This window comes from Salvia hispanica, chromosome 1 (assembly GCF_029641045.1).
Source record: "Salvia hispanica isolate PSC_SH4W2 chromosome 1, Shi_PSC_v1, whole genome shotgun sequence".
Classification (NCBI taxonomy): domain Eukaryota; kingdom Viridiplantae; phylum Streptophyta; class Magnoliopsida; order Lamiales; family Lamiaceae; genus Salvia; species Salvia hispanica.
Window position 1 is genome coordinate 6755384 of NC_142692.1, and position 60948 is coordinate 6816331.

At 37.9% G+C, this 60948-nt stretch overlaps 3 protein-coding genes, 2 long non-coding RNA genes and 6 pseudogenes across 8 annotated transcripts; 7 read left to right on the forward strand and 4 right to left on the reverse strand.

Moving 5' to 3' along the window:
* The window catches only part of LOC125221377 (phototropic-responsive NPH3 family protein NPY3 pseudogene), a 2914-nt pseudogene extending 51 nt beyond the window's left edge, over window positions 1-2863 (reverse strand).
* A 3242-nt stretch (window positions 2864-6105) lies between these two features.
* Window positions 6106-9889, forward strand: LOC125224302 (pyruvate decarboxylase 1-like). Its single transcript, XM_048127687.2, has 5 exons — window positions 6106-6744; window positions 6825-6988; window positions 8271-8924; window positions 9004-9121; window positions 9380-9889. Exons 1-5 carry the CDS (start codon window positions 6286-6288, stop codon window positions 9734-9736), a joined length of 1752 nt encoding a protein of 583 aa, XP_047983644.2. The 5' UTR covers window positions 6106-6285; the 3' UTR covers window positions 9737-9889.
* Window positions 9890-10779: 890 nt separating this feature from the next.
* On the forward strand, window positions 10780-11195 carry LOC125224305 (uncharacterized). The gene is made up of 2 exons (XR_007176850.2): window positions 10780-10910; window positions 10995-11195. It is a non-coding gene; the product is annotated as an uncharacterized LOC125224305 (long non-coding RNA).
* Window positions 11196-12506: 1311 nt separating this feature from the next.
* On the forward strand, window positions 12507-13650 carry LOC148933174 (peptide-N4-(N-acetyl-beta-glucosaminyl)asparagine amidase A pseudogene; annotated as a pseudogene).
* A 1472-nt stretch (window positions 13651-15122) lies between these two features.
* On the forward strand, window positions 15123-16444 carry LOC148933175 (uncharacterized). The gene is made up of 3 exons (XR_016137145.1): window positions 15123-15801; window positions 15885-15935; window positions 16014-16444. It is a non-coding gene; the product is annotated as an uncharacterized LOC148933175 (long non-coding RNA).
* Window positions 16445-17374: 930 nt separating this feature from the next.
* On the forward strand, window positions 17375-18954 carry LOC148933176 (protein NLP6-like). The gene is made up of 2 exons (XM_089068533.1): window positions 17375-18294; window positions 18380-18954. Exons 1-2 carry the CDS (start codon window positions 17931-17933, stop codon window positions 18829-18831), a joined length of 816 nt encoding a protein of 271 aa, XP_088924659.1. The 5' UTR covers window positions 17375-17930; the 3' UTR covers window positions 18832-18954.
* Window positions 18955-20465: 1511 nt separating this feature from the next.
* LOC125224298 (uncharacterized) lies at window positions 20466-24232 on the reverse strand (annotated as a pseudogene). The gene is made up of 3 exons (XR_016130349.1): window positions 21014-24232; window positions 20844-20937; window positions 20466-20768 (listed from the first exon to the last, which is right to left on the reverse strand). The product of XR_016130349.1 is annotated as an uncharacterized LOC125224298 (transcript).
* Window positions 24233-34168: 9936 nt separating this feature from the next.
* On the reverse strand, window positions 34169-35901 carry LOC148933177 (protein FAR-RED IMPAIRED RESPONSE 1-like; annotated as a pseudogene).
* Window positions 35902-38915: 3014 nt separating this feature from the next.
* LOC125220142 (uncharacterized) lies at window positions 38916-42869 on the reverse strand (annotated as a pseudogene). Its single transcript, XR_016137417.1, has 2 exons — window positions 39712-42869; window positions 38916-39586 (listed from the first exon to the last, which is right to left on the reverse strand). The product of XR_016137417.1 is annotated as an uncharacterized LOC125220142 (transcript).
* A 3485-nt stretch (window positions 42870-46354) lies between these two features.
* On the forward strand, window positions 46355-50265 carry LOC125220375 (protein NLP6-like; annotated as a pseudogene). The gene is made up of 5 exons (XR_016130454.1): window positions 46355-47044; window positions 47170-47229; window positions 47302-48489; window positions 48560-49543; window positions 49629-50265. The product of XR_016130454.1 is annotated as a protein NLP6-like (transcript).
* A 2793-nt stretch (window positions 50266-53058) lies between these two features.
* LOC148933178 (uncharacterized) lies at window positions 53059-54098 on the forward strand. The gene is made up of 2 exons (XM_089059372.1): window positions 53059-53697; window positions 53790-54098. The coding sequence occupies exons 1-2, from the start codon at window positions 53059-53061 to the stop codon at window positions 54096-54098; spliced, it is 948 nt and encodes a 315-aa protein (XP_088915498.1).
* The last annotated feature ends 6850 nt before the right edge of the window (window positions 54099-60948 follow it).

The window sequence follows — 60948 nt, forward strand, 5'->3', positions numbered from 1 at the left end:
CTCAACCAAGTCATACACTATGTCTATGTTATAAAGGGTCGTCTTACTGTTTGGCGAACGGATCAGAAATCAGCCATGGTTGCCTGCTCGAGTTGCTGTGGGATTTTCTGCATAAGCTCCCTTCTTCCCGGCTCTCCACATCCCAATACGAACGATGCTTGCAGTAATTTGAGCAGGAAACCACACGACATAGAGCTTATCTCCATTGGCAGCAACTCCGTGATAGTTTCAACCAAGTATTGGTACTTGAGTGTATCTCCACCTCGTATAGTGCCTTTGCTGAAGCCAGGGAGCCTTCTCATGATACAAGCTTGGAATGCCTCTCCGATCACATCAACAGAAACTCTCCCTTTAGCTCATATTGTTGAAATCACCTGTTTCCATAGAGCAATATGAAGCTCACAAAGCTCTCCATCCACCAGTCTTGAGGCACGGTTTGCTATTTCATCACACCGTTCCACAGAGGATTGTTCTCGGGCAGAAGCACTGGAGATTATAGGTATACGACCAATCAACTCTGGAAGGGTCGATAGAATCTTTGGAAGCGATGGAATTGAGACAGTGGCTGACGATCTTCAGCTCCTCGGACCAGGGGAGATGAGACCTTGTGGTTTGAAGAAAAATTATGGAATCTTTCCAGCTTCAGAAGATGCTGGAGCTGAGAAAGACGTCGAACTTGTATATGAGATTACCCTTCTCGACGGTCTCATACATTTCTAGATACTCTGTTGCACAACGCACTGCCACAACGTTGTAAGCGTTGAGTGTGGCAACCATGTCATAGCAGAACTTAGCACATATTTCGAGCGTAATAGGTCCTCCAGGAATGTCGTATATGCGTATCTTATCATTTCCTTCGTTTACGCTTCCAATGATCCTCTGAAGATGAGAACTCTTGGAGAGAAGAGGAAACTGCAACAAGAAGATATACTTAACCACTTTCTAAGGAATACGAACCACAATACTCAATCTGAATTCAGTCCATTCACAATTGAAAATTAAAGGAGGAGAAGCATATGAAAGAAAATATTCACTGCACTCAACAAGTCGACCACTATCCGGATTGAATCTTTCACACAAAAACCCAGCCTATACCAAAATAGCTTCAGTTTAACTGAATGACAACAGCAAGGGACGGAAATTGGAAGCACAATCTAACTTATAGCAGATGCACCCCAATCCTGCCAGACAAACTCATCTTTGATAAAGCAACAAAATTGGCACAAATCAGAAACAATTGAATTAAACAACCACACCAAATCCATCTTCAAAACATAAACCAACAGATCGAACTCAAAAAACCTCAAATGAACAAAGCAAATAAAGCTACAGATGCACAAAGCAAACCAAAATCAATTAAACAACCACACCAAATCAGTCACAGCAACAGATCGAACTGAACATATTAATCGAACATTCGAATTCAAACATACCCGAACGAAGCTAAGTCGATGGAATCTGAATTGAACTAAGGCGAGGACACAATCCGAATTGAACGAAGCTAAGCCGACGGAATCCGAATTGCAATGCGGCGAGGTCAGAATCCGATTTGAATGAAGCTAAGCCGACGAGGTCTCGAACAGCGGAAATTGAGTTCCCAACGGTAACAACAAGGATGTGGTTGACAAAATCAGAGGGCAAAATTGTACAAAGGCCCCGTTTCCAGCCGAATCGTGAAACACCCAAAAACCTTATACCACCTCACGACCTTGATACACTTGACACGGATGTGCTGATAGTTGTAGATGAGCGTTTGAAACCCGCTTCTGAATACCGGGTCGGTGGATTGATGTTGAGCCTACCAAACGAAGGAATTGGAGTGAAGGAAAGTGTGTTTCAGGGTATTTGGGGGCTACCAGACGCCCCCTTATACATATCATTTTGAAAATGCAACAATTTGAGTGAGAAATCAATATTAACATCTCAAGAACAAAATCATTAGTAACAAATCATAGCCTGGTTTAGTGGTGTACTATCCAGTATTTTGAATTCAAAATCCAATCATATAAAAAATATAAATTATTTGAGAGAAAAGCAAAAAAATGTAAAATAACGCGGAAAAAAGACTGTCCTAAAAATTGAATTTATTACGAATACATTATTTTTTTTACCTTTTAAACCACAAACAAAGATTAATATTAAGGTGAAAAATTATTAATAAGACTAATAGTAAGATAAAAAGTTATTTAAATAATTTAAGTTAATTTAAATAACTTTTCATATAGTTAGAGCATCCGCAGCAGTTGAAAACAATCCGTCCGTCCGTCGCTGGCAAGGACAAGGTTGTCCGCTGATGGGAGCTGTCCGTCTGTGCCAGCGGCACGGCGCTGCTCTTAGCTAAGAGCACGTCCGTGCTACTGAGCACTCTTAAGTGGCGCTCTCTGATTGGCCAACGGCTAAGCCGTTGGCATATTCAAATTTTTTATTTTAAAAAAATTCAAAATTAATTTTAAAAAATATTTTTAAATTAAAAAAAATATATTTTCCCACTTCCCAAAAAATTATATCCGTTTTGTACCCACTTTTAATTTATTTTTCAAATTTTTTCCCCAAAATTCACATTTTCATCTATAAATACCCTCACTTCAACATAAAAAAATTCCCATAACAATTTAATTATGAGAATTTTTAATTTTTAGGATTTTAATTATGTATTTTTTTTATTTTCTAGGATTTTAATTTTGTAATTTTAATTTTTTAATGTATTTTTTATAATGTAGAAATGTTTTTAGTAATTGAAGTATTTAAATTGAATAATAGAATGGTGGGACCCTTGAGCTTGTCCTTAACTATGAGCACGGATGTGAATGTTGTGCTCTTAGTTAAAGACAAGGAGTAAAAATGGATTTGGACCTACCTCCATGCTCTTAGCTAAGAGCATGAATGAAGATGCCCTTAGTGAGAAGCAAATTCATGAAGCCAATCTACATTAAAAAGAAAAATGCTCCATTAACAAGTCAACTATAGGTGTATAGCCTGCCATAATTAAGTTCCATGGGGAAGACGGGGCAGTGAGCCGTTGTGTCGCTAACGCTTTTAGTTTTATAAGTGTTTTAAAAACCGGATCGGACCGGACGGTCCGACCGATTCGGCCGCGAATCGGTAGTGTGTCCGGTCCTATTCATGTATATAAACTGTTGTGACGTTGGACCGTTTTGAACCGGATGAGCCGGATGGTTCAGCCGGAAACCGGTGGCCGGTTAGACCAGTTCATCGTGGGAAAAAAAAAAAAAATCTAGACTTTCTCTTTGAACTTCAGTTCCTGCAAAACTGGAGCTAGCACCTCTCGCCAATGCTTCTACGTTTCTTCAAGCTGTTGCGCTCTCTGATGATGTAATTGGTGCATATAGATTCTCCAAATGAATTTATTTGAGAATAAAGTTCTTCAATGGTTGTATTTGAAGAGTTAGTAGAGAGAGATTAAAAATTTGGAAATGGAGAAGATGATTGCAAGTGTCGTACATAAATTTGGGAATATGAAAAGTTAATTGAGAGATTTAAAACTTGGGAATGAAAGGACGCAGAAGTGCCGTGTAAATTTTGGAAATAAGAAAAGGTTTTGATATATGTGCAAACATTTAAAATAAAATTTCTTTCATATAGTACTCGTAGGTTTTCAATTGGGTTTAGCCTTAATATTTAATATTGTACTTTTACAATTATTTTGATTAAAAAAGTTATTATTATAGTACCATTTTGAGATTATCTGAAATTAATAAATATGATATAATTTTAATGTTATAACTTTAAGATTTCTAGTATTTTATTTAATTTTAATATTGTTATACTATATATTTAATTATTTCATTATTTAAACAATATTGTACAGTATTCCGGCTCGACCGCTAGTCTGACCAGTTGAACCAATTGAACCGTGAACCGATAGTTTCACCGGTTCGGTTTTTAAAACATTTACTCTATCGTCTAGTGAATATATTTTCAGAGAACTAGTGTTTCAAAAAAACATATTCTTTATCCGTCTCCTAAAAATAGACTAATTTTGAAACAACGACTCCCTCTGTCCATAAAAAATAAAACACATTTATCATTTTTGTCCATCCATAAAAAATAGAGCACAATTATTTATGGAAAATTTTTAACAAATAATAACCCTACACATCATTTCACTAATGCTACTTTTCATTTACTTTTTTTTCTTTTCTCTTACTTTTTTCACTTCTCTCTTATTTTATCAATCTATACATATATAAAAGGCGAGTTTTGGTCTTTTCTTGAAATATTTATATGTTTTGTCCTTATTCTGAAATATTTATAAGTTATGGACCAATTTGAATATTTTAAGTAACTCATGAATATTTATTTAGGTATTTTAATGAGCATTTGACTAATTCTTAAAGCACTACAATGACTCATTGGTGGTTACAAATATTTAAATAGAATAATGAGCATTTAACAAATTTTGTAACCTATATTGTCTTGATTTTAAAATTATGATGTTTTAATTCCATGATCTCTCATTTACTAATTTTGTACCTATAAAAGGCATTGAATTGTGGATGAAATACAATATACACACTAACAAAACATTCTTCATTCTCTCTCAAGCTCTCAACATTTTATTGCACATTTTAGGAACATTGTTTTGCTCGATTTTGGAGCCCCGTCAAGTTTATAGGTGCCTAGCAGGTTTGAGATGTTATATACGTTAGGATGAAGTCGTTTTCATCTCTGGGGAAAATATGTCAATCCGAGAGCACTAACCTTGATGTAATTTGTCTTGCGGAAAGATGGTTTTTCTTGACTAATTTTCATTGTAATTTCCATTTCATTTATTGTTGTTTTTTCCCTTTGATTACAAAAGTTAGAGTATCGCGTGTATATGGTTCCAGAATTTTATCCCAATATTTCTTACAGTTCTTAGAGAGAGAAGAATTGTAACATCCTTAACTCAAACATACATAGTATTTATCTTCATCTTTACACAATTTATTATTTTTAGTAGAGAAATATGAAGGATTGTTTTAAACATATTTTTCAAAAATGTCAACACTTAATGTAGTCTCTTTATCATTGTCCAAATAATTGTGTTTGTCTCAATTCAATTTTAAATATGTTTAAGTTAATGTCTTTAGGTGTAAAATGAATTGAGGAGTATATATTTATTGAATTTTTATTACATAGTAGTATATTTTTCTATTTTAAATCGTATATAATTATATTGTTTCTTATTTTAATTAATCGATTAACAATTTAAAATTGTATGACAAAAAAATATTCCGTCGTGCATCGCACGTGGGTTAAGACTAGTTCACATTAAAATCCGTGTGATACACCAATTGCTCTAATTATTGTGGACGGAGAGAATATGTTTAATAGTACTCCATCCGTCCCGCTTAAGATGACACGTTTTCCTTTTTAATTTGTCCCAACTAAGATGACACATTTCCTTTTTTGGTAACTTTCTCTCTCCAATTAATACACTCAACCACTTTTTCTCACTCCTATTAAAATATTCATCTTTCTTTATCTCTCTACTTTAATACTTACACCCACCTTCTCTCTCTCCAATTAAACACTTTAACCAATAACTCCTAAAACTCCGTGCCGGCTAAGCAATGTATCATTTTAGTCGGGACGGAAGGAGTACATAATTGGTAGTATTATAAGTACTAAGAAAAATAAAAAAAATAATTAAAATATTATAAATGGAGAATGACACACCAGTTAAAATTATACAAGTGTCTATGCTATTTCAGGGTACAGGTACTCTATTTGCCACACCTAGTGGACGTTAATAACTAGTGTCTAAAATTTTTGCTATACCTAAATCGTTTTAATTAAGTACTCCCTCCGTCCCATAAAAGTTGAGTCGTATTCCTTTTTAGTCCGTCCCAACAAAGTTGAGTCATTTTCTTTTTTAACTAAAGACAAAACATCTAATCACTCTTATTTTATTCCATAATTTACTTTACTCTCTCTTATCTTTCATACTTTTTTCATCTCTTCTATTTACTTAATATAAATTCTTAATCTCCGTGCCCAAAAGTTTTATCTCAATTTTTATGGGACGGAGGGAGTACTTTTTAGTCTTTTACAGTATATATTTTGTATCAAATCCAGAAAAGTGAAAATGTGCAGGGCAACTCCGGAAAAGTGCATTCATTTCTGGGTGGGGTTCCCAATGCTGTATCAATTCTTTCGCAGTCGGAAGAATTGATTTCTCAAAAAAACTGAAACAGTGCGGGCCTTCCATTTTACAGTAATGTATATTCTGCCAATTTTGCCTCTCAAATAAAAAATCAAGCTCAAATACCAACCAAGCATATGGAAATGGAAACAACTACGGTTCCGTCAAATTCATGCAACGGCGTCGTTCCAGCCGAGGCGACTCTCGGCCAGCACCTAGCGCGGCGGCTCGTGCAGATCGGCGTGAGCGACGTGTTTTCGGTCCCCGGCGATTACAATATGGCGCTGCTCGATTACCTCATAGCCGAGCCGGGGCTCAACTTGATCGGCTGCTGCAATGAGCTCAATGCGGGCTACGCCGCCGACGGATACGCCCGGGCCCGCGGCGTCGCTGCGTGCGCGGTCACGTTCACCGTCGGAGGGCTGAGTATCCTGAACGCGATCGCGGGCGCGTACAGCGGGAGTCTCCCGGTGATATGCATCGTGGGAGGTCCGAGCTCGAACGATTACGGATCGAACCGGATCCTGCATCACACAATCGGGTTGCCGGATTTTAGCCAGGAGCTGCGTTGCTTCCAAACAGTCACTTGCTATCAGGTACTATTGCATTGGCATGTGTATATCACTATCACGAAAGAGAGAGAAGGATTTCTACTAATTTGGTTGTGATTGAATAGGCAGTGGTGAATAATTTGGAGGATGCGCGTGAGTTGATAGACACGGCGATATGTAGAGCGTTGAAAGAGAGTAAGCCGGTGTATATTAGTGTTAGCTGCAACTTGGCCGGGATTCCACACGCATCGTTTACACCTCATCCCATTCCATATACTCTCATCCCTGTGTAAGGACTCCTCTATCCTTTTCTTTCAAACTTCATTGTTTTTCACTTTTATTTCAATTCGATGTGTGTGTTCTCTTTTGTGGTAAAGTGTGAAAGTATTTACTAGTACTTGCTCCATTTGTTCATGGATAAATATTCTTTTTTTAACTCATAAATGATTTCAAGAAAGATAAAAGTAAATGGAAAAATTCAGTATATTATGAATTCTATCTTTATTTATTTATTTACTATTTATTTATTTTATGGAGCAGTAAAATGTGATTATTATATATATCAATTCTCTTATATATAATAACCTAAGTCTTTCTTCATATATACAATTGTCTATTATAGCATATTCAATGGGAGAAGGCATATAGGAAAGGTATATTATGTATTTATCTTCTTAAAAAGTGAATTATATCCTTTTAAAAAGTAACACATTACAAAAGGAAAAGATAAATAGAAAGATAAATTATTTTTTAAAAATAAAATAATAATACAAAATGCATCAAAAAATATAAAGTGTAAAAAATAATAGTACAAACCCCTTGGAGAGGGGTTTTTCATGAAAGGAAAACAAATATGGTAGTTATAAGATTTTACCTGGGTAGGTAAGATACCTCTTCTAAATTGGAAAAGGTATAACACCTTCTCAAATATTTTAGATAATAATTTTTCATGAAAAAAAGATAAATATGATAGTTATATTAGTTTACTTCTTCATTTACATCTCTCCTTGTAGTTATTTTATTTTTAAAAAATCATTTATCTTTCTATATACCTTTCTCCTTTGAATGTGTTATTTTTGAAAGGGTATGTTTCATTTTTGAGAAGATTCATACTCTCTCCGTTCCATAAGAATATGCACTCTTTCCTTTTTGTCAATCCACAAGAATATGCATTTTTTAATTTAAAAAACTCTTTTCACTCTAATGAGGTAGAGACCCATTCTCCCCTAATAATATATTAATTATTTTTTCTTTCTACCTTTCTCTTATTTAATCAATTTTGTATTAAAACTCATGTCAAATTCATAGTGCATATTCTTTGAAGACAAAAGAGAGTAAATGATGTACCTCTTCCATTTATCTTTTCTGGTTGAAAGATGATATTTAATGAAAGTAAATCTAACAAAATGCACTTACATGTTAGCCTGCACAATGCTAAAAGGTGTAATGATTAGAGTATGCATTATATTATTATAGGTATTTTCCGTTTCATCTCTGAAGAATAGTGAAAACTATTTTCCTCATCTTTTTTCTTATCCATTGTATTGTTTGGATAAATATAAAACAAAAAGAGAGAGCAAGAAAACGAGTCTAGAAGCAGCAGTCGACGCCGCAGTGTCATTCTTGAACAATGCATCGAAACCAGTTATGGTGGGAGGTCCCAAAATGCGAGCCGCAAACGCAACCAACACCTTCCTAAAACTGGCCGACGCTTGTGGCTATCCCGTCGCCGTAATGCCGTCCGCCAAAGGCCTAATCCCCGAGCACCACCCTCATTTCATAGGCACCTACTGGGGCGCAGCGAGTACGCCGTTCTGTGCCGAGACTGTCGAATCTGCCGACGCATACCTCTTTGTCGGGCCCATCTTTGACGACACAAACACATTATCCTACTCTCTGCATCTCAAGGAGGCCAAGAAAATACTAGTTGAGCCCGATCGCGTGGTCATAGGCGATGATGGCTCGACATATGACAGTGTCCGAATGAAGGACTTCTTGTCTGCTCTTGCGGGAATGGTGAGGCGTAACGAAACTGGCTTTGAGAATCACCGTAGGATGTATGTTGGGGATGGATATCCGCGGAGAAGCAAGGAGAATGAGGCGTTGAGGGTGAATGTTCTGTTTCAGCATATTCAGAAGATGTTGTGTGGAGAGATGGTTGTGGTTGCTGAAACAGGGGATTCTTGGTTTAATTGTCAGAAATTGAAATTGCCACCTGGATGTGGGTGAGTAGGAAATGAGTTTTGGATTCAATTTGTTTTATTTCATGATGTGTGTGGTTTGAATGCAAATCTTGGTTTGAAGGTATGAGGTCCAGATGGAGTATGGGTCGATTGGTTGGTCCGTTGGTGCGACTCTAGGCTATGCTCAAGCTGCACCGGAGAAGCGTGTGGTTGCATGCATCGGCGATGGTAGTTTTCAGGTACTCAAATTCACAAAGTTTGATCAAATTTTGGCAAGTCTCATAAAGTTTGAAAACTAAATACTTAAATTACCATTTCAATTTTAACGAATTGTCTCATTTTTCTGGTGATACTTAAAATTACGTTTCAAAATTTCATTTATAAGATTTTATCGGAATTTAACCAAATTTTGTGATTTAAATAACTACTAGTGTTATCTATTAGTCTCAGTTTAATGAGATTTGAAGACGGAATAACTTGAGATGCTATATGTATAGATGACGGCGCAGGAGGTGTCAACGATGCTTGAGTGCGGGCAGAATAGCATAATTTTCTTGATAAACAATGGCGGCTACACCATCGAAGCAGTGATTCACGGTGGGCCCTATAATGTGATCAAGAATTGGAACTATACTGGTTTGGTTGATGCAATTTGCAATGGCAAAGGCAAATGCTGGACTACGAAGGTTGGATGCGAGGAAGAATTGATTGAAGCCATTGATGGTGCCATGGGAGCCAATAAAGATTGCTTGTGTGTCATTGAGGTGATGATTCACAAGGATGATACAAGCAGAGAACTTCTGCAATTGGGTACCATTTGTTCTGCAGCTAAAAGTCGCCCATCTAAACCCTGAGCTTCAATGGATTCCAAGTCCAAAATAATTACTTATAACGTATATAGTGGCATGTTAAACTATGCCACTTATGTGAGCATTATGGGTGAACATCGTGTTAACGTTATCTATCTTATTTTACATTTATTTCAATTCTGATACCTCGGTAAGTAATTATTGATGTCATTAATTATACAAATTAAATAATAATATAAACTCAGTTATTTATTTTCTCAAATTTAGATAAATGAATAAAAGAACAAACTGGATCTTGTTTTTTATTTAATTAATAAAATTAATATTGCCAATAATATTTATGTGGTGAATCAAACTAAATTTATTTAAAAAACAATAAGAATGTTCACTAATACTCACGTATTGTGTTCGTATGATAAGAGTTAACTAGGTTGCATTTTTTTAAAAACTCATCAATTGTGAGTGATGAATTTAATATAGAATTGCTATATTTATAAATTCGTGTGTAAATGGGTGAGATAAAAAAATGAAGCTTTTGTGAATTCGAATTCTTGACCATAAATTTATGCAATAAGATAATGAATCCACCGTATAAAATTAGGTGGGTTTTGGAGTTTTTTTGACATATATATTATATAATGAGTATACTGTCAGAAAAATTATAAATTTTGTTCAAAATACAGTTTGTTGCGCGATTTTGACAATAAAGATCATTAATTTTAACAAATGTGTCAAATATTCTCGCAGTCTAATTTGAGTGAATTGTATATATTGTGGGCTTGTGGCATCTTAAAAATTATACGTGACCGAGATCACCAATGAATTTTAACATTTTTAAACACAATATTATCCCAAGTCAATAACTTATCATGAATAAAAAACAAATTATTTGATCAGGAGGAAATTGAAATACTATAAAAATCATAGTAACTTTTACTGCTAATTTGAAAGTTGTGAGATACATGAAATTTGATTAAAATTAATAAAGTTTCCGGTTATTCAGCCAATTACAGTTATCAGTCTTTTGTAACTTTCATTGGACTACCATTTACAAAGCCACTCAGCCCAATAGTTTGAAGGCCCATTTAAATCCATACAAGACTACTATATATCCAAAGCAAACCCTAGGGTTTCTTCCCATTGCGATATCCAATATCCGCATTGCGTTCAAAGAGGCGATTCCTTATCTAGAGTTTCTCCTTCAACAATGAGAGCTAAGGTAAATGTTTTGCTTCCGATTGTTCATTCATTAGCAGTAATTTTTTCCAGTAGAATCGATCTCTTATTTAATTCTATTTAACAGTGGAAGAAGAAGCGTATGAGGAGGTTGAAGAGGAAGCGCCGAAAGATGAGACAGAGATCCAAGTAGAGACATCCGGCGCGCCGTCTCTAGGGTTTTATCTTCGTTTACATTATCTATTTTTCGAATTTTGTTATGTAGTGGATTATGACTCCTCTAAACTACAAGTTTTTGGATCGTTTTAAGCAATTGAGGTTTTCGTTATTTATCAGTGTTATTTTTTTATTTGGTAACCGGTTTTTCTCTTTTATTTAACCTCTAGTTCTATTTCGTTGAAAGATTTCCTAAATGAAGTGAGCTTATTACTATATGTAAAAAAATAAACAAAGATCTGAGTGAAATCATGGTCATTGTGGGCTTGGAATATATCCAACATGCCAATTTTGTTATCTTTTATCTGGCATTGAGTTATGTTTGTTGAATCTGCTTTATTTTCTGCTTAAGTAAATAGCAATGGTTGTCCTGTGTTTGTTGTACCCTCTGTAGTTGATTTCCTTTCGTTAATTTTCTCATTGTACTTGTGGAAAGGTGTGAGTAAATCAGTTAGTTCTTATATCTAATCTCACAGGGAGTTTGTTTTCTTCTTGTTCTCCTAGAGATTGAAAAGAAGTTTGTTTTGTATTATGTCTAAATTCAATACTACTCCCTCCGTCTTCAAATAGGAGTCCTCCTTTTCCATTTTTTTTACGTCCATGAATAGGAGTTCCAGTTTTTCTTACCATATTTAGAGACAATTACCGCCTTCGTTATGCATATAAATTTCAAAACTGCCATTAAAAAACCTCAAATTCACCGCCTCTATATCTTCTCTCTCTCGAACCCTAACTTTAATCACTGCTCTCCACTGCCTCTATCTGGAACCCTTGCTTAAATCATCCACTGCTTCCTCCATCTCCACCCTTCCCTCTGTCTCTGGAATAATCACTGCTACCTCCATTATCTCTATCTGAACCCTAGCTTTAAGTGTTCTCCTCATCCTTACCAAATCCTCTTTTAGATTGAGTTGAAAGCCTACCAATGTATAAAGGTTTTGATTCGAGTGAGCTCAAACGGGGGAATCAAGTAGATATTAGTCTAAAGCTCCATTGTTCTGAATTTTGCAAAAATCTGTTCTGTTCCCAGCAGATTTGCATTGCAGTGTAGTTTTTGTTCTTGGTGTTTGATTCTCCAGATTTGCATGTTCTTGGTGTTTAATTCTCCTGATCAGTATGTGTGTATAATTCTCTGCAGATTTGGTTTTGTAGTTGTTTTCGGCTTGTGTGTTTTTTTTTTTTTTTTTAATTTGGAGATTTGAATTAAAAGCAGTAATTAAAAAAGGGAGAACTAAATTCAGAGAATTGTGGCTGAACTTGTAAATCAAACAGTTTTAACTAGGTTCCAAATTCCACTATCACATTCTAATTATTTTATTATAGAATAAAGGCCAAATTAAACTCTTAATAGTTCCGTTAAAAACTAACAATCAACCCTATTTTGATCAAATTAAACTCTTAATTTTGATTTTTAATTCACATTAAACTCTTCAACCACACCTCCAGCCTCCCCCCCAACTACTCCACCCCATCAACTGCACCTGGTCAAACGCCGTCCTCCACTTCTCCGCTGCCGCCAACAGCACTCAAATCGACCGCATCTCCGCCGTCTGGCTTGTTGGCGCCGAGCTCCTCCGCACCAGCACCCCCCAATCCACCCCCAACGGCGTCTCCTGGTCCTTCACCAAGGACGTCACCCGCTTCTCCGCCCTCCTCCGCCGGCAAAGCCTCTACCTCTCCGTCATGTTAGAGAACACCGTCGATGAATTCCTCACCGGTGCATTCGACGTCAACATCACCTTCCTCTTCTACAACATCAAAAATTCCTCAGTCCACAACCGCCGCTCGCTCAATTCGAGCCCTAGAAAAATCATACGCAATCAACGCCGGCAGTCAGTCGCGATCAATGCTCCACTCGAGCTAGACCAAATCCCCGCCGATTTGATCATCCCGGTCTCCACTGCCGGGGAGGAAGGGTACTGGATCAAAATCCAGAACGGAAACGACGCCGTTTACAAGGGGATTCAAATCCCTAACAACACCTACAGAGCGGTAATCGAGGTCTTCGTCTCCGTTCACGGCGACGACGAATTCTGGTACACAAATCCACCGGATTTCTTCATCGAGAGTAACGGATTGAACATCACGCACGGCCACGGCGTCTACCGCGAAGTTCTCGTTACGCTCGACAACAATGTCGTCGGATCCGTCCTCCCCTTCCCAGTAGTCTACACCGGCGGCATAAACCCCCTGTTTTGGGATCCAATCGTCGCAACCTTCAACCTACCTTCCTACGAAATCGAGCTCACTCCGTTTCTAGGCATTCTACTCGACGACAAAAAGCACTACTTCGGATTCGGCGTCGCCGACGCCATCTCCTACTGGCTCGTCGACGCGAATCTGCACCTCTGGCACAAGGTGACGGTGAAGAAAGAGATCCAGATCTCGCTGCCGTCCTCCGGCGTGGTGGCAAGCTTCAGTGCGGAGTCAAAATAATTAGAATAATTGGGATATTAATTAGTGAAATAAAAATTAGAATTAAGAGTTTAATTTGGTCAAAATCGGATTGACCGTTAGTTTTTAACGGAACTATTGACGGAGGACCAAAATGATCAAATTTCCACATGTGCAGGACCAAAAAATTCCAAAAGATAAAGTTTAGGACCAAAAAGATAAAATGGACATATGTTCAGGACTAATTTTGGCCTTTACTCTTTATTATATTCAAACAATTTTTTAAAACCTCTAATCATTAGGAATGAGACTCCTAATTGTGGATGACAGATGGAGTATTTGATTTTATATAAGCAAAAATAGATTATTTAATTGCCTTCGTTCTCAGGGGATTCTCTGCACTACAATTTTGGTTTATAGTAGGTTTATATAAGATGATTATTTATGAAAATAAAATTTAAAGTAATATAATGACACCTACCTTTATTTCAATAAACTGAATTTCAAGGTGTATGTAACGTAATTTTTAAAAATTTCAGTTATGAGTTCTGTCTTCATTAGCTTATAATTTTTAAAAACTCCATTAGCTTATAAATTTTAAATCTGGTGATAATATACATTTGTCTGTCTTCCTCTTTAGTCTTAGATCGTTGACTATTTATGAGTTCTGTTGCGACTTTAATTGCTTCGTGATTTTGAACAATTTGTTTCTAGTTTGGGGGTGTCCCCCGGCAAGAAAGAAACTTGGATTGTATTGCAATTCAATCGGATGATGCTTACAACACTAGCTAGGAATGATAAGTCATACTACTAACAGGATATAATAAACCATACTATAATCAAAGAGAACCTTTAGCCAATCTCACACCTCTCTCACACGTTGGTTATCTCGAACTTTTTTTTTTGATCATTTAGGTGCTGACTCATGCTCGTTATTTAGTGCTGGCCTCATGCGTGCACCGTGTAGGTGCAACCTCAAATATGATAATTTAATTACATTTGTATAATCTAATCTTGATGGTTCAATTTTTGATCCAATAATTCATATTTTTAAAAGGACTAAAATATCCTCACTAGAAAAGAATAAAATGTCCAATTGTGATTGTATCCGGGTTCTATCGAAGCTAATAGCTTCCTTAGGGATTGGAAATTTGCCAACGCTATGGTTTCAATTACCTGCACCGTCAATTTTAGATTGTTAACCGGGGAATTAATCGAAAAGGGATTGCATAATGGAGACATTAAATACTACTCCAACTCCTTTGGTCCAAATTAAGGTGATACATTTTTTTAAATTTGTTCTAATTAAAATGACATATTTCTGTTTTGGATAACCTTTTTATCTGATACACTTTGCTACATTTTTCTCTCTCCTATTATATATTCAATTCTTTTTTTTTCTATTAATTTAACTTACACTCATTTTTTTTATCCAATTAACCACATTAACTAATAATTCTTAAAATTTCGACTAAAAAATTTGTCATTTGGAGGAGTAGTTACACGATTATTATATGGAATGATTGATGCAAAGTAATAATGCTGCAACTTGCATTTCCAAATGTGCCCCTAATTAATTAGTCGGCCAACTTATTTGATTTTTCGGCCCGGTCTTCTTTGATAACAAGCTTTTAAGTCTTCGTCTTCGTTGAGGCTGCAGAAATTTTTGGCTCACATTCACATTATATTTGTGTTTCGATATGCTTTGTCAATTATTCAGTGTATGATGGATGAGGGATATGAGGAACGTGTACGTGTGTGGTCAATGTTTGAGCGAATTCTTCAATAACAGATTTCAAGCAGGATCTGGATGAAGAAGCTTTGGCACATGAGGAAGTAGACCAACACAAAATCACAGCTCTGCTCAAAGACATTGTACCGCCTCTCAAATGGATGTACATCGATTATCTCATAAAATTTTGGAGAGTGGTGAAAGTGGAGGGGAGTCATCACTACCTCTCTTCCTCACACCACCCTTTTCATGATAGCAGGCTCCCCACGGGGTTACATTGGAGCATGGAGCGATGTAGTGCTCGTGAGTATGTCGTGGACATCGAGGAGGAGGAGACCGCGAGCAACTTGGAAGCGTGGGACGGGTGTACCGGAACAAGCTACCAGAATCCACACCTGATCTGAGACTATACTGTACCCATGAATTTCCGATGCGGGATGAAGCTGCTACCTGTGGTTTCAGAGCTTACATGGCACTGCCTCTATTTGATTCCCGTACCCATCAATACTACGGTGTGTTGGAGCTCTTTCAAAGCCGAATTTCTAATGATGACAGGGATCGTTTACTATCCTTGCTGGAACGAAAACTACAGGTTAATCACAAAATGAATCATGTAATATATTTGATTGAGTTAAAATTTTCTATTAATCGAACTAAAGGCTTCGATATATTTAGATTTCAGGGTTGAGGTCCAATCACAATTCCATTGCTATTAAAAAAGAAACGGTAAACATAGAGCATTCCTTTGAAATGAGGTATTTCATTTGACTGCAATTTCTTATTTCCTCTCATCAATATAAGCAGGTGCAGCAACCTGTAAGTGAAATAGCAGAGGTACTTTAATTGGCAGTGGCAACAATCCCGGGACTATATCTGGCACAGGTTTGGATCCCCTGCAACAAACATTGTGCTAACATCACCACCAACTTATACTGCATGGAGATGGTATCTTTCATAGATTCTCAAAGTAAGAAATTCAATTCGTGGTGTGATATTGGTGATGATATGCACGACTATCTACAAGCTTGTGAATTTCACAAGTTGCAAATGAATAGTCAAAATCACTATTTAAATTTACATGACCTCTCTATATATGAGAATTCATTGGCCCACTATGCCCACAGAGCTAGGATGTCCCATTACATTATAGTTGCTCATCAGAGCAACAACAACCACTTGTACTTCATTAAATTTTTTCTTCGACCAAAGTATATACAAGATGCTTATGATGACCATTCTCTACACTTGCTCATAAAGTTATTGGAGATCAATCTCAAGAGTGTAACTGTAATGTTTGTATCTTGGAAACAACTTGTAGAGAAATATCTAAAGTGTGATGCAATAGAATGCAAGTCAATTTTCAGATTGAAGAAGTCTGACAAGCAAAACTTATTGGAGTTGAACATGACAACATACTTGAAGACGGCTGACTCGTGTTGCCTAAAACCTACAGCCACCACATCCACAGGTGTGGACACGGTATGGGTTTTTAGCTTGCCAGCTAAACAAAGCGTATGTAAAAAACATATTAAAAGTAACTCATTAGTGATCAAGGAGAAGATGGAAGATTTCATGAAGAAATTAGCAGTCAAATCCTGGAAACACAATAAATGGATAGTCCAATTTTGGGCGCCAAAAAATGGGGCAGAATAGGTGCTATCTAGAAACTTTAGATCAGCCTTATGTTGTTGGTTGTCTTACAAAAGGTATAGCTTCTTTTAGGAAAAAATGTACGAAAAATTACTATTTTGTTGACGACCAAGCCAAACAAGATGAACTTGGACCCCCTGGACGTGTCTTCAGATCCAAACACCCTGAAATCAGCCCTGACCTCTACTACTACACTAGAGAAGAATTTCCAACAAGGAACTTTGCAATGTTTTGTTGCAATCGTGGATACATGGCTTTATCCGTGTGTGATGACTATGATAGGCTTGTGGGTGTGCTAGAGCTCGTAGGTTTTTATTATTTTGACCTTCAGGTCATCGAAAAACTAATGGAGGTACTATCTCTTGCTAGTTTTGACTTGTTAATATTTGAAATCGTCGTGAAAAATATGTCCACTTTCATGCAGGCAGAAAAACTGTACTCGACTCATATATACTTCCACTCAAGATTTTTAGAAGATAAACCTGTCAGTGTATGCTTTAACACAATTTAAAATTGGTAATTCTGTCACCAATTTGAATTAATTTGTGTTGTTTGAATCAGATTGTCAATTGCAGGAGTGAAGCTTTGGCAGAAATCCGAAGTCTTGGGTTTCCCTTCTCACATACATGGACCTTCCCCAACTCCATATGACAAATGTTTGGGTTTCCATTACAGAATGTGATAGTACTACCAATAGCAATATGAGCTGCATGGAGCTGGTATTATGCAGTAATGATATCCACAAATTTGTCCCTATACATTCAGTTCACTGTTTTCATGTTCAAGCCAGAAAAGGAATTGTGGGGATGGCATTGTCATCCGAAAACAAATCATGTTTTTGTCCAAATTTAAGTGAATTTAGCATAGTTGACCAGCCCCTGTCACACTATGACATGAGTGATTGTCGTGATGCTTGTTTTGCAATTTGTTTGCAAAGTTCACACACGGGTAGCGTTGTTTATGTTTTGGAGTTCTTTCTCTACCAAGGTCTTGCAACACATAAGTATGTTTGGTCCTTCTTGAGCCTTCTATTTCCAATACTAAAGTCTAGATTAATATCATTTAGGATGGATGGCATGTGGGAAGGAAATAAGAGAGGAATTAGTGGTTGAAGTTATTGAGTTTTCTGATGCAAACAAACTTGATTCCTCTGAATTAGAGTCTGCTTGTGTGTGTCCAGTCATATTTAAAAGTGTGCAGTACAATCAAAAGGTTCTTCAAGAAGAACAACAAAACGAAAACCATCACGTTGAAGAAGAACAACAAAATGAGTACCATCACACTGGAGAACAACACGCTGAAGAATACCCCGTTGATGCTTCACATCCCAATACACGAGGTGGAGGGATGGGAAAAAAATTCCCCAATCTTAGTGCTGAGGTTCTCAAATCACATTTTGGGATGGAGCTAAAGGATGCTGCAGAAAAACTTGGTGGTGAGTATCAACGATGGTTCAATCTTATCTTAAAGTAAATGTGTATTACGTACTGACATGAGTAGGAATTTACTTGTTCTTACAGTTGGAAGATCAACATTAAAGCGTGCATGCAGGTTCCATGGTATTCTTAGGTGGCCAAGAAGAAAACAATACAAGAAAAATCCATCCCTTCCATCCCTTTTTGAAGAAAAAAGTGCTGCAGATTCAAAGCAAGATATGTTGCCATCAACCAGCAACTTTCATTCATTGGAGAATGTGACACAAATAAACATAGGAAGCGCAGACAAGGTGATCGTAAGGGTGAAGTATAACAAGGATTCAATAAAATTTGTGTTGTCTTTACCATTACTAGGATTGACAAGGCTAACTGAAGAAGTGGCGAAGAATTTAAATCTGGAGATGGACAGTTTCAAGTTAACATACGAGGATGAAGAAGAAGAGGAGATCTTATTAACCAGAGATGCTGATTTGCAACTTTGTCCAAAGACTCGAAAAGCGACAGGCGAGACAATCATCAAACTGTTAGTTCGATGACAAAACTAGCTCTGCTTTTTCTCCTTCATTTCCTTTCTAAACAAACGCCTTTGCATTTTCTTTACACATTCTGCCCTTGATGGTGTTGGCTTTGTTAAGACATTATCTGTATCTTTCTCCTAATGTTGGATTTTGGTGTGAAAGCTTCTTTATTGGACTGCATTTATAGCAAAAGAGTTTGCGAAAACGAACACTCTTATTGTGCTGAAAGCTTCTTTATTGTGCTGCATTTATAGCAAAAGAGTGCGAAAACGAACACACACTATATTATTTATGTTTAGAGTGTAGATGCTTCTATAGATTTATAAAGTGTTCAACTAGCTACGGCCTACGATTCTACAATTCTCAGAGTATGATTAATTCCTTATAAAGTGATAAATAATTCACAATTAACCCTCGTGCAATTCAATTATTCGAAAAAGTATTTTATAATTTGATCAAATTAATGGCCTCGTATCTATATTTGTGGTTTGGGCTTTAAGTTCAAGCCCAACTAATAAAACGAAAAAACATGATTTTATTTTCCATAACTTGACCATTTTACTGACAATAGTCGTATTTTTTGTAAAAAAAAATATTTTGTCAACCGTTAAATTATTCAGCAATTTGAGTATTGTTGTATTCAAATGAATTTTCACCAAAATAACCGATTGATCTTCAGTTAGAGTTTATTTTTCGCAAGTCAAATGTTTGCAGTTCTGTATTCCTGCACCAATCGGTGGGAAAAAAAATGAACTGCCAATTTCGAAATAGCGTCGTTATTTGATTACGTAAACACCACTCTCTTGTCTTCTTCCTGCTCGACAAATTGCCTAGCTGAAGTAATGAAACATTCTCATGATTAATTTTAAATATCCAGTACCAAAATTGAACCACTAAATAGTATGAATAAATTCTCATAACCATGTTTCATTAACCATTCCTTGTATTGTATATCATCTGATTTTAATGTGAGTGATTCCTATCCGGTGAGAGCTTGTTTTTATCTTCTGTATTAGTGTATACCTCTGAATCATCAGTCATCAGTGCCTGTTCTTCATACAGATTTCAATCTCTATCACTCACAATCTGCTGTCGTTGGAGAATCCCCGATGGCATCTTCCGGAGAAATCAGCTTTGCTAGGGGGCTGGTAGGAGATGCCCTTTACCGCGAGTTGCAGAGACTATTGACTGATACAATAAACTTCAGGTGAGAATTGTGCTTTCTTGAAAAAAATCTCCGCTCTATTTTAGTGTTCAATTGCTTTCTTGATTAGACCGTGCATAGTGATTCGATGGTTATGCTTGTCTATGATGGATTGACATAGCTGGTGTTGAATGTAGTTATCATAATTTGGTCGTGTATTGTTGTTGAACATGCTATTGAAGGCATTTTTTTTTCGGGTTTTGAAGAGAGCTTGAATTTTTTTGACTTGCTATTGCATAATCAGATTCATTTTGTTTGTTTTTTTTTTCTGTATCAAGGCAATCTGATACTTGCAAAATCCTTTCAGAGTGATATTATTCATACCTTTTTGGTATTTGATCATGTATTGCTGCTGTGAGTGCTGTACGTTGCATGCAAAATGAGATAGAATCAAACTCCTAGTATATTTTTTATCTATCTAAAGTTCTAAACTAGTAACTCTTAAAAAAACTGAAAGTTGTGGCAATGATAACTAAATAAACCTCATATATCAACGAACACCCATATGCTTGTCAAATAAAGCTCCTATTTTTGTATGCACACCACTCAAATGGGCCGAACACCTGTCAAATACAGGTTGGAAAGATCCATGCGCAACGAAAACAAGATTTACCCAAATAATAATAATAAGAAGAAAAGGTTAAAGCTATTAATGCACATTGAGTTATTGAGAGACTAGCTACTTGGATCTCTGCCTCTTTCTTAGCATGTGACTATTCAATGTCGTCGTCCTCCTCTTCGTCTTCCAGCACTGCAACACAAAATTGGAAACATAATGCAAACTGAGAAGTCGTAACGATTTTATCATGAAAAAGTTGCAGAATACCTTGATTTAGTGAATCCGAGTGTGGGAAAGATGAGTGATAGGAATTGATCAAGTTGCTTGCTGTAGTATTCCCTCCACTTCTTGCACAATGCAACTGGAACAAATACTAACATCAATCCAACTCCATAACCCAAACTGGTGATTATCAATTGCCAATCGTATTCTCTCACTTTCAAGCTTGCAGGTGAATTTGCCTCTGGTGACTCGGGGGCACAGCTTGTATTCAAAGGAAATCCGCACAGTCCTGAATTCCCTTCGAAGCTTTCCACTGAAAAGGTTTGAAGTTGGGTACCTGTTGGGATCATTCCATACAAGTTATTGTAAGATAAGTTCAAGAACGAGAGAAAGTTCAGTCTCGAAAGCTCTTGTGGTATTTTCCCTGTCAGCTGATTGTCTGAAAGGTCCAGTGATCCAAGCTGTTTCAGATTTCCAATGGAGCTTGGAATTGCACCTGAGAATGAATTGTGTGATAAGTTGAGAACATAAAGTGAGCTGAGATCTCCAACTGTAAGGGGTATATCCCCGCTGAAATTATTGCAAGAGACATCGATAGCAGTGAAGACTGTCAAAATCTTGACAAGCTCCAGCTCTAGGCCTTTGATAGTAACTGTTACTGCATCCTGGTAGTACAAGTTCATCAGAAAATCAAAACGTATGTGGCCTCCCCTCAACTCTGTGCCATTCTCTAGCATCATTCCTTTCCAACTTTTAATATACCTCGGATTTATTGCACCACTGAAGTTATTGGAAGCTATATCAATGATTTGAAGACTTGGCCATCTCCCCTTGACCTCAGAACAACTGATGTTCCCATGAAATTTGTTGTTGCGCAGAACAAGAACGCGCAAGCTGGAAGAATGTTTCATCTTGCATGGGAATGTATCGTCAATCTTGTTGTTTCCAACATTAAATACTTCTAAAGATGTGCAGTTGGCAACGGACAATGGGATTCTTCCTCCAAGGTTATTTTGACTGAGGTCTAATGTCTTTAAACCACAGGTGGAAGAAAAAAAATCTGGTATCTCACCACTGATTTTATTTCTCCTCAGATTCAGCACTCCAAGAGTAGAACTCTTTACTAGGCAATTTGGTATACTACCACTCAAGTTGTTGTCAGACAAATCAAGAACTTGAAGGTAAGTTGCGCTGCAAAGATATTCAGGAATTGTTCCACTAAGGCTATTGTTTGCTAGAGAGAAGAACAGTGTGACGAAGCAAAGTCACCTATGTTAACTGGATTGGCCTGCTGAAAGTTATTGGTTGAATAGTCTACATAGATAGCTGATGCTGGCGGTAGTGGGAACTCACCTCTAAGTTCGTTAGAGTGTAAGTCTAGTACAACAAGAAAAGAAGGGATTTCAAAAGGCTTTTGAAGATCTGCCAGGAAATTACTAGAAAGATTCAAATGGATGAGAGATCCATTTCCAAGGTTCCAAATCCAACTAGGTACTTCTCCCTTGATTTTATTCTTTGAGAGGTCCAGAAATATTAATTTGGATTGATTTCTGAGATCAGGAAAGTTGTACAAGTTGCAGGAAGCTAGATTTAATCGGCTTAGCTGGGGATACTGGGATAAACTTGAATTGCTGCTGCTTGAAACAACAGACAAGTTGTTGAATCCAAGCTCCAGTCTTGTGAGGTTTGGAAACCTTTGAATCTTTTCCAGATTAAAGGTGCCATTGAAGAGGTTTGAAGAAAGTGATAGTACACTCAGCCTCTCAAGTTTGAAAAAAGACTCTGGAATGGACCCTTTAAGCTGGTTCCAACTTAAATCTACTGTATCCAGATTGGAGGTATTTGGAATGTGAAATTCCTCAATCTGGCCATTAAATGTGTTGTTGGAAAGAAGAAGCCCCTGAAGTGAAGGGAGACCAAACAGAGAAGAAGGAATGCTCCCATTCAAAGAATTGGAACCTAAGTTTATGTATTCAAGACTTGAGAGGCCTTCAAAATGGTTGGAAGAAAGTGAACCGGTTAGAGAATTGCGACTGAGGTCTAGGTGTGTCAATTTACTGGACATCCTAAAAGGGGGTATTGAGCCAATGAAAGAGTTGAAGGAGATATCTATGTAGACTAGCTCTGTTAGTTTAGAGATGGTGGTCGGTATCAATCCGGTAAAGTTGCAACTAAAAAGGTCTATCTTTGACAACATTCTTAGATTGCCAATGGAGTCTGGCAACCCACCTGACATATTTGTGAGGCTAAGCACCATAGTCCTTAAAGAACTATTCGCTGGAAGCTTGGGAATAGTGCCACCGAGATTCTTATTGTTGGACAAATCAAGAATCTGTAAAGTGGGTACCTGAAAGATGGCGTCTGGAAAGATACCTTGCAGAAAGCAATTTCCCAGAGTCAAGGTTGTCAAATTTGAAAATTTTGCAATGTACTCCGGCACCGTTGTCTGCAGATTGTTACCATCAAGGCGTAGAACTGACAGAGAATGAAGCCCTGCAAGTGAAGGATCAAGAGGGCCTGATAGACCACAGCTGCGTAAGCTTAGCGTTGTTAAGTTGGGTAGAGAAGAAGACAATGCTTGGCACCAGTCACTTTTCTGAGCAGAAATGTTGACATTGTCAAGATAAAGTTCTCTCAGGCTTGGAAGATTCTGAACAAGCCTTCGCAGATTTGGATTCTCAAGTATTAGAGCTCCTCCAAACAAGCTGGACAGATCAAGAGTAACCAGACCTCTCAACTCTGAAAGTTCAATCGGGACCTGTCCGCCAAAGCCTGCATTTGACAAATTCAGGTTTGACAAATTGCTCAGATTTTGAAGCCCCTTTGGAATCAGGGCACGGTTCAACAAGTTGGAAGCCAAATTCAGGCTTTCAAGAGATTGAAGACTGAAAAGAGCAGTCGAGTTGTCGATCCCTCCAGAGATGGCCTCGTTTTCCAAGTTCAAGCTGATCACACCTGCACCATCACAGCCTACTCCTTCCCATCCACAGCAGTCATCACTTCGGTTCCATTTCGACAGCTTGGTAGAATAAGTGGAATCGTAAACAAGGGTACTCCTCAGCTGCAGCAACGACGATCTTTGATGGACGTTGCATTGGCCGGAAACAAGAAGAGGAATCAAGATCTGGGACATGGATAAGAAAAGAAGGTAACGGAGAAAGAGTGGAATGCTCATTGGTTTGAATTGCAAGAGTCTCCCATAAACATGTCTAGTATGGATAACATCAGCTACAGCTTTCGACGAATTCAAAGGAAATATAACTTTTAGTTTTGAAGTGGCCAAGAATTGATAGGGACTTGAGAGAGAAGCAAAGAAGAAAGGAAATGACAGGGAGTTCCCATTTCGTTTCATGGTCAACAATTGGTAGCTATGTGCTTTGTGTTTCTTTGTGTGATCATAAAACTATTATCCATAAGTTTATTGATTTGGTTTGGCTTTGGAAGACTTGCATTCACAACTAGCTGCAACTAGAGTTTTTAAATGTTTTCATACACATGGAATCGAAAAAGGAATCTATGGATTTGCAATTTATAAAATTATATATTCTAATTACAGAATTCATAGGCACTTGGTCTCTCTATCATGGAATCTGGATTGGTGTGAGAATTAGTTAAATAATAGTGTGAGTCAAATAAAGTGCAAATGCCAAATACCCAAAAACGAGTGAGGATGGAGATGATTATAATAATAGTTTGAATCAAATGAAGTGCAATCACCTAACGAGTTTGCGTGGAGATGAATATAATAATGGGCGTCACGTTCTCTAAATAGGGCATTGCAGTTTTAATAAAGTCTTACCAGTTGCATCAGGTTTTATAAAATTTAGAAAAAAAGGAGTTAGGTGGGTTTGCAGCGACGGAGGAAGGTCATGGTGCGAGTGGGGCGCTTGACTCGACTTATTTTTAACACAAGTATACTCGCAAGTGTACGAGGCTAATGTAGCAAATAGTAAGCAAAGAGTATCGTATCCACAGAGACAACGAGTGTCAACCTAATTACCACGAACCAACCTCAACTACTATCTAGATGAATCGGATTTTTGGGTTTTCTAAATCTATTTAAAAGCAAGGTAAAAACAATTAAAAACAACTAGAAAACTAAAAGCAAATAAGAAAACGGATGTAGATCAAAGATGGGAAGGGTAGAATCCTACGGGATCGATAACAACTATCCTATGCTCAACTAACTTCCTAACTATGCCAACAAAAGGTCTCAAGGGTTATTAAGCTATCACTAAGGTAAAACTATATCTTTTCTCAAAGCATATAATTTGTAGATTGTTACCTAGAACCGAAGTCTCCTTCCTAGAACTAAGGCAACAACTCCTAATAGCTCCTAAGATACTTAGCTTCATTCAAAGGCTCAAATCTCTCGATTATATTGGCAAAGACGTCAATTTCTTCTCTTTCAAATTAAACTACTCACTTCTCAGTTCTTGTAGTAAAATCCACATGCATTTATAAGGTGATCAGTCAAATAAATGTATAAGCACAGAAGAAATCAAAATAACCACATGAGCCAAGGCATAGAAAAAGGAAATCAATTAAACATAAGAATCATTGTATCTCCCCCGTAGAACTCTACGAAGGATTTAGCTACTCATGTTCAACACAAAAGTCAAAGAAATATTCAAAAACATTGTTTGAACAAGAATAAAACTAAAAGTAGAAACTCCTAGAATTGGATTGGGCGGATTGGAGGTCTCGTCTTCAATCTTGCGATGAATACTCGTCCTCTGCTCGTTCTTCTCTTCTTCCTAGATGAAAAAGTGGTATTTTTGGGGTAGGAGGCGTGTAGAATGTTGTGGAGGCGTCCCATGCACATTAGGTTAAATAGGGCTCGAAATTTCCTTGTTTGGATCTGTCGGCCGAACCTGGCGGGTCGCCAGGTTCGTTGAACTATGAAGCTGGCGAGTCGCCCGCTGCTCTCGGCGATTCTGGAGGAAGGACCTGGCGGGTCGCCAGGTTGGTACTGGTGCGAAGCTGGCGAGTCGCCAGCCTCGTGCTACAATTTCGTCCTTTTTCCACCTTTCGCCATTTAAGCTCATTTTCGAGCCTTTTTCTACACATTCTTCAGAAAATGGTCAAAATACCAATAACATAGAAAAGTAGCTATAAACCATGTCTCAAAATACACAATATACGATCAAATCCAAGTAAAACTACCCTCTAAAATTATGTAAAATCCAAGTGAATCAACTCTCCCAAACTTAAACAATTGCAAGTCCTCGAGCAATGAAGAAAATGAACTAGGAGAAACTTGGATTCAAAAGAGTTTTAGACATCATCATCGTCTCAAATAATACGGAATAAAGGAGCATATCTCAATACAAATTCCATTAAGTTAAGCCGTCGAATGCACTTTTACTACTAACTCGTATATCACCTTGAATTCATGCTTCACTCGAGATGTATATATATGTGTATAATCACCTCACTCAAAGTGTATAAGATATAAAGTAACACGCAAATCAATCAAAAATGCATGGTTTACCATAGGCTTGCTCAATGTCTAACCTCTCCTCTACTTCGTGTGACAATAAATCTAGAGTCCGAAAGGTCTTTTGCTTAGGTTATAATGTAGGCTCTTTGGTAGGTAGGGTATATTTGGCTAAAGTGACTAAATTCCCAAAAAGATAAAATCCCAAGAAATTGCACAATCCACTTTCAACTTCAACCATTCGCCAAAACACTTTTCCACAATAACTAGACTTTGTCTAATTTCTTCCCAACTTCCGAAGGCCTTGAATTATTCTCTATATACTATATATATATATATATATATATATTTTTTTCTTTTCCATTTTTTTTCTTTTCTTCTTTCTTTTCTTTTCTCTTTTTTTTTTTCTTTCTAAGTACAACCAATTTCCAACTTGATAAGCTAAACACGACCAATTTCTTTCAACAACTAAACTCTCCAAATTCTTCTTTTCACAGCTCAACAATTCTAGAGTCTAGGATTCCCAACCCACTTGATTAGCTTGACAAAAGAAAAGGCAATAGGCTCAAACTTGGCTATCAAGGGTATTATTATATAATAAGGTTAGTGTTTAGGTAAAAATGAGGCTAACAACAATGGCCTAACATCTTCCCCTATCTTTAAGGTCACTATGTAAACTCAAGAAGACAAGGAGCAAGTTCTAGAAACACATACACAATTGATGATAAATCACACATGAAAGAATTAAAAGCTCAAGTCTCACTGGGCAAATAGCATGAATCAAGGCAAACAAGCAATTCGTTACTTATGCATCCTATTACTCAAACTCTTAAGTCAATGGTCAAGTGATAGCTCAAAGTGGAAGGTTCTTTTATCATAGACGACTAGTCTTCACCCAAATTACTACCAAATTTTCCAATTCAATTTCAAATTTTTTTTTTTTTCAATAAATCCCAACCAATCAAAACAAAACAAAATTCATGGAGTTCTATCAACTAAAACAAAACAAAATAAAGCAAAAAGCCAATTAAGCGACTAAGGCAAAAAAAAATAAATCTAAAAAGGATACGTACCTCGTAAGTGTCACTATCCACCATATCATCCCCCCAAACTTATTCAAAGCTGCGCAAAGAATGAGTTTGAAACGTTGGTGGAGAAGTTATGCTTACCTTGCACTACTGTGGTGGTGGATGCGGCGGGTAGTTAGAGAAAAAGTTGGTGTTCCATTGGTTCATCATGGCAGTCAGCTGGTCTAACTGCTCTCTACTCTCTCGTTGCTCCCTTTGCACTTCCTCCAAAACTCGTGCGGCGTGCATATCCCGATCATACATCGCATTCCATTGATTAGTTTGGAACTGCTGCCACTGGTCATGGTTTTGCTGATGCTGACCCCAAGTTTGGTCCCACGCTCCATGCCACTGTTGATGCTGCACCCACTGAGATTGTTGTTGATCCCACCGCTCATCCACTCGATTAGACAAGTCGGTGTAGGAGTTTTGCAATTGCTCCAGCTGGTGAGTGACAGACTCTTGAAACTCTGCATCTCGGGCATTTTGGTTCCTTCTTCTACTTCGATTCCTTTGTTGATACCTATGAGAGGTTCCCAAAGGTTCGACCATCGCATCTTCTTCCTCCTCCGCATCCTCATGAATGGCCATATGCTGGCTCGAACCAGCTTCAACCCCCGGGTCAAGAAATGGACCTGCAAGTGGATACTGTCTCATCTTCCAAGGTAAGCATGCAGGGAAGGCCGCCACTACTCAGTGGTGTGCAGAGGTGTCCATTTTCCAATTAGCTTGGAAACTCCATCCATCAATATGTGTCAAATCTGGGCTAGGCAAGGGAAAATGATCACCCCGTGAGCCTTGATAGAGATAGGCGTAACAGTTCTGATCCCTCTTGAGTACGTCCATTTGGTGGAGAACATCATAAGTCAAGTACATCTCCCCTGGTATTATATGGTTTGGGTTGAGCTCGATGTCGAAGAAACTGCAGATAGCAGTGATGTGTCCCCCACAGCAGATCGTCCCTGTGTTATTCCTAGCAACTCTTTCCCAATACAAAGGGACATACTGATTGAGATGGATGAGTTTTCCACGAAGAAGGCTGTATAGTAGGAAAATCTCGGTACTGTTAATGCTTCCACTGTCGGAGCGGGCAAAGATCGAATTCGAGATCCCTCTGTGGCACAGTCGCAGCACTGGATTTCGAATGGCACTCGCCTTGGAGGTGCCAGCTGTGTAGTGCTCTTCTAATGTAATCAACTTCCAAAAAGAATCATGGTTAAAGTTCTCTTGATCTCCATCCATTGCAGTTTTAAACACAACATCGAAATCGGCTAAGGTGAAAACTCGGTTTTGATTGTCTAACCGAAATTCTACTCTATCTATCAGCTCATGCCGGCCAACATTCCTCTTGATGACCTTTAGGGAGCTCAAAAACTCCAATGTATATCTGCGGAAGGACGGGTAAGCTCGAAATAGGAATCCATGAATCCCTTGCTCTGGTTCGCCCACTAAGCTCAACTTTACTACGTCTGCTTCTACTCCTAAGTAGTTTAACATATGCTCCTTCAAATATCGAGTAGGCACAGTTGGCCTGCGGGATAGTCTGTCCCATGCTTGCTTCTGTTCTTGATCGAGCCCTCGAACACCATATTTGCTCGGTGCCTCGGCTTTTCCTGTGCTAGACATGGTACCTATAAAAAGAATGTGTGAGTTCACCAAAGAATAAAGTATGAGGGGTGGGTTCTCGAAACTCCCCCAAACTGTCATCTACTTCATGTCTCTATGTAACAAAAACACATCATGAAGTAGGCATAAACCAAATTCACATAGGAAGATAGACTCGATTCCTATAAAACTAGGGAGATAGACTCAATCCCTATAGCAATTCTCAACAATTCATCACACAATATCCCCCATTATGAAACATGTCACCCGTGAACCGATTATACCTTCCAACACAATTCTTCAACATGGGTAAACGTTCAAAACCAACAAACACCAAGATTAAACATGAAGTTCCTACTGAAACCAAGTCTAGAAGCATCCAAAACTTAGTAATCAACAAGAACACCTCAATAAAACTCAATTCAACAATACTCCACCAATGCTTCAAAGAATTGCAACATAAAACAAGTTCTATCATATCAATAGCTCAACTTTAACAAAAACCCATCAACAATAATGGAGATTAGAGTGATGGAACGTACCTTTTGAGTTTAATTTTCACAAATTCGAGCAAAAGTGAGAGTTCACTTGTCTTCTTGAATAAACACTCAAAATCAACAAATTACATGGTGAATCTCTTCTAATAAGCAAGAATAGCGAATGGGTGGAAGGAATTTGAGATTAATTGGTAGAATGTAGTGAAAGAAAGGAAGAAATTTGGTGTTGGGGCGTTAGGGTTCGAAATTGGGGAAGAGAAGGAAAAAAAAAAAAAAAAAAAGCGAAACTTACCTTTTAAAAATTACCGCTGCACGTGTCTGGCGGGTCGCCAGGTTGGGCGAGGAACGAAGCTGGCGAGACGCCAGCTAGCTACGACAATTTTCTAAAACATACCTGGCGAGTCGCCATGTTGGTTTTTTGACGAATCTGGCGAGACGCCAGCACCTACAGAGAGATACGACACGCCTGGCGAGTCGCTAGGTTCGTGTTACTGCGAACTTGGCGACCCGCCAGTTGCCTACGGGATTTTTCACTATTTTTTTTTTTTTTTTCAAAAACTAGCTACCGATGGACTAATAAAAACAAACTAAAAGACTAAGGAAAACTGAAATAAAAACAAGGATTACCTACTAGGGGTTACCTCCCCTTAAGTGCCTTTGTTTTACGTCGTTGGCTCGACGTCTCGAAGCTTGCACTTAGGCCAATTTGAGCACGAACACTTCCCTCGCCTGATCCGGACTGTAGAATCTCTTGACATATTGTCCATTCACCTTGAACACTTTTCCATCTGCCCCTAGTAACTCCAATGTGCCATTTTGCATCACTTCTTTAACAATGTAAGGACCCGACCATTTAGACTTCAACTTTCCGGCAAAAAGCTTAAGTTTAGCATTGAAAAGCAACACTGTTTCCCCCGGAATGAACTCTCTCTTTTCAATCATTCGATCATGATACGCCTTCATTCGTTCCTTGAGAATAGAAGAATTCTCAAAGGCTTCGTGTCTAAACTCGTCAAGCATATTCAACTGTAGCATTCTTTCTTTGCCGGCCTTAGCGAAATCTAAGTTCAACTTCTTCACTGCCCAATGTGAGCGATGTTCCATCTCCACTGGAAGGTGACATGATTTTCCAAACACCAATTGATATGGTGACATCCCTATCGGGGTTTTATATGCCGTCCTATACGCCCAAAGTGCATCATCGAGCTTGAGTGACCAATCCTTCTGATTTGAGCTCACTGTCTTTTGTAAGATCTGCTTGATCTCTCTATTGGCCAACTCGGTTTGGCCATTGGCTTGAGGATGGTATGGTGTCGTCACCCTATGCTTCACTCCATACTTCGCAAGCACGCTTTCCAGCCATCGATTGTTGAAGTGTGAACCTCCATCACTAATAAGGGCTCGTGGAGTACCAAATCTAGTAAATATATTCTTTTGCACAAATTTAATGACTACCTTGGAATCATTGGTGTGGGAGGGAATGGCTTCTACCCATCTTGAGACGTAATCCACCGCCAAAAGAATGTATTGATGACCGCATGATGATGGAAAGGGGCCCATGAAGTCGATCCCCGAAACATCAAATAATTCAACCTCTATGATCGGGGTCATTGGCATCTCCTTCTTCTTTGACACACCCCCGGTTCTTTGGCATTCATTGCATTGAACTACGAACTTTTGGCAATCACCATAGATACTTGGCCAATAAAGACCGCTTTGAAGCACCTTCATTGCTGTTCGATTGGCTCCAAAATGTCCCCCAGATGGGGACGAGTGGCATTGTCTAATCACTGCTTCCCATTCTTCATTCGGCACACATCTTCTTATCACCATATCTGCACATCTTCTATAAAGGAACGGCTCATCCCAGAAGTAGAACTTGATATCATGGAAGAACTTCGTCTTTTGATATGTTGATAATTTGGTTGGGATTATTTTGGCCACCAAGAAATTGACAAAGTGAGCATACCATGGGTGGTTATCTTGAGCAAGGAGCAAATGCTCGTCGGGAAATACTTCGTTGATTGGCACATCCAAGTTTTCTCCTTCAACTGCTTTCTCTAACCTTGATAGGTGGTCAGCCACAACATTCTCACATCCTCTTCTGTCTCGAATCTCTACATCGAACTCTTGTAGCAGAAGTATCCATCGAATCAATCTTGGCTTGGCATCCACTTTAGCAAAAAGATGTCGAATTGCTGCATGGTCAGTGTATACTATCGTCTTGGCCCCAATTAAGTAGGCACGGAATTTGTCGAACGAGTACACAACCGCCAACATCTCCTTCTCTGTGGTAGTGTAATTTGCTTGCGCGGAGTCCAAAGTGCGGCTTGCGTAGTATATCACTCTGAAAAGGCTATCTCTCTTCTGCCCAAGAGCGGACCCAACTGCTATATCACTTGCATCACACATTATCTCAAATGGTTGAGTCCAATCCGGCGTGATTAACACTGGAGCACTAACTAACGCCTTCTTCAATTTTTCAAATGCCTGCAAACAATCAGAAGAAAATTCAAATGCAGCATCTTTTTCTAATAAATGACATAAAGGCTTAGATATCTTAGAGAAATCTTTGATAAATCGCCTATAAAACCCGACATGTCCTAGAAAGCTCCTAACTCCCTTTTCCGTCGTGGGTGGTGGGAGTTGCTCAATTGCCACTATCTTTGCTCTATCAACCTCGAGCCCTGCAGCAGAAATTTTGTGGCCTAACACTATTCCATCTCTAACCATAAAGTGACATTTTTCCCAATTCAAAACAAGGTTAGTTTCTTCACAACGCTGCAACACACTTGTTAGATTTTCAAGGCAGTGATCAAAAGAAGTACCATAAACAGAAAAATCATCCATAAACACTTCCATTATTTTCTCAATCATGTCATGAAAAATTGCCATCATGCATCTCTGAAAAGTAGCTGGAGCATTACATAAACCAAATGACATTCTCCTAAAAGCATAAACTCCGTATGGACACACAAAAGCAGACTTATGTTGATCTTCTGGGGCAATTAAAATTTGATTATAATTGTTAAAATTTTTAACACAAGTATACCCACAAGTGTACGAGGCTAATGTAGCAAATAGTAAGCAAAGAGTATCGTATCCACAGAGACAACGAGTGTCAACCTAATTACCACGAACCAACCTCAACTACTATCTAGATGAATCGGATTTTTGGGTTTTCTAAATCTATTTAAAAGCAAGGTAAAAACAATTAAAAACAACTAGAAAACTAAAAGCAAATAAGAAAACGGATATAGATCAAAGATGGGAAGGGTAGAATCCTACGGGATCGATAACAACTATCCTATGCTCAACTAACTTCCTAACTATGCCAACAAAGGGTCTCAAGGGTTATTAAGCTATCACTAAGGTAAAACTATATCTTTTCTCAAAGCATATAATTTGTAGATTGTTACCTAGAACCGAAGTCTCCTTCCTAGAACTAAGGCAACAACTCCTAATAGCTCCTAAGATACTTAGCTTCATTCAAAGGCTCAAATCTCTCGATTATATTGGCAAAGACGTCAATTTCTTCTCTTTCAAATTAAACTACTCACTTCTCAGTTCTTGTAGTAAAATCCACATGCATTTATAAGGTGATCAGTCAAATAAATGTATAAGCACAGAAGAAATCAAAATAACCACATGAGCCAAGGCATAGAAAAAGGAAATCAATTAAACATAAGAATCATTGTATCTCCCCCGTAGAACTCTACGAAGGATTTAGCTACTCATGTTCAACACAAAAGTCAAAGAAATATTCAAAAACATTGTTTGAACAAGAATAAAACTAAAAGTAGAAACTCCTAGAATTGGATTGGGCGGATTGGAGGTCTCGTCTTCAATCTTGCGATGAATACTCGTCCTCTGCTCGTTCTTCTCTTCTTCCTAGATGAAAAAGTGGTATTTTTGGGGTAGGAGGCGTGTAGAATGTTGTGGAGGCGTCCCATGCACATTAGGTTAAATAGGGCTCGAAATTTCCTTGTTTGGATCTGTCGGCCGAACCTGGCGGGTCGCCAGGTTCGTTGAACTATGAAGCTGGCGAGTCGCCCGCTGCTCTCGGCGATTCTGGAGGAAGGACCTGGCGGGTCGCCAGGTTGGTACTGGTGCGAAGCTGGCGAGTCGCCAGCCTCGTGCTACAATTTCGTCCTTTTTCCACCTTTCGCCATTTAAGCTCATTTTCGAGCCTTTTTCTACACATTCTTCACAAAATGGTCAAAATACCAATAACATAGAAAAGTAGCTATAAACCATGTCTCAAAATACACAATATACGATCAAATCCAAGTAAAACTACCCTCTAAAATTATGTAAAATCCAAGTGAATCAGCGCTCCCGCTCCCGCTGTGGAGCATGCATGGTGACGCGAAGGGAAGCGAATTTTCATTTTTTAAAATTCCAAAATATGTAAATACCACATTTTCTTCATTTTCAAACCATTCCTTAAAACCTATTCCTTTTAAATTTTTAGGATTTGTAATTTTTAAATTTTTCTTCAGTGAATTAATTTGCGTTCTATATTTGTTCATCTTTTTTCAATTTCACAATTAAAATAGTGAATAAAGTAAATTAATGTGAGAGACGGGAGGAGGGCGCGGAGAGAAGCGTCCCACTATAGAATTTATGGCCTGACGCAAAAAATATGGAAAATGATAACGTAACGGGAGGCTTTTATGCTTTTAAATTGTGGCACTAGTAAAAGTTGTGAACATGTCCAATGGGTTGTGAATGCTCCTAGGGTTTTAATATGTGGCAATGATAACAAAATAATGCTCATAAAGTAACGAACACACGTGCTTCAATCGTTTCTAATTTTTTTTACCAACTTTTTTCTTGAATCCTTTTGATACTATTATAGGGGAGACAACTGAGGGAATCTTTGCATTGTTCCTATTTTCTTGGTCATCTTCTGTTGAACACATTTCCATTACCTTTTTATAGAGACCGGACATTGTTTTATACACTAAGGAGAAGGTTGATTGGTGAACAGAAACTTCATTAGCCACCCTGTAAGCATTTGACATAGTACGCTCAGCACTTCGCAATTTATAAATTTCTTCAACTTCATTGCCTACATAGTCGTGCACTACACCAGTTCCAACTTCTTTTGTCCATCTTTTAAGAATATTATTCTCTGGAAGTAACTTCACGTCTAACACGTCAAACACTTTTACAGATTGACAACATATTAATCCAACCATCTCAAACCTTCGGCAACTACAATTTGTAATAGGATCATAGGTCACCTTCCATCAGTGGTGGATCCAAGGAGGGGCAAGAGGGTGCGGCCTCCCCGGCGACTTGTTACCATGGACCTGGACGTATATTTTCGATCGTCACCCCTCAATTTGCTCCTAATTTCACTTCGAGGATGAAGTGCAATGACAATTCCACCTTCTCCGTTTTTCGATCCTGGATTAGCCACTACCCTTCATTCTCCACCATGATCGATTAGTTTGTTGAAATATTAGAATAATGATCTCGACTCATCTTTATGCTTTATGTATGCAGTATAGATCTAAAACGGATGGAGTATATATCCTAGAAAGTTGTTGTAACCTAGGAGAACTCTCCAACCTCAACTTGAGCAATTTTTGGCGTGCCTCAAAATCACACTTTAGTTCGCTATACCGTTTATCCTCCACAACATGCTCAAAATTCTTAAAAAATTGTGCAATTATAAGTTGAGAATCGTACAATTCTTGATACTAGAATTGACACTTTGAGTAAGTTGTGCACTTCTCATACCAAGCGTGAAGGCTTTATATAACAACATGCCTATTTCACCGTCACATTGTACATATTTTTCAACCACGTGTTGTCATGATGATTAAATTGTGTCAATAATTCCCTCCAAGCCTCCTCAAACTTGGCCTCATCCTCGAAGCCATACATAAACCTTTAAAAATCTGTCAAGAAACACGATCCTTCCTTCATAAGATTTCCAAAGTGTTTGATAGCCAAAGCTTATCTAGGTTGTGAAATTCTTTTTTCTCTTTTGCAAAACATTGCATAGAACCGACAGAAGTTACCTTAAAGTGGACGACGCCCACAACCAGTCTATTAAGCAAAAGACTCAGGCTTTGTTTGCTTCTTATGCATTTAAATGTTTGTAAAACATCTTATAAATGCACAAACAAACACAATGCAATAATAATATGATTCTATTCGTGCGAAACTGCTCGAATAATACTGAATCATGTTAAAAGTGGATTGAAGAGTTTTTGTATACAAGCAAGATTCTATTCGTGCTCGAAACATGCTTTTCTGTATACTAAACCTAACACATCTACCAAAGCAATCTCATGTGTTTAAACTTCTGTAATGCGACGTTGAGAAGAGAACATATGTATAAAGTCATTTACTTTATACATACCATTCACATAGGTCACCTCTAATCTTACTTTACAATTTGTTCGAGTCTCAAGTCGAGGGTTGAGCGTGAAAGAATCTCTTGTCTTCTTGACGCACTCCTTCCTTACAACAAACATATTTATATGATGTTATTCGACCCATTTTTTTTTCATTTGTTGAAATAGTGTTTCCTAACTCCAAATCCATTTTCCCCTCTATATTGAATCCAAAACATCCAAGCATCATCCATGCTATCAAATTTCATACCAATTATTGGCTTAAAATCAACATCTGAACTCGAATTCATAAGTGATTGTAAAAAGTCTGTTAAAGCCACAAAAAAAAAAAAAAAACCATACTCCATCCGTCCCCAAAGAATATGCACTTTGGGTTCGGCACGGATTTTAATGCAAAATTGATAAAATAAGAGAGGAGTAGAGGGAAGTAATTAAAGTATTGTTAGTGGAGAATGAGTCTCATCCTAATAGAGAGAAAATAATTTCCAAAATTAGAAAGTGTATATTCTTGTGGGATAGATTAAAAAGGAAATAGTGCATATTCTTGTGGGACAGAGGGAATATAAGATAAACATGAAATAACAGATATGTATACAATGTTATGTTCCTTTGAATATTTAAATACTCCCTCCGTCTTATAGTAGATGTCACACTTTCCTTTTTAGTTTGTCTCACAAAAGATGTTACATTTCTTTTTTTAGAAAAAGTTCTCGCTCACATTAATATAAATATATTATTTTCTCTTTCCACTTAGCACACAAAACAACACTTCCTAAAATCTCGTGTCAATCCCCATGTGTGACATCTACTATGAAACGGAGGGAGTACTATATTACAAGTTCTATAACAATCAAAACAAATAATGTATTCATGAAAAGACAATTTTAAGTAAATAGTCCCTCCGTCCCAAGATAAGCGACTCACATTCCTTTTTGGGACGTCCCAAGATAAGTGAACCATTTCCTTTTTTGGTATTTTTTCGCTTACTTTTTTCTCTCTACTTTATTAACTCTCTTACTTTATTCACTTTCTACTTTACTAACAAAACCCAATTTCCTTAAATTCTGTGCTGAAAATATTTTGCTCACTTATCTTGGGATGGAGGTATGATAAGGCTAATTTCATGCATCGGTTATATGGTGAAAAGCGTTACAATTTGCTGGGTCTAACATGTTTCCTAAGCCAGGTGTGTGATAAAATCGCTAGATCGAGGGAATGCTGAAGGAAACGGTCTAGCAAAGGAATGAAGTGAAGTGAGCAGGATTCAAAGGAAAAGAAGGCGTGACGGAGGGAGTCAGTAGCTGAGGGCAACAAAGTCTATCTATACCTCGCTGGGCCCCACTCCAACGCCTATAAATAGAAGAGCATGCAACGCACAAATCATGACGGAGATCACTTTTTTTTCACTCTCTTTAGCTCACACACACAACACACACTTGGGAATGGGAGATCTGGGGTAGTTTGGGTCACGAAGGGGTTCATTTCTTTAGAAAGTTTCAGTGCAACACCGTCCGCGTGTGGGCGAAGATACAATCTCTTTAAATTTCAGTTGTTTTTGCATTTTTGCAGTCGAACTTCACTTTTGGGAGTCGACTTGGCTGTTGATGCTACTTGTTATCTTTTCGCTTCTGTTGGTTTGCGTTTAGTTGTTATATTTCAAGTTTATTCGCGTAGATCTTGCTGTTGAGAGTTTATTTTAACAAGTTTTATGTCGATCTCTATTTTAACAAGTTTTATTTTGATGTTGTGGTACTCGATCTGGGAATTTGGTGATAGATCTGTGGTTTGTTAACTGATTGGAAGTTGTCGTTTAAATCTGAAGTGATGAAGTGTTTCTGTTGGCTGGAGTTTGTGTCGGACGCTTGGATCCGGAGTGGATTTAGCGTCTGAGGTTGGATCCGAAGTGCGAAAAGGAAGTTTTTGGATGGATTTGAGTTTTCTGCTTGTTTCCTGTTTTACTTCGTCTAGCATCTGCAGATCCGTTTAGTTCTTCGTTGTTATGCATCAATTTGATTTAGATTCAGTTTGCTCTGTTCTGATTTTGTTCATGTTGTTTTTCTTATGAGTTTTTACGCAATTTGGTTGAAGAAGATGATGTCGCTGTTAGTTAGTACCCGAGTTAGTTATTCTGCCAGCCTTTCGTCCGTACCCTGCTTTTTTAGTCATGGTCCCCACAGTCAGTTTGTTTCCTCGGTCTAGGTAATTAGAGTAGTTCTTTTAGATCTAGTGATTGTGCGGTAATTTACTTTGCATCGTTTTCTTTGTTGCTTCGCCTAGGTCTAGCTGTTAGCGTAGCCGTTTTAAAATTCCCAAGTCAAGTTTGGTTTGTTTTCCTCAACCCAAGAAAAATGCGTGGCAGCAACCAACACTAAAAACAAGTCCAAATCTTTGAACATGATTATCACGCATCCTTCTCTGTGGGATCGATCCCTACTTCCCTATACTAGGTTTAGTAAAGAGGTTGAAGGTTTTTGAAAGAGTGCTCTGTGTGTCCGACGACCAGGATTTCCAACGACCAACGAATTCCTAGGCCGCGTGATCTAATGGATTTGCTGGACCGAGGGAACCTATTTATTTCCTATTGTAACACACATGCATCACATCTACGTACTTTCAAGGTAATATATAATTTCACTACATAAAGTCTACACAAAGCATTAGTAATGACAAATATATACCTTGTATTTAAATTCAATTCCCGAGATTATTGAGAAGTAAAGCTTATTTAAGAAAAAAATAATTGAAAATAGAGTTGAGCACGAAGGAGAGCAGAGGTCGTGCCGCCGAACCGGCTTTGTGGAAGAATAAAAAGTACTACTCCTTCCGTCCCGGCTAAGATGACACATTCCTTAGCCGGCACATGATTTTAGGAGTTATTGGTTAAAGTGTTTAATTGGAGAGACGAAATGTAAGTGTAAGTATTAAAATAGAGAGAGAAAGAAAGATGAATATTTAAATATGAGTAAGAAAAAATTGTTGGATGTATTAATTGGAGAGAGAAAGTTTCTAAAATAGGAAATGTGTCATCTTAATTTGGACAAACTAAAAAGGAAAACGTATCATCTTAAGCGGGACGAAGGGAGTAGAAGAATTAGTTTCCATATTCAATAAAGGAAAAAAAAAGGCAAAGAAAGTTTTCGAAAAAAGAGTAATAGCGATAAATGAAAACGTGTCAGCAACTTTACAATTGAAATGCAAATATGTAAACGACGCTGTTCCGGAGCTTGCGAAACGCTGCGTTTTGAGCGCAGCAGCACCTGTACAGCAGGGGATTCATTCCCTTACAATTTTTGTATACACACCAGTCACGTCAAATCGACGGGTCGGAAAGATCCGTACACCTACTCACAAACAAAAACAAAATTTACCCATATACTACATCCGTCCTTGAAAATTTGTCCCATTTTTCCATTTCCGTCCGTCCCCCAAAATTTGTCTCATTTCACTTTTAACATTTTTGGTAGTGGATCTCATATTTCACTAACTCGTTCCTACTCACATTTTATTATAAAACTAATATATAAAAGTAGGACCACAATCCACTAACTTTTTCAACTCATTTTCTATTACATTTTTTAAAACTCGTGCCGGGTCAAAGTGAGACAAATTTTGGAGGAGGGAGGTAGTAATATTTATAATGCATGGCAAATTGGCAACGTCAAGGAACAAAGAAAAAAAAGCTTAAAGCGCACACTGAGTAAATGGGACACTACTTTGATCTCTACCTCTTTCTTAGCATCTGATTATTCAACGCCCTCTTCCCTGTCCTCGTCCTAGTCTCTGTCCACGTCCTCGTCTTCCAGTACTGCAACGCAAAGTTGGAAACATAACGTAAACTGAGAAGTTGTAACAATTTTATCATGAAAAAGTTGCACAATACCTAGAGCCTTTGTCCTAGTGGCAAGGGGAAAAAACAAGGTTGCACAATACCTTGATTTAGTGAATCCGAGTGTGGGAAAGATGAGTGATAGGAATTGATCAAGTTGCTTGCTGTAGTGTTCCCTCCATTTCTTGAACAATGCAACTGGAACAAATACTAATATCAATCCAACTCCATAACCCAAACAGGGAATTATCAATTGCCAATCGTATTCTCTCTCGTTCAAGCTTGCAAGTGAATTTGCCTCTGGTAACTCTGGGACGCAGATCGTATTCAAAGGAAATCCGCACAGTCCTGAATTCCCATCGTAGCTTTCTGCCTCAAAGGTTTGAAGTTGTCTACCTGTTGGGATCATTCCATACAAGTTATTGTAGGATAGGTTCAAGAAAGAGAGGAAGTTCAGACCTGAAAGGTCTTGTGGTATTCTTCCTGAGAGCTGGTTGGCAGAAAGGTCCAGTGATTCAAGCTGTTTCAGATTTCCAATGGAGCTTGGAATTTCACTAGAGAAAGAATTGTGTGATAAGTTGAGAAGATGAAGTGAGCTGAGATCTCCAACTGTATGGGGTATGTCTCCACTGAAATTATTGCTGGAAAAGTCGATAGATGTAAAGATTGTCAAAATCTTGACAAGCTCCAGTTCTAGGCCTTTTATAGTAACTGTTACTGCATCCTGGTAGTAAAAGTCACGCAGAAAATCAAAGCGTATGTGGCCTCCCCTGCCATTCTCTAGCATCATTCCTCTCCAATTTTTAATAAATCTCGGACTTATTTCACCACTGAAGTTATTGAAAGCTATATCAATGATTTGGAGACTTGGCCAGCTCCCCTTGACCTCAGAACAACTGATGCTCCCATGAAATTTGTTGTTGCGCAGAACAAGAACGCGCAAGCTGGAAGAATGCTTCATCTTGCATGGGAATGTATCATCAATCTTGTTGTTTCCAACATTCAACACTTCTAAAGATGTGCAGTTGGCAACGGACAACGGGATTCTTCCTCCTAGGTTATTTTGACTGAGGCCTAACATTTTTAAGCCACAGGTGGAAGAAAACAAATCAGGTATCACACCACTGATTTTATTTCTCTTCAGATTCAGCACTCCAAGAGTAGAACTTTTTAGTAGGCAATTTGGTATATTACCACTCAAGTTGTTGTCAGACAAATCAAGAACTTGAACATTACAAAGAAATTGAGGAATTTTTCCAGAAAGGTTATTGTCTGCTAGAGAGAAGAACAGTGCAAACAAAGTAAAGCCACTTATGTTAACTGGAATGGCCTGCTGAAAGTTATTGGTCGAGTAGTCTACATAGGTAGCTGATGCTGGCGGCAGTGGGAACTCACCTCTAAGTTTGTTTGAGTGTAAGTCTAGAACTGCAAGAAAAAGAGGGATTTCGAAAGGCCTTTGGAGATCTACCAGGAAATTACTAGAAAGATTCAAATGAATGAGAGATCCATTTCCAAGGTTCCAAATCCAACTAGGTACTTATTGCAGGAAGCTAGATTTAACTGGCTTAGCTGGGGATACTCGGATGAACTTGAATTGCTGCTGCTTGAATCAACAGACAAGTTGTTGTATCCAAGCTCCAGTCTTGTGAGGTTTGGAAACCTTTGAACCTTTTCCAGCTTTAAGGTGCCATTGAAGAGGTTTGAAGAAAGTGATAGTACACTCAACCCCTCAAGTTTGAAGGACTCTGGAATGGACCCTTCAAGCTGGTTCCCACTTAAATCTACTGTACCCAGATTAGAGGGATTTGGAATTTGAAATTCCTCAATCTGGCCATTAAATGTGTTGTTGGAAAGAAGAAGGCCATGAAGTGAAGGGAGACCAAACAGAGAAGAAGGAATGCTCCCATTCAATGAATTGGAACCTAAGTTGATGTATTCAAGACTTGAGAGGCCTTCAAAATGGTTAGAAGAAAGTGAACCGGTTAGAGAATTGCGACTGAGGTCTAGGTGTGTCAATTTACTGGACATCCTAAAAGGGGGTATTGAGCCAATGAAAGAGTTGAAGGAGAAATCTATGAAGACTAGCTCTGTTAGTTTAGAGATGGTGGTCGGAATCAATCCGGTAAAGTTGCAACTAAAAAGGTCTATCTTTGACAACATTCTTAGATTGCCAATGGAGTCTGGCAACCCACCTGACATATTAGTGTGGCTAAGCACCATAGTCCTTAAAGAACTATTCGCTGGAAGCTTGGGAATAGTGCCACCGAGATTCTCATTGTTGGACAAATCAAGAATCTGTAAAGTGGGTACCTGAAAGATGGCGTCTGGAAAGACATCTTGCAGAAAGCAATATCCCAGAGTCAAGGTTGTCAAATTTGAAAATTTTGCAATGAACTTTGGCACCGTTGTCTGCAGATTGTTACGGTCCAGACGTAGAACCGACAGAGAATGAAGCCCTGCAAGGGAAGCATCAAGAGGGCCTGATAGACCACAGCTGCACAAGCTCAGCGTCGTTAAGTTGGGTAGAGAAGAAGACAATGCTTGGCACCAGTCACTCTTCTGAGCAGTAATGTTGACATTGTCAAGATAAAGTTCTCTCAGGCTTGGAAGATTCTGAACAAGCCTCCGCAGATTTGGATTCTCAAGTATTAGAGCTCCTCCAAACAAGCTGGACAGATCAAGAGTAACCAGACCTCTCAACTCTGAAAGTTCAATCGGGACCTGTCCGCCAAAGCCTGCATTTGACAAATTCAGGTTTGACAAATTGGTCAGATTTTGAAGCCCCTTTGGAATCTGCGCACGCTTGAATAAGTTGAAAGCCAGATTTAGGCTTTCAAGAGATTGAAGACTGAAAAGAGCAGTCGAGTTTTCGATCCCTCCAGCAATCGTCTCGTTCTCCAAGTTCAAGCTGATCACACGGCCTGCACGATCACAGCCTACTCCTTCCCATCTGCAGCAGTCATCACTTTGGTTCCATGTCACCAACTTGGTGGAATAAGTGGAATTATACTCAAGGGTGCTCCTCAGCTGCAGCAACGTCGATCTTTGATCATCGTTGCATTGGCGGGAAACAAGAAGTGGAATTAAGATTTGGATGAGGGATAAGAAAAGAAGGCATGGAAGAAAGTGTGGAGTTCTCATCATTGGTTTGAGTAGGAAGAAGCTCCCATAAACATGTCTAGTGATGGAGTTGTATGGATATAGTCCCATCAGCTACACCTTTTGACAAATTCTCATTGGAGCCTAACCAAATATTGCTCTCAGCTTGGGTACACTACATTAGTATTGTACTATTGTCAGTTGTGGACAATAGACAGTTTTTAATAGAAAGACTTTGAAGATTTATATTGACTTGGAAATATCAATAAGTGGAAGACTTAATAAGTGGGGTATGTATTGGGAAGGTTTCTTAGACCTTTCACTATTTTGAAGTCCTTTCTTAAGGTGGCCTGACCTTGGCCCAATGGCCTACTCTTTATGAACATAGTAATGGGAAAAGAAACCTACAACTTCCTCTATTTGATATTGCAATCAACCTTTGATATTTATTATTTCTTCCGTCCACCATTTAAAGATCCCTTTTTGACTCCCATTAGTTTTAGAAATTGTTTGACTTTATTAAGAAAAGTAAAGGCAGAAAGTGAATCCCTTTTTGACTCCCATTAGTTTTAGAAATTGTTTGACTTTATTAAGAAAAGTAAAGGCAGAAAGTGAATCCCTTTCTTACTCCCATTAGTTTTAGAAATTGTTTGACTTTATTAAGAAAAGTAAAGGCAGAAAGTGAGTGGGATGTGAGATTCATTTAAAGTATCATGTAATTTTATATTGCATTGTGAGTGTAAAAGATTGGTAGAATGTGGGATTCTTATACTAAAGGTGGAATAAAATAAATGACTCAAAAATCACATAAAATCTAAAATAACAAAATGATTCTTAAAATGGTGGAAAGGGTCATTAGGTAGCGTGAGATTTTCTTACTGCTTCACAAACGTTCAAATGGTATATAGATTGTTAAGCAAGGAATTCTAGGCATCAGATTCCACCCCTTCCATTTCATAAATCAAAAGAAAAAAAAATAGGAATAATAGTTAGGCCATGTTTGGTTGACGGGAAAGTAAAGTTGGCAAGGAAAATGATTACTGGGAAAATGAATCTCGGGAATATGATTCCTAGTAACTTTACTTTCCTGTGTTTGGAAAATATCAAGATTTTAAATTTATATATAATTTAAACACCAAACTAAAAATATATACTTATTATTTTTTATTTATAAAAAAGAATAATAATATAAAATTCTTAATAAACTATTAATTACAAATAATAATAATTATATTATTATATTTATTATTACAATTGATAGTTTAAATATGGATTATCTATCATAATATAAAATAATACATATAATTATAGTTTGAAATATTATACTCATTTATAATAATAATAATAATAATAATAATAATAATAATTAGTATTATAGTAATTATAGTATTTAAGGATGTTATAAGTGAATAAATTTAATAAATGAAATTTACACTATAACTTTATTGATTAATTATTAATTCATAAAAATAATATTAATTATTTATCATACGATTTATATTATATAATTATATTTTAATTATTTAATATATTATTATGAATTATTATAAAATAAGTTATAATTATGATAATTTTAATAATAGTTATTTATTTTCTAAAATTAAGTAGTATGATTTATATTTTTAAATTATTTTTAAAACATTCTAAATAATAATAATAATAATAATAATAATAATAATAATAATAATAATAATAAAACTATACTATATTGCATTATATATACAAGAATCCTAAAACTGAGAAAAAGAATAACTAAGAAAAGCTAGGATTCAGAATCTTGGAAAATTGTACTAACTTTCCTTATTCTCGGATTCTGATTACTTTCTCAGTTTGATTAAAACTGAAACAAACACAGGAATTTAAAATTTAAGAAATCAGATTACTTTACCAGACAAAATCCTTTTCCAATTTCTTTATCTATAGTGGTTTTAGAAGGGTTCTAACTTAATAATTTATACATTTGATTAACTCTTCAAAAATTTAATGGAATATTACATTTATATCTATTGTTCTTATTGTTTTCATATTCGTTTCGTTATTTTTCCATTTTATGTGTTATAAGTAGAGGAAAACTTTAATTTTATTAAATTAAGCAAAAAACGTTTACTAGTATTGTTTTAGAAGGGTGCCATGATTTCGGTTTTTCGCCAATTAAGTGGTAGAAAGAAATCTTAATTAGGAAAGAAGTAGGAAGTAAAAGAGCTTGTAAGTTTGTAACCATTCCTTGCAAATCATCTGATTTTAATGTGAGTGAATCCTCTTCAGTGAGAGCTTGGTTTTATCTTATGTATTTGTGTATATCTCTAAATCATCAGTGTGTTCTTCATACAGATTCCAATCTCAATCACTCAAGTCTGCTGTCGTTGGAGAATCCCTGGTGGACATCATTATGTTGCGAAAGAGGCGATGAAGAACAGCAAGAAAAGTAAGAACAAAGGGGGATTTACGGTTCGATCCAATGATCTACGTCCGCGGAAGGGAATGTACTCGATCTTATTGATATACAAGGACTATGGAAACATACAATGATCACTCAAGAAACTATGCAATCACTCATGAAATGATCGAGCTAATCTACAAGATGATCTCACTTTCTTTGGTAATCTGCACCTCTCTTTCTCGAGCATCTAGCCTTTTCTCTCCCTTGATTCTGTGTTGCAACAAAATGAGGTAGAAATTAGCTTATATTCATGAACTGATAACTGACTCCTCATAACAAACTCCAAAACAGCCCAACGGCTCCAACATGACAGCTGCAACTTGCTTGGGCTCGAGAGACTTGCGATGATTCCCGTTGCTACTTATATTGCGTGGACACCATCTAGCATCATCAGGAGAAATTAGCTTTGCTGGGGCTGGTCGGAGATGCTCTTTACCGCGAGTTGCAGAGACATGCTGCTGAGATTGATAGGTACATTGAACTTCAGGTAAGATTTGTGCTTTTTGAAAAAAATTCCACCCCTTAGTAGTGTTCAATTGGTTGCTTGATTCGACCATGTGTCATGATATCGATGGTTATGCTCATCTATGATGGATTAACATAGCTAGTAGTATGGATATTTTATCCTCCAGTGTTGTAAATTGCTTGTCTTTATAGTTATATGAAGATACCATAATTTGCTTGTGTATTGAATTGAGTTAGATTTAGGCCTAATGTTGTTGAATGAACATGTTGTCTAAGGCATTTTTTCCGGGTTTTGACGAGAACTTGAATTTTTTTGACTTGCTATTGCATAATCACAATCATTTTGGCTTGAGTTTTGTTTTTGTTTCAGGGCAATCTGATACTTGCAATCCAATAGCTATTTGGTATTTGTAGACTTTTGCACCACATATATATTAGTAATAAAAAGAATTTATACCAAAATTTAACTTTCATTATCACATTGAAATCATAGTGAAAAACAAAAAAGTTTATAAATGAGGAGAATTGATAATACATTAAGTTCCAAAACTTCCACTAAATTCAAATTGTATTGGGGTGTAGTCAATAATGGCATGTCACGCTTTAATAGTATACGACAAACAAATGAGACACCAAGTTGAAAAGTATTGCTCGAATCTTAATAAACCAATACCTTTATTTTATTACCCTACTTTATAGTCTGCATTTTTTATTGATGTTGCAAAGACTAACAATCCCCAGTCACCTTCCTTGGCAAGAAGTTAATCGCAGCAAAACACTTTTCGTCAATCATACAGTGTGTGATGGATCATGAAGGTGTGTTGTCAATCATAAGAGGAGGAGAGGAATCGTTGGACTCGTATTCTTCAATAACAGATTTCAAGCAGAATTTGGACGAAGAAGCTTTGGCACATGAGAAATTGGAAAGTGGATGGGTTTTGTATGAGGAAATATTAGACCAACACAAAATCATAGCTCTGCTCAAACACTTTGCATCGCAAAGTTGGATGCACTTCCACACTCTGATACAATGTTGGGGAGTCGTGAAAGTGGAGGGGAGCCATCACTACCTCTCTTCCTCACACCACCCTTTTTTTGTTAACAGTCTCAGCAAGGGGTCTTGTTCGTACAGGAAGTTATGTAGCAATCATGAGTATGTTGTTGATGTCGGAGATGACAGGCAGCAGCTTGGAGGCGTGGGACGGGTGTACCAGAACAAGCTACCTGAATCCACTCCTGATCTGAGACTCTACTCCACCAATGAGTTTCCAATGCGGGATGAAGCTGCTCGCTGCGGTTTCAAAGCTTACATGGCACTGCCTGTATTTGATTCGCATACCTATCAATACTATGGTGTGTTAGAGCTCTTTCAAGGATATTCTTCTTATCATGTCAGGGATCGTTTACTATCTCTGCTGGATGGAGCACTACAGGTTATTCTCCTGCCCGATTTATCAATCAACAGGCTAAATCTGTAAATCAAATACTCCTGTTTGATAAATTTAATTATTCATTATTACTCAATACTAACATTGCTTCTATATATCGTTATATTCAGATGGCAGGGTTGAGGTCCAGTCACGATTCCATTGCTATTACCGACCTGACAAAAGAAATGGTAAACATAACATTCCATTAAATGAATTATTTGTGACTACAGTTTCTTATTTCTTCCCCTCAATATAAACAGGAACAACTTGAAAGTGAAATAACAGAGGTACTTGAATTGGCTGTGGCGACAATCCCGCGACTATATCTGGCACAGGTTTGGATCCCTTATAACAAGAATTGTTTTCATATCACCACCAACTCATCTTGTATGGAGATGATATCTTTCATAGATTTACAAAGTAAGATGTTCAATTCGTGGGTTTGTATTGATAATAATTTGCATGACTATCTTCAAGCTTGTGAATTTCACAAGCTTCAAATAGATCTTCACAGCTGCAATTCAAATTTATATGATCTCACTGTATATGAGAGTCCACTAGCCCACTATGCCCAGAGAGCTAGGATGTCCCATTGCATTGCAGTGTCTCATCAAAGCAATAGCAACCACTTGTATGTCATCCAATTTTTTCTTCGACCAAAGTATATAAAAGATGATTATTCTGTACACTTGCTCTTAAGGCTACTGGAGATCAACCTCAAGAGTGTAACGTTTGTATCTGGGAAACAACTTGTAGAGGAATATCTAAGGCGTGATGCAATAGAATGTGAGTCAAATGATAATCTCAATTTGCTGAAGTCTTACAAGCAAAACTTATTGGAGTTGAATGTGACAACATACTTGAGGATAGTTGACTCGTGTTGCCTAAAACCTCCCTGCGCCAGAATGGAAAAAGGATGGGTTTTCTGCTTGCCAGCTAAACAAAGCATATGCACAAACCATGTTAAAAGTAACTCGGTGTTGATCAAGGAGAAGATAGAAGGTTTCATGAAGGAAATAACATTCATATCCTGGAAATACAATAAATGGATTGTTCAATTTTGGGCGCCCAAAATGGTGAAGAGTAGGTGCTATCTAGAAACTTCAGATCAACCTTATGCCGTTGGTTGTCTTGCAAAAAGTATAGCTTCATTTAGAAAACAATGTATGGCACATTACTATTTTGTCGACAACCAAGCCAAACAAGACGAACATGGACCCCCTGGACGAGTATTCAGATTTGAACACCCTGAAATTAGCCCTGACCTCATCTATTACACTAGAGAAGAATTTTCAATAAGAAACTTTGCAATGCTTTGTTGTAATCGTGGATACATGGCTTTGCCCGTATTTGATGAAGACGGCATAGGAGATCACAAGCTTGTGGGTGTGCTAGAGTTCCTAGGATTCTATTATTCCGACCTTCCAATCATCAGAAAACTTATGGAGGTACTATCTCTAGCAATTTTTGACTTTTTATTATACAATTGTTGTGAAAACAATGTCCACTTTCATGCAGGCAACAAAACTGAGCTCGAGTCACATAGACTTCCACCCGAGATTCTTAGCAACTGAACCTGCCAATGTATGCTTTAATACAATTTTAGATTGGCAATTCTGTGATCAACATGTCTTTATTCGAATTAATTTGTGCTATTTGAATTAGATTGTAAGTTGCAGGGAAAGCACTTTGAGAGAAATCCGCAATGTCCTTAGCATAATCAATAAGAACCTTCCCCAAGTCCATACAATGAATGTCTGGGTCCCCAATGAAGAGTGTGTTAGTAGTACTAATATTAATAGGAGCTGCATGGAGTTGGCATTGTCTACAAAGTATTACTTGGACTTTATGCCTACACATTCAGTTCACTGCATTCATGTCCAAGACAGAAAAGGGATTATTGGGATGGTATTGGCATCCGAAAACAAATCATGTTTTTGTCAAAATTTAAGTGAATTTAGCATAATCGACCAGCCCTTGTCACACTATGACATGAGTGATCGACTTGATGCTTGTTTTGCTCTTTGTTTGCAAAGTTCACACACTGGTAACCTTGTTTATGTCGTGGAGTTCTTTCTCTATCAAGGTCCTACAACATATAAACATGTTGGGTCCTTCTTGAGCCTTCTATTGCCAATAATAAAGCATGAATTAAAATCATTCAAGATGGCATGTGGGAAGCAACTAGGAGAGGAATTGGTGGTTGAAGTTATTGAGTTTTCTGATGCATACAAACTTGATTCCTGTGAATTAGAGCCTGCTTATTTGTATCCAGTCATACTTAAAAGTGTGTAGTACAATCAAAAGGAGTATTATCACACCAAAGAAGGAGAATACACAAAAGAATGCTCATCAGAACAATACAGAGAAGAATGCACTGCTGCTGCCTCAGATTCAAATATAAAAGATAGAGAGAAGAGAAAAAACTCTTCAATCTTAGTGTTGAGGTTCTCGAATCACATTTTGGGAAGAAGCTAAAAGATGTTGCAAAAGAGCTTGGTGGTTAGTATAAACCATGGTTCAAACTTCTAAAAAACTAAATGTTTGTTATCTACTAACATGAATGAGAATTTAATTGTTCTTACAGTTGGAAGATCAACAATAAAGCGTGCATGCAGGGAACATGGCATTCGAAGGTGGCCAAACAGGAATGAACACAAAAAAAATCTATCCCTTTTTGAAGAAGAAAGTGTTGTAGATTCAGAGCAAGACATGTTGCCATCAACCGCCAACGTTCATCCATTGGAGAACGTGGCACAAATAAACAAAAGTAGCTCAGAAAAGGTGATTGTAAAGGTGAAGTATAACGAGGATTTAATAAAATTTGAGTTGTCTCTATCATTAGTAGGATTGGCAAAGCTTATTGAAGAAGTGACGACGAGTCTAAATCTGGAGATGGGTAGTTTCAAGTTGAAATACATGGATGAAGATGGTGATGAGATCTTATTAACTAGAGATGTTGATTTGCAATTTTGTCCAAAGACTCGGACAACGACAGGTGAGGCACTCATCCAACTGTTGGTTCGATGAAAAAACCAGCTCCATTTTTCTCGTTCATTTCATTTTTAAACCAACGCCTTTGCAATTTCTTAAGTTTCTTGACTGAGTTGGCTTACATATTCTGCTCTGTCAAGACATTGTTTGAATCTCTCTCTTTATGTTTTGGTGTGGAAGCCTTCTTTCTTGTGTTATATATAGCAAAAGACTTGCAAAATTCCATGTAACTGTTGCTAATACTTTGTGTGGTTTCTTTTCTTTAGTTCATTGATAAATACTCCTATTAGTAACCATCCAAACCAAGTTGAATCATATTCCTTTTTTATGTTCCAATTAAATTGAATCATTTTTATTTTTGACAAAAAACAAAATATTGATTACTTTATTTCATCACCTACTTTATTCTCTTTTATTACCTAAAAGAGAAGACTCAACTTAATTGGAACGGAGGAATACTAGTTAAGGAGCTATAACGAGAAATGAAATCGTCGAACATAAAACCATTTGAGATTTCTACAATACTCCCTCCGTCCCTAATAAAAAATGGGTTGAAAAAGTTAGTGGCATGTGAGTCCTACTTTTATGGAGTACATCAGTTTTATAATAAAATGTGAGTGATATGAGTTAGTGGAATGTAAGGGCAATTGCCAAAAATGATAAAAGTAAAAGGTGAAAATTTTTAGGGACGAAAGGAAATAAGAGACAAAATTTCAGGGATGGAGAGAGTATCACTTTTTCCTCTCTCTCCTATTTTATTTCCGGGACGGAGGGAGTATTATTTAGCTCATTCAACTCAATTTCTTAATTTCCGTATCCAAAAAAAGTGACCCAACTTAGTTAGGACGAATGGAGTAATATAGAATTATACTCCATACTATAATGTATACGAGTGATTAAAATGTTTAAAATTATTATATTAGAATAAAATGGAATTTTTAATTCAATTAGTACTTAATTTTACTACACAAAAAAATTAATTTTAAATTAAAATATAATAAATTCAAATTAAATTTTATAAAATTCGAATAATATTCCAATTTCATGCTAAATACACCCCTAAATAATTTTATAGCAAAAGAATTTTAACTTGCTACTAGTTTACACATCTAAGTGATTTTATTGCAAGAATTATATGCTCTTCGTCCCATAATAAGAGTCACATTTTGCCATTTTAGTCTGTTTCACAATAAGAATTACATTCCACTTTTATCATAGGCTTCCACTAATTCACTTTAGTCACATTCTTATTATAAAATCAATATAAAAATGTGGAGATCGTATTTCACTTCTCTACCCACTATTTTTTAAATTTATTAAAACTCATACCCACAGCTAATATGATTCAAATAGTAAAGTAAGAGAGAGAATAATATAAAGAAGACTCTTCCCTACCTTATTCTTTCTCTTATTTTACGATTTATTGACTTTAACTATTTATTATCATTTTTAAGGGTAATTACATGTTTCATACAAAATGTTTTACCTTTATTTCAATTTAATACTCCTTCCGTCCCTCAAAAGATGTCACACTTGTGGGATGGCACGAGATTTTAGGAGGTTTTATTTTGTGTGTTAAATGGCAAGAGAAAATATAATTTTTATATTCATGTGAGAGAAAGCTTTTTCTAAATATGGAAATGTGATATCTTTTGTGGAACAAACTAAAAAGGAAAGTGTGACATCTTTTATGGGATGGAGGGAGTATAAAAAATATTAAGTTTACATATTCCATACAAAAAGTTTACTTAGTGTTTCAAAATAATCCATTCCGTTAAGTCCCTACTAACACCGTTAATTCCTATTACATCATACGTACAAAAAGTTTCATCAATGTTTCAAATTTGTACAAAAGTTTTAAATTAAAACTTCCATTAATTATTTCAAACACAATTATTTTTATTACTCACAAAAATGAAAAATACATAGAAAAATTCACCACTCTTCACCATCAAATTAGCGAATTGCATTTTATTGTTGAAGCTTTCTCATGCAACAATGGAGAATACAACTAAAAAGATATTTAATCTTTTTTTTGTAAAAATTAAATATCGACTTATTGACTATTTGAAGCTCAAATTAGCCATTTTGTAAAGATGAAATATAGACTTATTTTATACCGTGTTCTATAAAGAATACAATAAAAAAATAGAGTATATTGAGAGAGAGATTTTTTTTAAAATCACGATCAATTACTGGAAGAATTGATATTGACTGTTAATTTTTTAGAATAATGAATTATATAAAATCTCTAATTATTCTTTTATTATGATGATAAGTTGGACAAATTATAAACTAATTAACGGTGTTAAAATATTTAACGGAAATGTATTATTTTGAAACACTTAGTAAACTTTTTGTATGAAATATGTAAACTTAATATTTTTTATACTAAATTGAAATAAAGGTAAAACATTTTGTATGAAACATGTAATTACCTCTCATTTTTATAAAACAAGTGCAAAAACGCAAGTGTGACTCTTAATCCGGGACGCAGGGTATTTTTCTAAACATACGCAATCTTACCTAGTATAACCACTTTCTCTTCAAATGACGAGGTCAACCGTTTAATAACTCAGTAATTTGAAGATCACTGAATTCAAAGTTCAATGAGTTCATGCTGAATTCTGCTATAATTTTTTTATTTCATATATTGTTGTTGATTCTGTTAGAATTTGTTATTCAGTTAATAAAAAAGTCCTATTCTTTAGTCAGTATATTTGATTTTATTGTTACCTTCTTTTTAACTACTGTTATTTCAATTTGAGTCGTTGTAATGCTATTATAAATAGCCACTTTGCACTTCAATAAATTATTCATTCCCTCATTCATTCAGATTCAATATCATTTTGTGAGAGCTAATGTTCTTACATTCTGGTATCCAGAGCCCCCACTGGGATCTGAGAAAAGAAAGCAGCAGCTTTAGAGTGAGTCACGAGAAAAAAAAAATGGGTGGAGAGAAAAACTTTATGCAGCCCGCAATACCACGATTCGATGGTCATTACGATCATTGGAGCATGTTAATGGAAAACCTTTTGAGATCTAAAGGTTATTGGAGTCAAGTTGAGATTGGTTATGAAGAACCAAATGCAGGAGCATCGTTGAGTGATGCTGATCGGAAGAAACTGGAGGAATTGAGGACCACGGACCTCAAAGTAAAGAATTACCTGTTCCAGGCGATTGACAGGACAATTCTTGAGCAAATTCTGGAGAAAGGCACCTCGAAGCAGATATGGGATTCCATGAAAAAGAAATTCGAAGGAAATGATAGGGTGAAGCGTGCAGCCCTACAAGCGTTGAGAAGAGATTTCGAGATTTTGGAGATGAAAGTAGGTGAAACCATCACCAACTATTTTGCACGGGTCATGATTGTTGCTAACCAGATTAGGAGTTATGGTGAGCAGATGAGCGAAAGCACCATCGTCGAGAAGATTCTTAGGACTTTGACCGAGAAATTCAACTATATAGTTGTCTCGATCGAAGAATCTAAGGATATTGATTCACTCACAATTGATGAACTGCAAAGTTCACTGATTGTGCATGAACAAAAGTTTCACCGGAGTCATGGAGAAGAAAAAGCACTCAAAGTAACACATGAAGATAGAATGGTGGACGAGGTCGTGGGAGAGCTGTGTTCAGAGGAGGAAGAGGCAGAGGAAGAAGTCCCCAATTTTTCAACAAAGCCACTGTTGAGTGTTACAAATGCCATCATCTTGGACACTATCAATATGAGTGTCCAATGTTGCAAAAGCAGGCCAATTATGCGAAGATAAATGACACTGAAGAAATGCTTCTCATGGCTTATGTAGAGTTGCATAAAGCAAGTCGAAATGATGTATGGTTCCTCGACTCATGTTGCATCAATCATATGTGTGGAGATCGATCAATGTTTTGTGAGCTGGATGAAGATTTCAAGCATATGGTTAATCTCGGAAACAATATGAAGATGAGTGTAGCTGGAAAGGGCTATGTGAGATTGTGTCTCAATGGTGTCACTCACATAATAAGTGGAGTGTTTTATGTGCCGGAGTTGAAGAATCATCTTCTAAGTGTTGGGCAGTGATAAGGCTAATTTCATGCATCGGTTATATGATGAAAAGCATTATATTTTACTGGGTCTAACACAGTTTTTAAGCCAGGTGTGTGACAGAATCGCTAGATCCAGGAGAAGCTGGAGGAAACGGAATAGCGAAGGAATGAAGGAAAAGTGAGCAGAATTTAAGGAAAAGGAGGCTAGAAGAAGGGAGTCAATAGCCGGGGGCAACAAAGTCTATCTATACCTCGCCGGGCCCCGCTTCAACGCCTATAATAGAGGAGCATGCAACACACAAGAAATACAATCTTTTCGCTCTTAGCTCACACACAACACACACACTTGGGAAATGGGAGTTCTGGGGTAGTTTAGGGTTTTAAGGGGTCTCATCTTCAGAGGAAGTCCGTCGTAACACCGTCCGCATGAGGGCGAAGATACAATCTATTTACTTTCGGTTCTTTTGCACTCTATTTTGTTCGAACTTCACTTTTGGAAGTTGATTTGGTTGTTGATGTTACTGATTAGCTATGCATTTCCTTTAGTTTCTGTTATATTTGTGTTATTCTCGTGTTGATCTACGTTGATCCTGTTGTTTGAAGTTTATTTCGGCAAGTTGCATGTTATTCTCTGTTTTTGTCACTTTGGTGCTTGATCTGGGAATTTGGCGGTAGATCTGTGGTGTTGTTGTTGATCGGAGGTTGTTTGGTGATTTTGTAGTTATGGAATGTTTTTGGCCGGAGTTTGTGTCGGGTGCTTGGATCCGAAGTGGATTTAGCATCCGAGGGTGGATCTGAACAGGGGAAGTCGAGTTGTGCATGGATTTTGAGTTTTCTGTTTACTTTCTGTTTTACTTCGTCTAGTAGCCGTAGATCTGTTTAGTTCTTAATTGTTCTTCGTTAAATCACAAAAATCCAGTCTGCTCTATTTTCCGATTATGTTTTCATACCTGTTTCTTCTGAGTTGTTGTGAAATTTGATTTGGAGAGGATGATGTCGCTGTTAGTTAGTACTTTAGTTAGTTGTTTTACCAGCTTTTCGTCCATACTCTACTTTTTCAGCCATGGTCCCCACCGCCAGTTTATCTCTCAGGTCTAGGTAATTTAGAATAGTTTCATAGATCTAGTGATTTTTCGCGATTTCAATTTACGTGCATGATTTCTGTTTTGCCTAGATCTAGCTGTTAGCGTAGCAGATCTCAATTACAAGCTTAGTCTAATTTCCTCAATCCAAAAAAATGCGTGGCAGCAGCCAACCCAAAAATAATTTCCAAATCCTTGAGCATGATCATTACGCATCCATCTCTGTGGGATCGATCCCTACTTCCCTATGCTAAGTTGTAGTATAAGTGGTTGAGGGTTTTTGAAGAAGTGCTCTGTGTGTCCGACGACCGAGATTTTCCAACGACCAGTGAGTTCCTAGACCTTGTGATCTAGTGGATTTGCTGGACCTAGGAAACTTGTTATTCTTTTCTGTGCACACAAGCGAAAACCGGTATCTTCAGGCAGCTGCAGGAGAAAGGGTTAGCCATTCTAATTCAGTCAAATGAATGCAAAATATACCATCCATCAAGAGGTTTGATCATTCAAACCAAAATGACTGCAAATAGAATGTTTGTTTTGCTATCTGAAGTTACTAATAAGCAAATGATGGAGGAAGTGTATCTTCAAGCAACAACAAAATATCTAGCTCAGTTATGGCATCATAGATATGGTCATCTCAGCTATAAAGGCCTCAAGACTTTGCAACTCAAAGAAATGGTGAGGGGTTTGCCTAAGTTCTCCGAGTCCAGCGATATATGTACTGATTGCTTGAAGGGAAAACAACATCGAGACTCAATTCCCAAAAGGAGCACATGGAGAGCATCCCAGAATCTGGAACTTGCTCATGCTGACGTTTGAAGAACCAAATATGGCTCATTTAGTAGATCCCGATCCGGAGATAGGGTCACTCACTGCACATCTCGACGGTGAACCAGCCCATGCCATAGTCTTAAACCCACGTCGGAGGTCTATTGATATCAAGACAAATGTGCTCGGAGTGTTGCCCACATTCTCTGGACGAAGGAAAGAATGTCCTTACGAATTCTTGAACGAGTTCAGTAAGCTGTGCAGCATTCAAAAGCGCCCCAACGAGGCGACTGAGGAGGACTACCGTTTACGTGCAGTTCCGTTTGCCCTCAAGGGAAGGCTAATACTTGGCTGCTGAGGCTTCCACTAGACTCAATTAACACATGGAAAGATTTCAAGCTGGAGTTCTTGGATTATTTTTTCCCTTCCAACAAGACGAATGCCTTGAAGAAGGAGATTCAGGAGTGCAAACAGGAATATGATGAGTCTCTGAGTTCTTATTGGTCCCGGTTCAAGGGACCGTTGGATGCTTGCCCGAACCACAGGATGATTGAAGCGGAGACTTACTATCTGTTTTACGAAGGAGCAAACCCTGAGTCAAAGGACTTGATGAATTCCTCTAGCGGGGGAAATTTTACCAAGAATAAAGCAAGTCAAGCCAGAGAGACTTTGGGAAGGCTGATTGAGGCGAAGAAGACCTATGATAACCCGCGAAGCATATTGAGGAGGGGGTCAGCCAATGCAGTGACGGAACAAGATGACAAGAAGGTGGAAGACATGATAGATAAATTGGAGAAAGCACTACTGAATGCAATTGAGAAATACAACCCTCATGCTCCAACAGAAAATGAGAAACCCCCTGGTCTAGAGGAAAGGCAACTTCAGCCTTATTACAGTCAGCCCTGTGAAGGGGAGTGCCAAGCTCAAGCAAATTCGATGGGGAGCTGGAATTCGGATGGAAGTTGGAACCAAGGAAGACAAAGGGATACCCCATGGAGGACTCATCCCAATTTTAGATGGACTGACAACGATCAAAGTCAGCCACCTCCACTGCAGATCACGAATTATGCACACCCTCCGGAGAGGCAATCCAACTGGTCAGGAAAAAGTCAAGAGGGGCAATTGCAACTGGGGTACAGGAATCAAGACCATACTAATTGGGGAAATAGGAATCAGAACAACCCAGGGAGCTCTTATGTGCCACCTCACCAGAGAAATAACCAGGGGATCTATCAGAATTCCCAACCGAATCATCAAGGGAATCAAGGGTCTAGCAATCAGTACAACAACCATCAAGGAAATCAAGGGAACTATCGGCAGAACCAGGGGCAGAACCAAGGTCAAGGATCGAATTTTAATCAATTCAACTCCAGGCCGCAAAGGAGTTTAGATGACATGGTCCACGACCTAGTGAATTCACAGCAGTTCATGCAGAACAATTTGCATTCTAACAACGACGTGGTGCACAAGTTGCAAGACGCCCAGACGGAACATAAAGCCGCCATGGATATGATGGCAAAGCAACTGTCCCAGATTGCAGTTTCTTTGAATGAGATGAGAGGAAATAAGGGAAACTTCCTGCTACAGTTAAACCACCGGACCGAGCGAACATTAGTCAAATCACCTTGAGATCCGGGCGAGGCTACGAAGGACCGACCCTGGAGATCGACGAGGAGGTACCCATACATGCTAGTAAAGGGAAACAAGGTCAAGTGTTTCAAGGGGATAGCCCTAGACCCAGAGAAGTCCTTGTTCAGGATGACCTCCAGAAGGGAGATTTAGGGGGATCTCTGCCTCGACCAAGTGACCCATTTTTCCTAGAGCTGGGAGTTCCACAAATGCAGTGAAGCGAGCAAAACCATTTCCATACCGGGGGGAAGCAAAGAAGAAGAAGGATGATACAGAGGACCTCATGGAGATTTTTAGCAAGCTCGAAATCAACCTGTCATTCTTGCAAGCCCTGAAAATGCCTGCCTTCAGTAAGTTCATCAAGGAATTCATTGCAGGGAAGACCAAACCAGATGGGAAGATTGTGATCGGGGAGAATGTGTCTGCTGTGACACAAAAGAGAAGGATGCCCTCGAAATGTACAGACCCAGGTATGTTCACATTACCCATTTCTCTAGGGGGCATCAAGGTCGAGCATGCTATGTGTGATCTAGGGGCATCTATCAATGTTTTACCGCTTTCGATCTACAAGAAATTGACAGGGGTAAGGATGGTCGCTACCAAAGTGGTAATCCAGTTAGCAGATAGAACTTGCATTTGTCCTGAAGGTGTGTTGGAAAATGTCATAGTTAAAGTGCATGATTTTCTATATCCTGCTGATTTCTATGTGATCAAGATGAACGATAATGAGTCTGCTGAGTCTAGCGGCGTACTTTTAGAGAGACCATTTTTGCGTACTGCTAAGACTATTATCGATGTCTTCGATGGAACAATTTGTTTAGATTATAATGGGGAAAAATATACATTTATTATAGATGAAGGAATGAAAAGGCCATTAGATGTTGAGATTTTGTATGCTATTGATGTTATTAACCCCCTGGTCCAAGAATATCTTGAGACGGAATTGATACAGGAACAAATTGACAACTCGGAGTTGAGCCATTTAATTGACAAAGAAGTTGTAGGGTGGTGTGCAGTAATGAACACAACGGAGTTAACAGATGAGGAACTCACCGAAGCCATCATGGAGTTTTGCAGGAATCCTAAGTCAGCTAGATCAAGGGGATCGGCTCACGTGGCTAGTCTGGAGAATTCTCCTGGGTCTGGGAAGGAGGTATTACCGGATATTGCAGGAAAAAATCCCTTGCCCCAGGAGATGAATGAAACAAAGAAGGAACTGAAGACACTTCCACTAGGCCTCAAGTATGCTTACTTGGAAGAAAATGAGGCCTTCCCAGTAATAGTCAACAGCGGCCTGACCAAGGAGCAGGAAAAGGAATTGTTGGAAGTCATCAGACGAAACAAGAAAGCAATAGGGTGGACTCTCTCAGATTTAGTAGGAATCAGCCCTGATCTTTGTATGCACCACATCTTTCTAGAAGAAGGTGCAAAGGCTCATCGAGATGCACAACGGAAACTGAATCCGAACATGCGAGAGGAAGTTCTGAAGGAGGTGTTAAAATTGCTTGCTCTAGGGATCATCTACTTCATTCCGGACAGCGAGTGGGTCAGTCCTGTCCATATGGTGCCTAAAAAGTCTGGGATACAGGTGGTCACAAATGAAAAGAACGAGTTGGTGCCCACTAGGCTGGTGACGGGGTGGAGGATGTGCATTGACTACAGGAAGTTGAACGAGGTCACAAAAAAAGATCATTTTCCCCTATCTTTCATTGATCAGATGTTAGAAAGATTGGTTGGCAAATAGTATTTTTGTTTCCTTGATGGATACAGTGGCTATTTCCAGATCTACGTTAACCCAGAGGACCAAGGGAAAACCACATTCACGTGCCCCTTTGGTACATATGCATACCGAAGAATGCCGTTTGGATTGTGTAATGCACCAGGAACGTTCCAACGGTGTATGATGAGCATTTTTTCGGATCTGTTGGAAGTATGCATTGAGATATTCATGGACGATTTTACCGTATACGGAAACTCATTCGATACTTGTCCTGGGTCACGTGGTTTCTGAGAGAGGAATAAAAGTAGACAAAGCAAAGGTAGATGTGATATCAAAGTTACCATACCCCACGAACCAAAAAGAGGTCAGAGGCTTCCTAGGTCACGTAGGTTTTTATAGGAGGTTTATCAAGGATTTCGCGAAAATCGCGCAACCGCTCACTCATTTGTTGCACAACGAGGTGGAATTCGTCTTTGACGAAGGGTGCAAGAAGGGATTTTAGTTGCTCAAAGACAGACTCGTGTCAGCACCAATTATTAGGGCGCCGGACTGGAATCACCCTTTTGAGATAATGTGCGACGCGCGTGATTTCGCTGTGGGAGCTGTCCTAGGACAGAAGATCGACGGAAAAAGTTATGTGATCTTCTATGCTTCTAAGACTCTAAATCAGGCTCAGAAGAATTATGACACCACGGAGAAGGAAATGTTGGCTGTCGTATACTCGTTTGAAAAATTCCAACCCTACCTTCTTGGGTCGAGGGTTATAGTCTTCACAGATCACGCAGCAATAAAGTACTTACTGGCTAAGAAAGAGTTTAAGCCGAGGTTGATCCATTGGGTGTTGCTCTTGCAGGAGTTTGATTGGGAAGTGAGAGACAAAAGAGGAATGGAGAATAGAGTAGCCGATCACTTGAGCAGAATATATCAAGGGGAACAGAAGAGGCCATACTCGATGCTTTCCCTGAAGAGCATTTGTATTTTCTGGAGAAATTCCCTAGACCAATTAGCTAGGAAGCAGTTTTGGCTTTAACCGGTCTAGGAGAATCCGATAAAGGGAAGCGCACACTTAATGCAGAACCGTGGTTTGCTGACTTAGCCAACTACTTGGTCACGGGAGAGGTGCCAAGTTCAGACGAAGTTTCCCGGGCCCAGAAGATGAAAATTAAAAGCGAAGCCAAATATTACTTTTGGGACGATCCTTACCTGTGGAAGATGTGTTCAGATCAAGTGATTAAGCGCTGCATTCCCGAATGGGAACATAGAGATGTGCTAATTCATTGCCACACTTTGGCATGTGGAGGTCACTTTGGACCAAGGAAGACAACAAGGAAGGTTCTGGACAGCGGTTTTTACTGGCCGACACTCAATAAAGATGCCTTTGAATTTTGTCAGTGTTGCGAGAGATGCCAACAGACAGGGGGAATTTCAAGAAGGGACGAGATGCCTCAGGTTCCGGTGATTGTGTGCGAAATTTTTGACGTATGGGGGATGGACTTTATGGGACCATTTCCATCATCCTGTGGGAACACTTATATATTGGTTACAGTAGACTATGTGTCTAAGTGGATAGAAGCTAAGGCCACAACAACATGTGAGTCAAAGGAGGTGGCAAAATTTCTAAAGGCCAATATTTTCAACAGATATGGAGTCCCTAGAGCCATCGTCTCAGATCAAGGAACACATTT

What these genes read in the sequence shown, in the direction of transcription:
- LOC125224302 (XM_048127687.2), top strand. Translation starts at nt 6,286, where the DNA reads ATGGAAATGGAAACAACTACGGTTCCGTCAAATTCATGCAACGGCGTC. An exon ending in CCATATACTCTCATCCCTGT is followed by an intron (nt 6,989 to 8,270) that starts GTAAGGACTCCT and finishes TAAAACAAAAAG; the next exon opens with AGAGAGCAAGAAAACGAGTC. An exon ending in AAATTGCCACCTGGATGTGG is followed by an intron (nt 8,925 to 9,003) that starts GTGAGTAGGAAA and finishes CTTGGTTTGAAG; the next exon opens with GTATGAGGTCCAGATGGAGT.
- LOC148933176 (XM_089068533.1), top strand. Translation starts at nt 17,931, where the DNA reads ATGGCATGTGGGAAGGAAATAAGAGAGGAATTAGTGGTTGAAGTTATT. An exon ending in TGCTGCAGAAAAACTTGGTG is followed by an intron (nt 18,295 to 18,379) that starts GTGAGTATCAAC and finishes TTGTTCTTACAG; the next exon opens with TTGGAAGATCAACATTAAAG.
- LOC148933178 (XM_089059372.1), top strand. Translation starts at nt 53,059, where the DNA reads ATGGAAAACCTTTTGAGATCTAAAGGTTATTGGAGTCAAGTTGAGATT. An exon ending in AGGAAGAGGCAGAGGAAGAA is followed by an intron (nt 53,698 to 53,789) that starts GTCCCCAATTTT and finishes TTGCAAAAGCAG; the next exon opens with GCCAATTATGCGAAGATAAA.